This window comes from Apteryx rowi, unplaced genomic scaffold, assembly GCF_003343035.1.
Source record: "Apteryx rowi isolate R43461 unplaced genomic scaffold, aptRow1 scaffold_57, whole genome shotgun sequence".
NCBI lineage: Eukaryota > Metazoa > Chordata > Aves > Apterygiformes > Apterygidae > Apteryx > Apteryx rowi.
This window is the reverse complement of record NW_020450838.1, coordinates 1934037-1986579: the sequence shown is the minus strand read 5'-3', so window position 1 is coordinate 1986579 and position 52543 is coordinate 1934037. Positions and strand designations below refer to the sequence as shown.

The 52543-nt window shown below is 42.1% G+C and overlaps 2 protein-coding genes across 7 annotated transcripts; one reads left to right on the top strand and one right to left on the bottom strand.

Moving 5' to 3' along the window:
- Nucleotides 1-3798: 3798 nt before the first annotated feature.
- On the bottom strand, nucleotides 3799-25775 carry IQCB1 (IQ motif containing B1). 2 transcript variants are annotated; one of them, XR_003256080.1, is made up of 15 exons: nucleotides 25692-25775; nucleotides 25018-25299; nucleotides 24004-24166; nucleotides 22260-22389; nucleotides 19918-20011; nucleotides 18867-18966; nucleotides 18213-18385; nucleotides 15413-15525; nucleotides 14203-14312; nucleotides 9126-9268; nucleotides 8529-8677; nucleotides 7754-7882; nucleotides 7220-7376; nucleotides 6355-6713; nucleotides 6023-6113 (listed from the first exon to the last, which is right to left on the bottom strand). XR_003256080.1 is itself a non-coding variant. In XM_026082194.1 (14 exons), the coding sequence occupies exons 2-14, from the start codon at nucleotides 25133-25135 to the stop codon at nucleotides 5884-5886; spliced, it is 1809 nt and encodes a 602-aa protein (XP_025937979.1). In that variant the 5' UTR covers nucleotides 25136-25299; nucleotides 25692-25775; the 3' UTR covers nucleotides 3799-5883. The 2 variants fall into 2 exon arrangements, 1 of the variants encoding a protein (XP_025937979.1); XM_026082194.1 differs by lacking the exon at nucleotides 6355-6713 and having other exon boundaries at nucleotides 3799-6113.
- A 213-nt stretch (nucleotides 25776-25988) lies between these two features.
- On the top strand, nucleotides 25989-39731 carry EAF2 (ELL associated factor 2). 5 transcript variants are annotated; one of them, XM_026082180.1, is made up of 6 exons: nucleotides 25989-26173; nucleotides 29022-29116; nucleotides 29798-29934; nucleotides 30640-30785; nucleotides 34232-34498; nucleotides 38887-39731. In XM_026082180.1, exons 1-6 carry the CDS (start codon nucleotides 26014-26016, stop codon nucleotides 38931-38933), a joined length of 852 nt encoding a protein of 283 aa, XP_025937965.1. In that variant the 5' UTR covers nucleotides 25989-26013; the 3' UTR covers nucleotides 38934-39731. The 5 variants fall into 5 exon arrangements, with proteins under 5 accessions (XP_025937965.1, XP_025937966.1, XP_025937968.1 ...); XM_026082181.1 differs by having other exon boundaries at nucleotides 26003-26180; XM_026082183.1 differs by lacking the exon at nucleotides 25989-26173 and adding an exon at nucleotides 26677-26766.
- The last annotated feature ends 12812 nt before the right edge of the window (nucleotides 39732-52543 follow it).

The window sequence follows — 52543 nt, the reverse complement described above, 5'->3', positions numbered from 1 at the left end:
GCCGGGGGTCGCGGAGGGCCGGCAACAGCAGCGGGGCGGGGAGAGGATGATTTTGGGGTACGGCGTTAGCTCAAACGTCCGGTCGAAGCATCGACCCCTAAGCGCTGCTCATCCCTGCCTTCATCCCCTGAATTGGTAAAAACAGGGGGTCCGAGCCCTGCACGGCTCCGGGAGTGACATCTGGGGGCACGGCGAACGGCTGAGCACGGGAAAAGCCAGTAGTTTTTCCTGATCTCACGGCAGTCAAAGCCGAGAGGAGGAGGAGGGGGAGGGGGAGCCGGGGCCTCTCTGAAGTTCCCGGGAAGGTGGAGCTCAGCACCCGAACAGCTTTGTCTCGTTCAGAGCCAAGCAGCACCTTTCCTGAACCCTTCCTCCATCCTTTCCTAGTTTGCCTAATAATTTCCCGGACATTAATAAGGAAGCTGTTTTTCAGTTAGTTTCTAGTTTCCTCTTACATTTCTTGGGATCCTCCATTTTGCATATTCAGTAGGTTTTTCTTAGGTATCTTTATTAGATTAAACATGTTGGAAGTCCTTAATATGATCTGATTACAGCTTGCAGGTTCTTTTGTCTTAAATACTAAGCAAGCATGGCTTTGGTGATTAATTTTGATGATTATCTTTCTGTATCAACTTGTAAAATCTTCGCAGGCTTTTACACAGGACGAGTAGTCTCGCTCAAAGCAGTGGAGCTGCTAAGAGAATAAAGCCAAGGAGATGGTAACACCTGCGACATTTTACCCTTTTTGTGAGCATAGAATTGAACTGCATTGCATTCTGCATTTGCATCTTTCTATTTTATTTTAATTCATCATTGATTTTAGGGATAATAGTGCCAGACTGAACTCCCTTTCACTTTTAGACAGTAAGAACTTGGCAAACTTAATGATTGCTTTGATTGTTTCTAGGATTAAGTGTTGCGGTTCACTGGCTTTAACATGTAATACCAGATGGAGCTGTGTCTTATTATCCATCTTGTATATGTGTATGACCATCTTGCTCTGAACAGGCAGGTTCTGTATTAGTTGGTACCATGTGTTCAATGAAGTTTCCCTGATCAGAATTTCTCATGTTTATGGGTTTTATTAAGTGATCTAGCATGGATAAAGAAATCGTTTCTGTTTAAAGATGTAATCAAAAAGAGCAGAACTAAATACTGCAGAGAGAAATAGCCTGGCAGCCCTGAGCTCTTTCTGTGTGTTCAACATTTGATTATACAAACGTTTTTCTTTTTTAGGCCTGTCAGACTCCCATTTCAGCTTAATAGGAAGGGATTTCAGTAGCATTAGGCTCATACAGCATCCTCCACTGACGACTCTTAAAACAAATTACAAATATCAACACACAAAACCTCCTCACTTAGCTGCATTTTAAAGAGGAAAAGACTGARGCAGAGAAAGAATTTGCTCAGGGTCACAGAGGAGTTCTCTGGCACAACTGGGAAAAGATTGCCAGAGCCACAGTGTCTCGACCTTGGTCATCACCTGCCAGACTTTGTCCTTCCATCCTAAGAAGGGAGCCAGAGTGAACCCAGCCCTGCATTAAGGGAGGGGAGATGGGAGGCACCTGTCCTTTCGTTCTCCTTGGTAAATCTGGGCCTGTATATCGATCATTTGCTAAACGATCTCTTTTATTAAGAGTTTTTCAGTGTAGTCAAGGATGCCTGGAGGATGACCCAGAGTTATTGTGCTATTACGAACAATAATAAGGAGAAGTTGGAGACCTATTGAAATGATCTTTACAGCTCCCCATGCAAAGAGCTGCCTCATTTTTTACCAGCTGTGTCACTGCCTCCTTTTCTTACGCATGCTAATTTATAAACAGCCCTGATTCCGCTACTTGGGAAAAGCTTTCATTTTTCCTTGTGCTTGATGTACATGATATTCTGCAGGGGAGAGCAGATGTTTGTACCAGATTCTGCTCCCATGGAAACCAGCGCTAGAAGACTCAAAGAGCCGAGAATGAAATAGTTAGTGTCTGGATTTTCTCCTGTCCTCAGTTCAGCGCTCCAGTTACAGCTGGTCTGAAAGGCCAGGAGACCCTCTTGGACCTAACAGCATAGCCTCAAGCTCATGCCTGCATCTCTGCTGGAGATGAGCATCCTGTTGTTTCCAATTACAGCTAAAGCTGGGAAAAAGAACGATCTGTTTGTGTAAATAGATATTGCGGGAGCTAGTGGAGGATGCTGCTTTGCCTCCTGCTCTGAAAGAACTATGAATTTTTTGGTTCCATTTGCTGCCATCTTCCTGCTTCATGACTCTCTGGTGGCACCTTCAGCAGGCGAACAATCGTTGTCCCTTCTTCATCCATCAGAGGATTCTTTATCCATCAGAGGATTTTGTTTTCCAGATTGATTGTTGTTGCTGAAGGTGTAGCAATAATGGTCCTGTACAGCTTTACTTAAGGGAGGAAAGAAACAAAACCACATGACAAATTGGTCCAATTTATCACAGCAACAGAAACCTGCAATTCAGCTAAATCGCCCCCACAGGCCAGCTTAGGCTGCGTCAATATTTAATGACCTGAATGCTGCTGCCTTCGCTGCTCCAGCTTTACCTCTGCCCCTCTCACCTCCAAACACAGCTCACCAGGACCAGGGAGGGTTCATCTCCCCCCACAGCGGGGGAGAGCACCCCCGTGCTTTCTCTGCTGCAAGCAGCAGTCCTTCTTCAGGCTGCTTGGGCAGGTCTGTCCGGCATCCAAAGTGACACAGCCCAGTCCCACTAGGCGCATCCAAATGCAGCACCTTTTTGCTGCCTAGTTGGACAATTCTGTCCAGCACGTTATGCCTGAGGAACTGTAGCTCCCTAGCTGCCTGGGAATAGCTGTGGTCTGTGGTAAGCAGTAACACAAGTGGCAGCAGGACTGGACCCTTCCCCAGTCATGGTGTGTCCTACAGCCCTTTTTTGGGTGAGTGCTAACATCATAACCCAAACAGGACTGTGCACCTGGCAGCAGGTTGGAGGTGGGTGGTGGTGGTGCAGCTGGCTATGAGTGTTCCCATTACCCTGCAGGGGTACTAGATCCCAGAAAGAGCCACAGTGAAATCCCCAGCTCAGGTCTCCCTGTCCTGCACACGGTACAGGAGGACCTGAAAYGAGGATTAGCTGAGCCCTGCCAAATCCCTCCCACCCGTGAGGAAAGGGAAGGGGCTGTGGAGCTCAGGGATCTCTACAGCTAGGTTGCTGGTTCAAAGCTGCCCAGAGACCGGCATCTGACAGCTCCTTCTGGCTCCGCGTAACATGCTTAGCCACAGCACAGCAGGTGGTGCAGGGGGTGGCACCCCGGCACGCTGCGGTGGCTTGCTTCTGGGGTGCTCCGCCTGGGACAGCAATGGGAACAAGTGTGTGCTGGGGTGCAGGGCTGGGCAGAGGCCGAGCAGCCATGCAGGCCCCAGTGCAGCGGGAGGCAGTATCGTGGGTGGAAAGAGCACTGTCAAGGGGCTGGCAGATGTGGGTCTGGTCCCAGTTATAAATAGTCATAGGCACGTTACCTCGTGGCTCTGCTGCCTCAGTTTCCCTGGTCTGTGAACTGGAGATGATTGAGATCTCCTGGTGACAAGCACAAAGTAAGAAGAGGCATTTTTATTTATCAGGGCAGTGGTGGGATGGGGGACTTGCGCTGCTGGACTGGTGGTGAATGACCCTGCAACTTGAATTCCTCCAACAAGACAGCACCTTCCACCAGACGCTGTTTGCTTTAAAAAAAACATTATCCAGAAAATTGCATATTCCAAAGGGGGAGTTTATTATCCACTCCAATGGCAGTGAGTGGCAGAGGCCATTAACATTACAATAAATGTCTTTTTGGTGAGACGCCTCTATAATTCACTTGGTATTTAACACTGGCCAGGGGGGCTCATCTCTTTACATAAAATACATTAAGCAAAGCACCTTTGTGAACATCCCTCTGTGCTAAAGAGCTGCTATAATGAGGGTGATTAGGAATAAGCATACAGCGCAGGCTGCTGTCTCAAAACGGTCTGGGTCACTGGCTGCAGAGCAGAGGGGACAACGATGCGCGCAAAGGACTGGTATTTGGGAGGGAACAGCTGGCTTGCTGCAGTTCATCCCAAGATGCTGGGCATCTTCCAGCACGAGAGCTCCCTGAAGGCTGGGAGTGCAGCTGCTGGAGTGTTTGATGATTTCCCCCCACCAGCCCCTCCACTCTGGTGTTTGTAGAGCTTATTATGGGCATGGCCTAAAACTAATAGCAGGCCGATGAAGAACAACATGTAATTCAACAGATGTGCAAATGTATAAATGTACTGGCAAATGCTTAATGGATTGTTCCACCACTTAATTCTCCCAAGAATGGGACTGAGAGCCAGGTCGGTGCCTTCCAAATCACAGCTCCTGTTAAAAAATTTAACCCAGAGCATGGCTGTTCCTCTTGGCAGCTGTCCAATTATTAATTTTAATGTATTGGCTGCATCTGAATGGCCTTGGACCTCTGCCCACTATTTCTATTTATTTGTTTTCCATTCATCTCTGCTAAAATTAAAACTCAAAACCTTCAAAAGAGGATGAAAAACAAACACTGAACTAATACTGCTGCCCCCATACAATTGGCAGAAATCACTGTGTTTTTTATTTCCTCTGCAGTGAGGTGAGATCTAACGCTTAAGACTCTCTGGGCCTCTCACCTAATAAATACCTTTACTAGTAGTGCAGGCACCTACACCACTAGCTGTGGCTTTGAGTCCTCCTTGCATTCTGGGCACGTCTATGAGCAGCAGCCTTTGGCTCTTTACTAAAGGTTTTTACTAGGGACTGGGTCATAGTAAATGTGGAGGCCCTGTGCTGGAGAACTTTCTGGATTAAACAAACAGTGTCTGCATGGTTCAAGAAGACTGAGCTGATGATCCAGATGGCCCCATGTAACAGTTTGGACTGCCCCTATATTATAATGCTTTGTACTGGCTGTGGAAAGAACTGCATTCTCTTAAAAGAAACATATAAATCCAAGAATAGCTTTCTTTTTTTTCTCCCCTGGCCTGTGAGAAGGATGTGATTTTGTTTCCATATAACTGAACAGGATTTTTGCCCACTGAAAAGCAGGGCTGTGATTTTTTTTTTTCTTTAAAGACAGCAGTTTTTTTCGTTTTAAAACATTAAGTGCTCTTTAGCGGTGTGAAGGGGCTTGATCAAAAGGCAAATTGCTCTCTGAGCACCTGCAAGGGCTTCCAGCAGCCCTAACATGTTCTGCAGCACCTGCCTCCCCCTCATTGCAGGGACACAGCCCAAAGAGATCACATCTGTGTTTTGCCTTCCTCTACCAGTATCTTTTAAATAGTTTTTCTTTTTTTTTTTTTTAAGCAAGAGGCTGGTAGAGATTCCTCAGGCCAAGCTTTGCCCATGCTTGACTGCAGTCAGCTGTAGTGCAGTGTTCTGCCCTGCTATAAGCATCCAGCCTGGCCAGGGCTTGCTTGACTTCTTTTTATGTCTTGGTTTGTTCTGTGAACCCATCATTATCTCAAAGTACATCACTTAATAAAATGTTTTGCTATAACAGCCCAGCTTTTTACAACGGTGTGATTCTTCGGTGATGAATCCAAGTGTGAATAATAACTAAAAAGCCAAAGATTATACACTTAAAGTGATACAATTTCTGGAACATCTTCATTTACAACTACAATACTTTAATTCTAGTTGTAACAGCACAGTGGATAGGAATTTACTGTTGATGCACAGGAAGGCAGGTAGCAGGTTACAGAAGAGATTCTTAATAAGATCCGTAAAGCACACCAAAATAAACCTTTGGTCTTCTTCAGTGCTTTGTCTTAGAATTCAAGTGTTTTCCTTCCTTAAAAACACGTGCAAATGAATGCATAGTGCAAGGACTGAGTCTGGATGAGCAAGTAACAGATTCTTCTGCTTGATAACTATAAGGATTTCCTTCCACCAATGAATAGAGTTCCCAGTTCTGCATTCAGGGCTTCATGAGGAATGACATCATCCTCCACAAATTCATCTCCGAGCTTCTTCCACCATGGCCAGCGGCTGTATTTCAGCATAGTGTTGTGGGACTGTTTGGCCTTGGTAGCTACAGGGACTGACCGACTCACAAAGATATCAAGATCTTTTTCTGTGGTCTCTGCTAGCCCTGGAGCATCTGTAATTATAAGGAGAAAAGTTTTTCATATTTTGTTTCTTATGCTGCAGTTTATGAATATTTTAAACCAAAAAGAAGTAGCCCTACCCTCCCACTGTCCCAGGTCATTCCTTTCCCTGTGCTGGCATTAGTATTTTATGGCTACATGCTAAAGTAGGTAGGAGAAGCCATCCAAATTAGGGCTAACCTGAAAAAAAAAACCCTAATGGAGAAGGCAGAATAAGGGGAAAAGCAGGACTACCTCTTTTGTGGGCAGCACTGGCAATCACCAAAATAGATTGCTTGTAAAATCATGATCTAAGAGAAAGAGGAGCTACTGTTAGTCACTGCTGCTGGATCAGCGCTCCTGGTGCAGGGTGACATCACTGCAGCGTTTCCACTGCCCTGACGCAGCATCACTGCATCATCCCTGCCTGGGGGCTCCACCGCAACGTGAGACTGTGTTGCTGGTCTGTCTGTTCAGGGAGCGATGGGCTGCAGTGACACAGCATGTGACAGACTAAGTAACGGAATTCAGTGACTTGCTGAATTTTGTCCTGCTTGGGTGCTCTCTGGTGGCTGCAGTTTGCTATTCTTGCTCTTTCATTCCACGCTACTTGTCTGGAAGTAAGATGGCACAATAGTGAATTCAGTTACAAATACAGCCAGGTCAGTGAAAATGAAGACATGACTCAGACTGCATAGCTCAGAGATTTTCCTCTTTATCTGGAAGAGTGAACCAACACCAACACTTCACTTAAAAAAAATCAAGAAAACAGAACAAGATAAAACAAATGTAGTGTAAGGGGTTGTGTAAGATCTTAGAGACTTTAATGCCTTTTACAGGGCCATTGCTTTTGTTGCAAACATATCAGAGAGATACTTCCAACAGAAGAACAAGACATAACTTAAAAAACAAGTATATATACACTTAACCTATAGCAATATATGAGTGATCTCTAACAAAGACATTTGTATCTTAAGAAATGACATATGGCAAAGAAAGAAAAATACTTCAGTTTTGAAATAAGACTTTACACTGTTCACAGTATAATCCTATAATTTTCCCTCTAAATTAGTTTAATCCAAATGGTAAGCAAAACTATGACTCTAGAGTAATCACATACTCATTAGCAGCTCCACATCAGTGTTGACCCGAGCCAGTAACGCCTCTCTCCGCTGTGTTGCTCTCCGATCCAGACTGCTCCTCAACAGGAACTGCGCCAGCTTTTCCTGGGCCTGCATATGTAATTCTTCACTCATTTCTTCTGACATTTGGGAAGCCTGGAGGAAAATAACAGTTCTTCACCATTAAGAACTGGTTATTTTAAATCTTTTGTGGGTAAATGTCTAAACAAGAAATGCAAATGCTGTTCTTAACTGTTAACTTAATTATTTTGCTTCCTGTGGAGTTCCCTCCAAAGCTATCCATCATCAAGTATATATAATTTTCCAATTACAGTTTGCTTTGACCAGTTTTATTAGATTAATGGTTAAAACCCCCAGTATCCTAGTACCTTGCTCTTGAACAAGCAGGATTGATACATGCATACCTCACATAGATTATCTTGATAAGAATTTAGGAAGTTGAATATATTTCATCCCTACAATGTGTTATGTTGCATGGATAACAGGAATTATGAAATGACTAAGAAACAGACCGGATGCAATTTGATGTAGTCATCCACCTTCTGCTTTAAAGCTAGTCTCTGCTCATCAGTCAGTCTTTTGGTGTCTTTCCAAGGAGAGAGCGCTCTTTTTTTCCTTCGTTTTTCCAAGAATTTACAAGCCTTTAAAAAGAACAAATGAGAATATGAAAATCACCCATACGAAATTTTGTTTTCTCATTTTGTTTGTAATCAGTCAGTTACAGAAAAATTTCCTGGTACTGCATCTGCTAAAACATAACTTTATCTATAATGTTGAAGAGGCAAGACATGACAGTCAGCATGAATACTAAATAATAAGTTAGAATACTAATAATCACAGAATAGTTGAGGGTGAAAGGGACCACTGGAGATTGTCTAGTTCAACCCCCCTGCTCAAGCAGGATCTGCTAGAGCACGTCACCCAGGACCGTGTCCAGTCATTTTTTTAATATCTCCAAGGAGAGAGGAGCCTTCACAACCTCTCCGAGCAACATGTTCCAGTGTTCAATCACCCTCACAGTAATAAATTACTAGCTTACCTGAGGTGTGTAGAAAATCCAGCCTTTGGTTTCAAAGCAGCAGATTTTATATTTTAGTTACCAGATTGTATGATACTTTGTAATTTATGCAAGGTGTAAACCCTCCAAGAAACTTGGGGCTCTAGGTCTATCTTCTGAACAATTTTTGAATATATTATTCCTAGAGAAGTAAACAAACTGTGCTTTTTGAGACATTGCAATAATCTGCTCAATTCTATCTATTGCCAGAACAAAATTTATATACTTACTGCTCTCTGAATGATGACAGCTGCTTTATATTCCTTAAGAGATTGCTTCTGCTGATGAAAATATCTTCTCACTCTGTACCCTCGCCAGAATCTCTGGATAGTTAATGCTGATTTTCCCTCCATTTCCTGCATGTGCTTACCTACCTGACCTAAGGACGTGACAAAAATCCAGTTATAAGACTGTGGATTGTGATCTCTTAACACTTTACATTTTTAATTCTTATACTAGACCATACCAAAAAGGTTGGGTGCTATCAGATAAAAATCCCCCTTCATTCTAAATCAAAGGCAAGGAACTAGTTGTGGGCTATTTCTCAGAGAAGAATTGTAGTCACAGTGGAGCTTTATAAACACAAGAAAACTGGCTCTCCCTTTGCCCTGCACCATTTTTGAGGCAGCAGATCTCACGCCACCATGTCTTTGGCACAGTTCCCTTGAAGAATTAGCAGGTTCTCCATCAGATAACTGGGTCAGAAGAAGAGACAGTAAGATTATAGTGCAAACAGACATGCAAGATTAGGAAATATATTTGGGGAAAACTTTCTTAAGGAGACCCAGACAGTTTAATCTTCTGATATAGTTTAATGTAAATCATACTGGCATGGATTATTTCCAGTAAGGCCAGCTGTCGTTCATGGAAGTGTCTCATGGCCCTCTGTCTCTGCAGTTGCATTTGCTGTTTTAGAGCCTCATCTTCTTTCTGTTTTTTTAAATGCTGCAGCTCCTGTTTTCGTTTAGCTCTGCAATACACAAATAAATTAACAATTTAGCTTAAATTTTACTCTTTTTGAAAGCGTCTCTCTTTCTGTTGAATGGTCCAGCAGTAAGGCAGGAAAACTGCAGAATGATCTGCCAGCTCAGCTGTTCGTATTAACATAAAGTTTCTGCAGGACCTCACCAAGCAATGAGAGATCACCAGCAAGCTAACATATTACCCACGCCATCTATAAACATAAGAAATTCTGAGCTAGTCGCTCAATTTGGTATCAAATCAAGGGATATATTTTTAATTAGGATAAGGTTCTAAGGACACTAAGGGTAATGATGCTCCATGTGGGACATTCTCAGCTAGCATGAACTGCATCAGCATGCATTGCACCTGCTTTCCACAATACATACTATTATTTTTGTACAGACTGCAGAACTAGATCTGAATGTCGGTTCTTAAGGCTAATTTCTTAAATTTTGGAAGATTTTTTTTATCCAAGAGATACAACTTGACACATTTCTTCCATCAGCATCATTAACAGAGCACTAGGAAAGAACTATCTTGCACTATTCCTTAAAATAGGAAGGCTCAAATTCTTCTTCATCTCTACTGGTTGTTGTAATTTGATGGTAGGATGTTGCCCTACTGTGCTTAGCATTACAAAAACCCCAGCAGATGTTTCACAGATGAGACACTGAGCTGAAAACTCTGTAACTGGCTCTTGAATGTTTAAGCTAATAATGGCAATAGCCTATATATCACTTATATTTATACTAACATATTAATACATAGACTAATACATTAATACCGATATAGCTATACTAAATAAATATACAGATATATTTAAACTAATAACTACTGAGACCATTTGGATACAGTCTCAGTGAAGCTTGAGGAGCTGTGAGCTAGGCTTCCCTTCCCTACCCTTTTTTATCCCAATGGACCTGGCCTCATTAGCAGATTAAGGCTTGAGACTTTACAACTTCACTCCACAATGAGGTGGTGCTTTGACACCTTCTCTTCTCCTATCACAACAAAATTATTTGCCCTCTCAGGATCTGAGTACCCCAGCTGGGCCCATAGCTGTAAATTCTGCTCTCCTCTAGCACTTTTCTAGGGACAATGAAAGGAGCTTCTTAAACATTAGGGAAGGGGAAAAAATGGACAGAGCACAGGTATAAGGGGTGGCAGGAAGGAAAAAAATTTTTTTAAAAAAGCACTAGACTAGTACTAATGTCCAGTAATTTTGATATCACTGCAGGTCATGTACCTCTAGACTCACAGTAATATTGAGGTATCTGTGTATTTCCCATTACTAGCATAAACTTAGCTGCAACTTTCCCATCAACCATAGTTTCCCCTCAGTCTCCGTAACTGAGTGGGGAAGATGGAATGGAAACTATTTTGTAGAAGAGATACTCTGGATTTAAAGATGTGGCCCTAAGTGGTAAACAGCCTCCACCACAATTTAATAGACCATAATCCTTTTATGGCAGTAATACAGACTTGAAGCACGCCCACACATTGACCTACAGAGAAAGATCATGATATATGTGATTACATCTGAATGGTCCCAAGGAAGCTAGAGGTTTTCAGCCCACACAGTTCAGCAAATCAGAGCTATAAATCTTTGCATTTTTAATCCAAGCAGGCACCTATTATACTTCTAAGCAGAATGATGTCACAGGATCAAACAGGACTTATGATGACTTTTTCTTAATAAAACTATTAATAGTTTTCCTTAGAAATCTTTAGAAGCTCCCTTACATGGAAAGCAATAAGAATATTTGATGGACTTCTCAGAAATGCATCTGTTAAGATACCAATAGCATCTGTCAGGTATTTAAAGGTTTCTTTGATACTGATTATTTCCTGTGCAGTCTGTAAAATACACACTCTTCTCCATTCTCTATTCCTCCTCATTATAAGCCATATTTGTTCGCACAAGACCACACTGTGACAGCCAAATGCCTCTGAACAGAAGTAAAACACACCTAGGCTGAGATTCAGGCTTCCTTCAGCAGTTCATGGCACAGATCAATCTTCTTCTGATTATCTGTTTACATATTTAAAATAGTTTAACTTTTGAGGCATGCATGACTAATAAAAACTATTGCCATTTTAACATTCTATAATTACTAAAAGTTCTTGAATGAACTTCAAGGAGAGATTACAAGCTGTAATATTCACTGAGGAGAGATTTCTAAAACCACAGAGTTTCAGAAGTGTGTAACTTCTAGCTTAAGATCTTCCATGGCAGCTGCAGGTGAGCCAAGTTTTGAGTTTCAGCCTCAGCAGTATTTAACTACGCTTGCTCTAAAATAGATCCCCATCACAAAACTCTGTAAATATAACCAAGTCCTGACTGTTAAGAATTCAAAGGGCCTCTTGAAAGCTCTTCTAAAGTCATGCTTACAGTATTCCAAACACTGTTTTTATTGCTCAGCATAACAGTCTAACTTCAGGTTTCAATTAGACAGGACAAAAACACTGGCATTGTACAGTTGCTATATTGTACTCAGTACATCAGGACTGACTGGGCCATAAACACACAACTCTAAAAATGTTAATATGTTTCCATTCCTTTCAATTTTAAACCAACACATACAAAAGTCTGTTTAGTGACTTGGGAACTGCTTACTTAAGAGGCAAGCACTGAAGTTTGCAGTATTGAAAATATAACACAAGAAATTTAAGCAGCTAGCTCATTGCTGATAACCTCGCCACCCTTTCCTTTCTGCTTTAGGAAGTTATGTCTTACCCATACTGCAAGTTTTCTGTGCTATGATTTTGGCTTGCAGACTCGCAAGATGCCTAATGTGGGCAGAAATATTAGCCTAAAGAAAGAATTTGGTGGAATAGGAAGGAGGCACAAGAGTGTCATCCTTGGTATTCCAGCACAAAACCTGAAGTGCCTAGTGTCCCTCAATGGACAGACTGCTTCCTCCTGCAAATCTTCCAGAACGTAAAGATTACTCCCTACATAGTCCAATATCTTTTTAATGCCAGTCCAGACGACAAACCATAACTGTCTGCTCTCTAACAGCTTGATCAGAATACAGTGTGATTTGGCTAATTGATTTGTAAGATTTAGTTTAGACAGGACAGCGCTTAACATGTGCAGAAAGGGCTCAATACAAACCTAGTGTGGAGTCTGAGCTTTATTTAGATCCCTTTACCTGTGTTAAAAATTCACATTTAACTTCTCAAAAGAGTTAGCAAAGAGATACTGCCTAACATGCTAATATTACCGCTGAAATCCTACATTAGGTAACACAAGCATTTTTTATGTAGTTTTATTATTCTGCAGTGCTTCAAGCCAGATGATATTATTTCTAGCTCATTGAAGTGACCATATGTATGACACTTACTCAAGATTTCAAATATTAATGTAGCACACCGTCTTGTAAGCACTATACTGAGCAAGCAGTATAGTTCTTGGTTTCTGTAGCACTCCACCCTGACTCCAGGGCAGCTCCACATTTAATTTATGGTGGAATTTTATAACAAGTTAACTGTGAACATGAGTTCTGTTACCAGCATATTATCTCCTAGTGTTACTTAGTGAGATCCAATGCTACACTGTCCCTCCCACACTTTTAGTTTACCATACGGCATAAATTTTTTACACAGAAAACACATAAAAGCATCATAGAAGTAAGTTGTTTCATGGAGAAGAGGAAGTTTGGCAGCTGGGAAAGGGACAGTTGGAGCTTTTGGCATCAGAGTGGCAGTTTGGTATTGCTGGAAAAGCACATTGTTTGGATGTTTCTGCTAAAATAATCTGCAGTGAAACAGCTCATATTGACATTACATTACTTTTATGTTTCAAAAATAACAGCTGACTGGAAAAAGGCATCTTCAAGACAGAGGACCTGTTGGTCAGCCCAACCTCATTCCCTGGGACGTGGGAACAAGTCCTCTGGGAAACCATTTCCAGGCACATGAAGGACAGGAATATTTATCAGAGCACAGATTTACCAGAGGCAAATCGTGCTTGCCCAACCCGATTGCCTCCTGTGATGAGATGACTGGCTCTGCAGATGAAGGTGAGCAGCGGATGTCATTCACCTTGACTTTAGCAAGGCTGTCATCATAGTCTCCCACAGACTGGAGGGTGGGGTTGACACTCAGAGAAACCTCACCAAACAGAAAATGGGTCAACAGAAACCACAGGAAGTTCAAACAGAAAGTCCTGCGCCTGGGACAGAATAACCCCATGACTCAGTACAGGTTGGACACAGACTGCCTAGACAGCAGCTCCACTGAAAAAGACCTGGGGTTCTGGTGGACAAGTCGAACGTGAGCCAGCAGCATGCCCCTGCGGTAACAAAGGCCAGCTGCAGAGCGGGCTGCACTAGCAAAACCTAAAGCAGCAGGTCAAAGGAAATTATTATTTCCCTTTACTCAGCACTCATAACGGCACAGCTCAAATACTGTCCATTCTGGGTGCACCCCCCCCCCCCCCAGTACAAGACAAATACTGACAAACTGCAGAGAGTTCAGAGGGGGACAGTTAGGGGGTGGCATGTATAATGATATATGAGGACAGGCAAATGGCTGGCTTGGTTTAGGCTGGCTAAGGGAGAAGAAATCTGATTTCTGTCTTCCGTTACCTAAAGGGAGGGTTATAAAGACACAGCCAGACTTAGAGGTGCACAGCTGAAGGACAAGAGGCACTGATAACAAGTTGCCACAAGGAAAATTCCCACTGCCTCTAAAGGAAAGAATTCTTCGCAAGTCGAATGCTGCAGCTTCAGGACGGGGGATCCTTGGAGATCTCCAAAACTGGCCATGGCCCCATGCAGCCTGATCTAATTTTGAGGCTGGCCCTGCTTTGAGCAGGAGGTTGGATTAAATGACCTCTTAAGTTTTTCCTGTGACTCTGTGACCTGAGGAAAACCAGATCAAACCTTTTTACTAGATTCTTCTCCTGAGTGCTTTTTACAAAACAATGCTGTTTACCTGAAGCTTCTTTGTAAAGCAGTCACTGCTTGAGGAAGTTTTTTTAGTCTTTTCCTTGTCTGAAATCCCCTCCACGCAGCCTGGATTAAACAAGCTGCTTGATGCTGCCTCTGAAATTAATAAAACAGGTGGTAGGATATTTTCTCTGCATACAAAAACACTTTATTACCACTTGCGTATTTGGAACAATCTCAGTGTTTGGCCAAAATAACATCAGTGTTCAAATGCATCAAGATGCAGTGTTTCTGTTATAGGAGCTTAAATTCTCGAAACTGTAAGAAAATTATTACCATGAACCCTGTATTTGCTCCAAAGGCAGCTCCTCCGATCATCTCAATCAATGTTTTCTGGTAAACAGATGAATCCACAGCACAAATATAAAATATATATTAGCTGCATTAACTAATGTTAGAAATTTGAATTTAAAACAACCGAAGCACTTGATATTTCAAGTGTTGACTCAAAATACCAATACTAGAGAGGACAGAAAGAAATTTGCAGGAGTAACATTAAGAAAAATATTATTATTTGGAGCATAGTTGAAAATCACTGAAATGCAACAAACATGGAAAAAATCAATTCTATTTTTACATGGTAATTTTTCAGAAAAAAATCCCACTCTATTTAAGATGGAAGCAGGTCTCTACAAATATAACACTGATTTCCTTTGAACTATTATCTCCGAGAAACCTGCATGTAAAATTTTGGTAATAAGTTCATAAAACTTACTACCAAAATCTGCTCTTGTCCTGAGAACACAGCCCGGAAGATGTTCTTATTGCGCATTTTCTCATCTGGAGTACATTGCTCTTAATTCTATGTGAATGCTCCCAAGAATTCAGAGATCTGCATTTATAACACTGCTGTGAAATGAGCAAATAAAGTTATTTTTGTTTTGTAATTAACAAAATTAAATTAAATTGTTTCCCTATGGTTGTATTAGAAATGTATGGTGAATCTGCAAAATAAAGCCAATCGCTTGAGCCACATTCCAGTACCTTAATTATATGACAATTTCTTGATGTCTTCAAAAATGATAGGGGGAAAAAAAAGAATAAATAGGAAATTAAAAAAAATCCATTGATATAGTGAACAAATAATGCAAGCTTTGAAAAACGGAGACAAAGTGATATAGTAAATTCATTATAAACATATGTAAATCACATGTAACTAGGGTTTCACATAGGAAAGTGTCATTAAAATTCAGCACCTGCATTTCCCCTTTTCTATTGGATTGTTCTGAGTATAGCAGGTCCAAAAGTTGACTGAGATCTCTGTCAAATCCTTTGCCAGTCCACTGCTTAGTTAAAAGTGCTTTCAGTCCTAAGAGAGAGAGAAAAGAATAAGCATGCTATACTGCTAAGGTGATTTTTTTTCCCAAGATTTCAAACTAACATTTTTCAAGTCGAAAAATCAAATCTGATTCTGTGTGTAAAGGAACAGTAGACTAGAGCCGAATACGATCAGTTAACTTTGAATTTCAGTGTAGAATATTACCAATGAATATCTGGTGCTCCAATCATTACAGCAGTGCTATACAATTATAGTTTTGTATGCCCAAGGCACTACCTAGGGTGTCCACACAACTGGCAGTTAAATTATCAATATACTTTTAGTGTCTTATCGATAAGTCTCTGTAAGGTACTAAGAGGATGTAATGCACCATGCAAGTGCAAGGTTTTATTAGCACTGCTTTCATGTATTTCATAATAAAACTTATTTGCTTACAACTGGAATTCTTTGATGTCTTATCTCTACAGCATAGTGTGTAGCCCAGTCCCTGAGACAAAATAGCTTTTTAGGCTCAAAGTAGCTGAAAAGCGCACTTGTGCTCCCCCAATACACACACACACACGCACCCCCTGCGCTGCACGTAGAAGGACACAATGTAGACAGTAACACATGCCTTCTTAGCTTAGAGAAATCCCAGAGCTTGTGAGTTTTCCAGGGAGTCTGAGGGAGAAAGGACATCAGGAAGTAGATGCGTATTTGGACAGACTCCTGAAGAATTCCTGTTTCAGATAACCTTTCTGTCCCCAAGTCATTATCCATAAGCAACTTCACACAGTGGGTAACTCCAAGCAATAACCCATCATGCACACTTACAGGATTTGGATATGAGGCACAAAATCCTCCATGAGAACAGGAACGGCACCTCTGCTCTATCAAATATGTACCACTTCGGAATAACGGTTATGGTTAAACACTTGGGAAGAGATATGGGTGAGATGCCAGATAGAGTCAGTGGTTACCCCAAGACTGCCTGAGCTCTGCGGCAGCAAGTAGCCCAGCCACACAAGGCGGTTCCCTCACAGAAGTCTGTAGGTCTGACACAACCCATTTGCCAGTTTCTGTAGACTAGGCAGCAATATCTATGGACCTTTCAGCTAGTGACAAGTAGTACCTCAAGTGTGCCTCTCGGACATATCATCCCATGCAGATAAAAAGACCAGGCCCTTCTGGAATCCTGAAGTAAAGACTGTGCTAGCCTTGAAGATGCGAGTTTTAGGGGATTTCTTCACCTCAGGGTGGCTGTAGTTACTGGCAGAAGGCTAACACAGAAGTACCTCATACTGGTAAGAGCTCTGAACCATTGTGAAGCCAAATTACTTCAATGAAATGGCCAAGATGGTGGAAATGCTGTAATGCTTCTTTGTTGCTGCTGTTCCTCAGACCTTCTAAAAGATACCAGAGCCTGAGTGAAAGTTAACCTAAGGGCTCCAACTAAAAAAAAAAGATGTGATTTTTTTTCTTACTGGAAGCAGGAAATATGCACAGAAGGAAGAGTCTCTGAATGACTGTGGCATTTTGTTGGTTCCAGACCAAAATAAACTATAACCCCTAAAGCATATTTCTTTGATGGAGACTTGCATCTCTTTAGACAAGCCACTGTTCTACAGCTGGGATGAGCAGCCCATCACAACAGCTTCAGCAGAATCCACAACATGATACTAGCATTAGGCAAGTTGTATTTCACTTCATATTGAAAAGAAGCCCTCTCTCAATTTTGTAGGTAAGAATGGTAAAAGCTGCCCATCTGATTCAGAAATTTATCTGGCTAGTACTGCCTAATAAGTAGTCAGACATAAAAAAAAAAAAAAAGGGAATAGTCCTTTTTTTTTTTTTCCTAGAGATTGCCCTTCTCCTTGCCTAGAGATTGTTTATTGCCCTTGTCCCAAAAAGACTAAGGCTTCCCACAAGCAGTTCTGACCATCAATGATAATCAGAATATAAAAGCACTAGCAAACATCAAGTCCTTTTTTCTAGTCTCTGTGGACATGGGAGCAGAGGACAAAAGGGTTTGCTGGAGCTCCTTGCTAGGCTGAAGGCAGAAGCATTAGATGGGACACCACATTAGATAGTGAAGAAAAGACAGCAAGTTATATGCATACTCAGTCTCCTCATCTAAAGGCATCAGGACAGAAAGACAAACTTATTTGACGAATTCTTGGAAGGGGTTCATTTCAATCACTTGCACATCTGAAGACAGCCAACTCCTCATTAGCAAAGCAGCACCTATCAGATAAGCAGACCTGTAACAGCTAGGGTCAAAAGATGGCTTTAAGCAAAACTTCCATGCTTCTGAACTAGTGAGGCTTAGCAGACTGGCAGACATCCAACACACAGCTCTCACTGAAGCAATACAGGTACCTGCTACCTAGGATCCATCAATATCCAGACTTTCCAGGAAAGAAGATGCACTACATCACATAGAAAGAAGAAGTGACCCAGACTGAAAGTGACAAACGACACGTAAAAGAGGCAAGTTACCATATGAAGAGTCCTCAATGCACAGAAGAAAAAAAATCTAGGAAGCAGAAACAGGGACAGCACCTTAAACTACAATGAAAATGAACAAGGCTGGGCAGGGCGGGGAGCAAACAGCACTGCAGGTTCCCTCTCTATTGGAGAGCTGCAAATTGAGATGCCACTGGGCAACCTCCACCTTTGTGTTTTTAAACTGAACGGGAGAAGCAGCAGAGCAATTGGTCCCATGCATGTTTACAAACCTTTGTAGCGAGTTGTGAGTAACTTCACAAGCTGCTGGCAAAACGTTGCCAGTGAAAGTAGCAGTTTTGTAGCAGCATTTCCTATGACAGGATTGGTGGTGGAGGAAAGCTTATAAACAAGTTCATCCAAAAGAGAGTGAAGAATCTTCTCATCAACACGAAGCAAGACAGGACTGGATTAAAAAAAAAAAAAAAAAGGAAAAAATTCAAAGTGTTATAAACTATGAGCTTTTCAACAGTGACTTCCTTTCAGAAATGTCAGACATTGGGCAATTCAACACGCCCAAGTAGCTGCACCAGCAGTCTGATCCAGGATGGGAAGAAAAGGATGTGAATAGGTTGGGGGTTTTTTTGGTCAATGAGTTGATATTCTCATGTTAATTCCAATTAAAATCAGAAAAACAGTATTACCAACTCATTCATGGCTGCCAGCGACTCAGTGGCAGAGGCAGTACTAGCGTCTCAAACAACTGATTCCCATCGCCTCAGTTTAAAAATGGGATAAAGAAAATAAAAAATGTTTCTTTTCTACAACAAAGACTGTAGAAATAACCACAATTTTTATATGCAAATTATTCTATTTTACAAAGCGGGAATAAATTGATTTTTAAATTTAAAATTCAGAAAGAAAACAAGGATATAAAACCAACTGACCTATTGACCCTCAAAATATCGTGTAAAACAGACATCATTATAATTGCTGTTTCAACGTCATCTGTCATTAGCAACTGCAGGAAATGATCATTTTGCAGGACTGCAACACAAGAAAAACAAACAAAAAGCAATCTGAACCATGGATGCAAAGATATTTATTTGTTTTTATAGTATTTTTATGGAACACAAGCCATAACAAAGAAACATCACATAGTGTTTCTAGAGCGGACTTTCTCTACACCAAAACTTACAGGAAAAGTAAACTACTTCAACATCTTAAAAACATGTTGAGCCCTGATTTTTCTTTGGAAATCCGTTAGGCACCTGGTGTTGCAATGGCATAAAAATCTTTAAAACCTTTTATGTTACACTTACACCTCCTTATTGTTACAGCTGTAGCATTATCACGGGGCACCAATATCCAGAAAAGATAAGCACTTCAAACTTAAGAGTTTGTTACACCAGGTTTATTTAATCTAAGTCCACTGATGTCATTAAAGTACCATCATTTTTTATTCAAGTGTATTATTATTTACATATTTAGTAATTTTTCCAGTCATTCTTTTTTTAGTTAAACATCTTATGAACCTTAAGTTTTTGTGTTAGAAACAAAAACAAATTCTGCTTCTAATCATCACCTAGGAATTAGTGTGACTAACGTTGGTTTAACTGATAGCTTATTTTGCCCAAAGTGTAAAGTTTCTTAGATATTCATATAATTTTCTGGCATGGAAAAAAATTCAGAAATCTGCTGCCAAGTCTATCCCCTTTTTAGGGCCTGTCATGTACTCTGGTCAAATTTCTGCATACACAGAGACAGATTAAAGAGATCAACTGTATTTTACCAGGAAACAAAAACAAAACCAGATTTTTTTAAAGATAGAAAATTATAAAGGGAAATTGCACTAAGACACCTTTATTGTTTATGTGCTCTAAAGAGCACTCTAATTAAAAAAAGAAATAGATGGAGATTGGCTTAAGACTGACTCTTGACACCTGTAGCTATAGTAAATCAATTTGGGGGTGTTTTATGAGTTTAATTTTCTCTTACCACACTCTGTCAGTTCAATATGCCCACCGAACAGCCAGCAGATGGCATCAGTTACTGTACGGAAACAGTGTAAAAAATCTTTTTTTTCTTCATCCTAAACAAAAGAGAAGTAGATAAATGCATGTGTATGTGTCTTCCTTGATGACTATAGCTTGATGTAGTGGGAAAGCCTGTGTGTTTCAGGGATTCTGAGATCAGCTCCACCAGGAGCTTCCCAAATCATGTTGGTCAAACCCCAGGAACAAGTCAAAAAAAGAACCTGTAAATCCTTCCAGGCCAAAGATCAGTCAACAATGTATACCAAAAAAAGCATCCACTCTTTAAAATTTTATAATAGGGATGCAGAAAGCTTGTTTATTCCTTCAAAACTTGATGGCACAGGAAGGCTAAGACAACAGATAACAGCTCAATACAAATATATCATAGATTTAATCCACAAAATGGGAAATAAGTTATTTAAGATTAAAGCACAAAACCAAATGATGCAAAGCAGCCAAAGATACAGTTCAAACGCAAAAGGTCGCTAAGGACTGGCCCAGTGAGGCTTCAGATACAGTTCCGAGTTGGAGCTCTGGGAGCAAAAACCAAACCACCGTCAAGCTGAAGCTTGATCAGTGTACGAAACAGACTGTATGTGTTTGCTTGTGATAACACTTGACTGGACACAATAAGCAGGAAGAATTCAGGTTTTAATACATGAACACACATACACACACAGAGTCAAAAGTCTGTTTTCCAAGTGTGATTCACAGGCCACTGGAAACCTAAAGCCTTGGTGGGCGGACAGCTAAGGGTCTTTTGATAGTTCAACGTTGCTGACAAATGTTATTATACAGCACTCAGTCTGACATCTTCCTCGTTARGTGAACTTCCACAAATAAAACTCTGGAAAAGCCATTCCTATATCTGAGCTGTAAGTCCCAAACATCCATCATGGTTTAACAGTATATTTGGTTCATACTGACAATGAGAGATATGAAATATAGTACTAAGTTAAGGCATAATATTATCTGTTCTGTGTTTTGGCAATATGTTGGTTTCTGGTAGCTATTTCAGTACTTCCCTTGACTTCAAAGGCTTGTACAGAAAGCAAGTGAGGCCAGAATAAACTACAAATCTCTGCTGGTAGAGTGGGATTTCCAAAGCTCCACGGAGCAAGCATCAAGTCTGGGTGCCCAGTCACCTCTGAGACCACAAATTTTAAAAGCTAAAGTACTGACTATAGCATACATTGCATTTGCATTTAAAAGTAATTGTTGCCCACAAGCCTAACTCAAGTAGCATGTAGGTTGAAATACATAATAAGAAAGTGTGGGGGAAATTACATATTGTGGGTAAGACTTGAATCTCCTGGGATGTCATTCAGGAAGTTTGCTTCTTAAGCACTACACGCGCTTTAAAAGTATTGAACTAACAGAAATTATGCCATTTTAGTGATTTTTTCTGAGAAGTGATTATATATGTGGCACCCAGCATAATATGCAAAGAAAAACTTTGACTAAATGCACAAAGTCATTGAGCCAAAAAATGAGACACTAAGGGGAAATAAAGAAAAAAAAGAAATTAAAAGAAACTTTCAGAATCTGTGAGGTTGGTTATGCAAATTATTCTAAAATCTTTTTGCTGATTCCGGATCTCTGAATGCTTCAAAAGCATGAGGAAATTCAGGTGGGCAAAACCCTCCTTCTCTGCAAAGAAGGGTAGAGTTGTGAGAAAGTGCTCATATCTACTAATTTGCAAAGTCTCCCTTTGAGGTTCCCAATGTGCCAATTCAGAATCAGTGAACATTTTTGTATTTTTTTTTTTTGCCAATTTCACTGCAGAAATATGGCAAAACAGATTTCAACATTTCTGACTTAGAGTCTGCTACCTTAAGATGTCCTAAACCATACCTTCTTTTTTGTAAAGCTGAATAAAGTAGTAAAAACACAGCAGCTGCAAAGACCGAAGTAATTATACGCAAATCAAAAAAAACCCCAAAACACTATGATGATTGGGAGGCTCCCTTTTGTAAGGCATTTTTCTTCTATCTAACTCTTTTAATTCTTCTATCCTACTTATAATTGCCTTTTTCCCCCTTTTGAAAACAACCTACAAGTAGTAGCCAAACACTCTAAACAATTGTATGGTAATGAGCTAGTTTTTGCACACATAATAGACTGAATGCTCCAAGATGACAGATCTCAGTTTCTAAGCTCCAGGACGTAAGAAAAATTTTTGTAATTTCTGGAAAATAAAATTTCATAATACAGTGTACCTAGAATAATATCTTACTTATAGAATATAAAAGCTTGGAAAGTTCACAGAGGTGCTCTGCTTTTTTAACTATGAAATTTAAATACCTTGATTGCTCGGATGAATCGTGCTTGCAGGCGTCTTCCCAAAAACAGCAGGTTGTCTATAGCTGAAGGAAGAAATTTCTTGTAAAATTCCTCAGGATCTTCTTTCACCTCTAGTCCCACACAACAATGACTGAAATGAAAAAAAAAACAACAAACCACACACACAAACCAACCTGAATAGTCCAGGGCCTCCTGTTTGAACAGCTTTGAATGAATGTCATGTCACCAGAGAAGAAATGCTTGACTGGAATGGGACAATTCAACACTGAACAACAGTTAACTGCTGTGACTAGCTCCAAGGTAGCTGCCTCACAAGGAAGAGGAATCACTGTGAGGCTGGAGACTCCAAGCATATTACTACTTATTACAAAGTAATACTTACTAAGCATGTCTCAGTTTAAAAGACAGCCAAGTCACCTTCCCCTTTAGCTCCACAGGACCTGTTCAGGTCTGTTCCATATGCTAGTTAAAGGCTCTGATGGTCACCAGGAAAAAAAGCAAAATAGAAAGGTAGACATAAACCTGATAAAGTGGATGCAGAGCAGGCAATGAAAGTATGTATAAAAAATGTTCAGTGATTCCATCTGTAACTTTCCTCTACTTGAGGAATACATGCGGGCTAGAAATCAGTTCCTCAGATCTGAGTTTTGTTATTTTACCTACTACAAACATGTTGGTCATTTCTGGAAGACCGTTCACAAGAAACTGCTCTGCAAGTTTCACAACTGGTAGCTTTTTCACTCTGTACTCTGCACTGACACTAGTGCAACAAAAGAGTTTTCGTAACTTTTTATGAATTTTGTTTTCTGACATATTATCTGAGCTTTCTTAGCTTGTTGTGAATGTGTACATGCAAAGCTTTGCTTACCGAAGCCCTTGGAAGCAAATTCTAGGCATGAAGCTGTGATTCGTGTAGTTGCAAAAGGACATTTTTACAACTAAAATAAATTCCATTTTTCTCTGAAAATTGAAATAGCTTATAAGAGATGATTTAAGCGTCATACAGCTCTGGCGATAAATCTTGTATCTGTTAGTGAAATTCCTAGCATTACAAATTCATCTTGTAGATACGGTATAAATAAAACATGGCTAATTTTGTCATGTCTTAGAATGTTGCTCCCTAGTTAACTCAAAATCAAGTACAACCTGGGGAAAACGTAAAAGTTAATTCTTTCTCCTGACATTGAAAACTGAGATTGGATCATGGGATTTAAGTTTACAGTTGCCTTATTTGCTAGCTATGAATTCAACTAAATTATGATCTTCTTATTAAACCACTACATCAAGCTATCTGGTCTGTATTAATTGTATCCTCTATTATGTTTAAAATTTAAATAGATATATTCACTCAAGCCAAGCTGTGAATTAATCAGGCTGAAGATTTTTGCAAATGAATTTTAAATAACCAATTTTTTAAATAACTGCCATTCAAAATTAGTAATTACTCAGCAGAAATTGTGACATAGATAAGCACTGTTTACAAAAAAAGGTAAACCCAACACACAAACTGTTCCCACCAGTTTGCCCAGCTCAGTGAAACAGAATTCAAATGAATTAAACAGGACCAGTTAGGCTATGCCTGACCCCTCTGCTCTTGACTGCTCCCTGCACTTTAACCCTGGCCTTTCCTGAACAACAAGCCTTGTTCTGGATGGGAGCCAATGCATTATAGCTTGAAAAGAAAAAGAGCAAGATGAAAGCCCAGAAGAAAACAAGAAGAAAACTTCTGAGCAATTTTTCTTACCTTAGTATCTCTGCTAGCTGGGCAGCAGTAGCCCAGCCTCCACGCAGTCGAGAGTAGTCTTGTCTAAGGATGAGCATGCAGTACTGAGTAAGATCATAATAGTATATTTCTTGCTTAATTTTTTTTGATTCTTTACGTCCCAAGGAAGCACTATTTAAAATTTCTGTGGGAAGAAAGCAGAAAATAGGCTAGGAGGATCATATGATTCTGATGCAAAAGAATGATTTTTTTTTTTTTTTTTTCAAAACATAACATAATACGTGTACGCACACTAGGATCAATGTAGTTCTAAAAGTGGTAACATAAAACAACTTATCGGCATTTTTCACTCCTACAGCTACAATGTACTTGTTAGATTATATCACCATTAGGAAGGACAACTGAGCTTAGATTTCCAGTTTTTTCATCATATATTCAAGTAGTAAAACATACATTATCTGGGATGTATCCCATTTGTATGAATTTCCTAGGCCAAATAAAACCATAATGAAAAGCCACTGTGAAATGTATAACCTCCTTATAATTACATCCCAATTTAGAACAGGACCTAACTTGTTTCCACTGTTTCTATGGGCAGTGGATATGAGGCCAAGGGGAGGATATGGGGACTCATACAAGCTTGTGATTGTGTTTCTGCATTAAGGCTTAAAAATTGCTTACTAACAATCACTCTCAGCCCCTCTGGCTCTCTACCCAAAAGTGCTGGGAGAAGTTATTTGACCAAGCATGAGATCCCTGCCCATAACAGCACAGGTCTTACAAAAATGGTAACAGTGGAGAGGGATAAAAGAGCTCCCCTCCATTCCCTCCCCTCTCATCCTCCCTTGTGTTCCCAAGCCAAATGCCACCCATGTACAACTGTCAGGAAAAGCTGTATGATCAAACTTATGGAGTTTCCAGCCCTGCTAGAAATATGGAAAAAGAAAAATCTTCTGAATTTAAGGAGGCAGAATGAAAAAAGCCTGTCCATACTTCGCTATCTCATCCTTTTATTTTAGGAAAGGTATTAATTACCCTTTAACTTCAGAAGCAACACCGGGACGTCCTCATCTTTGCTCTCCGAGACCTGAGCAGCCAAGGCCAGCACCCTGGGGTCCACGGCTGCCGGCCTCGCGCCGGGCGTGTTGGCCATAGGAGGCCGAGAGGGGCCCACAACGAGCGAACAACAAGTCCCTCTCACTTTTTAATTGTTCCGCGTAGGTGTGGGGTCCTTATGCGACTACTTCCATCAAACCACCAGCTGCTGCACCACCAGCTTGGAGCTCAGGCCCTCGGCCTCGGGCTGCGAGCCTGCCCCTGAGGAAAGGGGCACAGGTGGTGGTGGGGGGCACATCCAGGCTGCTCTGCCGGCCTCTGAGGGGGAGCCCTGCCCGCCCCCTACCCGCCAGAAAACCCCCGCGAGGCCCGGACGCCACGAACGGGGCCGGAGCTGCGGAAGGCCCCGGCTCGCCCTCCCCTGCAGGCCCGGCGGGGCCCCGCCGCGGCCGCCCCTCGCCCCGGCCGGCAGAGGAGGCTCGGAGCACTGCCACGGCCGCTCCAACGGCCGCGCGGGGCCGCCCCCACTTCGGCCGCGCGAAGGGGGGGAGGGGGAAAGCGGAGGAATGGGACCGCCGGTTCTAACGAGGGGGCGCCGCTTCCAACCCCCCCCATCCCCTCCCCGCTGGTGGTCGCGGCCGCTCTCCACCAACCAGAGCGCACGCCTGAGAGAGGAGGGTAATATTTGCATATCCGCGTGCGGGCTCGCGACTCCAACCGCCCCACTCGTGGACCTCTACAGAGGGCCGCCTCGAGGCCACACCCCGCGGCCCAATCCGAGCCCGCGCCGCAGGTGACGCACGCCTTGAAGGGGAGGGGCTCCGCCAGCGCCAGCCTGTGAGGGCCATGGTGGGCGGGGCCTTCCCCGAGCGGCCGCCACGCCCCTTGCCCGGCGGGGGCGGGGGCAGGGAGAGAGCGTCCAGCCGGGGGGCGTGGTCGGGCGGCGCTGCGGCCCCGCCCCCGCGGCGCCGAGGGATGTTCCGTGGCGGCGGCGGCGGCGCCCGGGCTCGCCATGGTCTGAGCCGTGCGGGGCGCCGCGATGAACGGGGCGGCCCCGCCGCTCTTCGACCCCAAGGAGCGGGTGCTGAAGCTGGGCGAGAGCTTCGAGAAGCAGCCGCGCTGCGCCTTCCACACCGTCCGCTGTGAGAGGGGGGGTGTCGGGGTGGGCCGGGGCGGCCCCTCCCCCCTCGCCTCAGGGGGACCGTTGGTCCCGGGGCGGCGGGGGGGGGGAGGGGGGAGACGGGGCCCGGCCGTGTCAGTGCTCGCGCGTCTCCCGTCCGGCCCCCTCGGTTGGGGGGCCCCGGCGTCGCGGGGGCGGCGGGCCGGGAGCGGAGGGCTGGGGTGTCGCCGCGGCTCGGCGGAGGGGTTGGGGCGGCCCCGGGGAGCCCGCGCCGGGGCCGGGGGGCGGCGTTGGGCGCGGGCTGCGGGCGGCCGCCGGCGGGGCCAGGTGCGGTGAAGCTGCGGCGTCTGTGGGGCCCGCTGAGGTAGGCGCTGTGCGGCCGAGCAGGAAGAAACGCTTTCCCTTGAGGAGCTTATCTTTTTGGCAGATGGTTTGTACCGGGAGCGGGGCAGAAGTGGGCAGCTGAAATACAGGAGAGCTGCGGCCAAGGCCCAGGAAGCTGAAGTGACCTGCCCGAGCGCCTCCACGGGCCCTGCGGCGCACCTGGGAGCCGAGTCCCCACCGCTTGGGTCTTAGTCCAGGGTCCTGAGCAGCACCGTGCAGATCAGGTTTCGGTTGCCCCTGAGGGCCCTGGAGCTAGACCAACGAGCAAGCGTGTTGCTGGCGAGCTGTGCTGCCGTTGTGTCCAAATACTGTTCCGCGCTTCTTTCAGGGCACTAATTTGCTACGCTTCTTTTTTTGCATCCGCAATGGTGTCTCAGTGCAGTTCTGTTGAAAACTGAATGGGGTTGAAGCTCTAGCTTTGTCCTCTTTCCTTGTGCTTAGTTTTTAGAAGCTAAGTAGAAATCCAGCAATCAAAGGTTAAAGGCAGCATTAATCGCAAAGCTAGAATACCCTCCCTGAGTACATAATTACTATCTAGGGAGGTGTGTGCTCAAAGATTCTGAGGGTAGCTAGGAAACAAATGCTCTTAGGATTATAGTTCTGGTAATTTAGAACTGCCGCTTCTGTTTTTGATGTCTCGTTATTTATAGACTGATCCCCAAGGTTCAGTGTCGTGTATGTTCTCTAGAGAATGTGCTGTATGCTTTCATATGGTGCAGTGAGATGGGTAATGTGCAAACAGAATGGCACTTGGTGGGATTGTTTGCAACTTTGGGAGGGGAGGGGGCAAAAGCTATAAGTGGATTTAAACAAATGTGGTAACTTGAAATTTACCCTATTTTAAAGAGGACTAAAAATCTCTTTGGATACCTCTTACCCTTAAGATTTCTTGCTGACTCTTGTAATTTGATTTATTCTGAAACCTATTTTGAAATCTCTCTTTCAAGCCAACAAATGAGACATAGAAACCATCACATTTGTCAGTGCTGTCAAAGGCACATGCAAAATTATCTTTCTTTGACACCTGAGTTTTTGTTACAGATGAGTGAAGAGGCAGACATCTGCTGGTTAAAAATTAAGATTTGAAGACCAAATATGGACACTGAAATCAGTATCTCAGTTTTCTAAAGTTTTAACCACCTGGTGGCTATATTTAAAGGCAAAGATCTTCTCTAGTTCCCTATGAGAAACTCTGGAACTATTTTATGCTTAACCCTGTAAGACACTGTTTGGGGTTTTGCCTTCAACACTAGGTTAGTGGGGGCTGTTACCAGTGTCCTAAGCTCAAACTGTTCTGCTGTGTGCCTATTCCTGCCCACCGGCTCTTGAAGATTGTTTTTTTTGACCAGCTCATGTATAAGTTGGAGCCGTGCTTCCTAAGCTGTGGTCTGTGCCAACTGGCCAGTGGGTTATAAGCAGTATTGTTTAACTGGGAAGCTCCCCAGTTGTAACAGAGGGCTGCAGGCTGTGACCAGCAGGGCATGGCGTGACAGGTTGTGTGGCGGAGAGCGTGCTGTGCTGTGGCTGGGGACAGCGCCGCCTAATGGGTCCCCTTTACATGCCTAGTCCCTCTGTGTCTCTCCAGCTGTAACATGGTGCCTCTGTCCAGTACGTGAATCAAGGTACTCCTCGTCATCCCCTGGTGTGTGACTGGCCCTGTGCCAGCGTTTGCAGGAACCATGGTTCAAACATATTTTACAATGCTTGGCAGAGCCTCTTGATGCCATCTTACTCTTCCCTAGTTCTGTGCATGCTAGCCTTCTATAACTGAATTCTTCTGTGGTGGAACTAATACTTCAGAGGTAGCGATGTGTTACATAGTCCTGATGCCTGAATAGGTGTTCATTTTTAATGTCTCAGATTTTTGAAAAGAACCAGAAACTGATCTCTTTTGCTTAAAGCTTATTTTAAGGGATACTTTAGATGCTGAAAAAGATAAAAAGGAAAGAAATTACTTCCCAATTAAATATTCCACTTTTTGACCAAAATTAAAATATTGCAATAGAAGTATTGGTAGGCTTCTGATATGCCTATTATAGTAATCTGAAATGGATGCTGTAGTCAAATATTGGGGATCCATGTTGTCCTTTGCATTTTCAGTCACTTTTCTACACCTTCCATGTTTGGACTGAAATTATCAAGAATTGTTTCTTGTCTTTTTTCTGAAAACTAATTATGTGAGGGTTTTCTATCTTTATCCCTTAAGACCTAAAAGTGCTTTTTTTAATTTTTACCAAAAGATGTTAACACTTAGACTGAACATTGACTTTGAACTCTACTGACTTGTGGAATGATCTGATCTGGGGAATGGTAGATAGTACACTAGTAAAAAAAAAAAAAAAAAAAAAAAAAAAAAAAAAAAAAAGGCAATAACTTAATAGCCTTCAACTTCACAGCTTTGTGATTATTATCCAAAATGTGCTAGTGTTTAAAAGATTCCTGAAAAGCCTGTAGATAATCCAGTTTCTTCTTTTTTTAGATGACTTTAAGCCAGCATCTATTGATACATCCTGTGAAGGAGACCTTGAAGTTGGCAAAGGTGAACAGGTGACAATAACACTGCCAAATATTGAGGTGAGTTGGGTGGCTGAAGAGTAGCAGGCGTAAGGAAATGACTTATTTTGTTGTTATAAGTATATACTGAATACAGAAGGATATGAAGTTTCAGTGCTGTTTCAGAGCTGCCTGTGCAATTTTTAAAGTGTATAAAAACAATTGCTCTAAAAATGTAAAATTGCAAAGGGCCTAAACATTTAACAATTGTACTGTGACTTTAAGTGTATTCACTGTATTGGAAATATGCTGTAGGATGACCCTAAAGTGTTGTGTACATAGAAAAGCTCCATGTGGATGTTGGCAGTGCAAGTTTCCCCTTGGAGTTTACTGCTGTAGTGCAGTTCTAAAATGGGAAAGACTGGAAGGGGAAAATTTATTACCTGCCATCCTTCACTGCTCTGTTGATACTGTAACTGAAACCTCTTTTGGCAAAAGGAGTCTTGCAGTGAGCATGCCTCTCATTTGGAAATAAGCATTTAATCAGTTTTCAACTAAGGTAGGTGAAATCATGCCCCAGTTAGTCACCAGCTGCTTTTGGTCATGGCTAGCATGAATCTAATTTGAATTAACTGATGACAAATTTTTAAAGGCTAGAAAAGATCAGTTGTAATGAACTTGTCATTACTGTGATGGATTGTGTTCTCTTTATAAGAAAAAGACTACTGCAGTAACACTGATTAGACTCTTCTGATTTAATAGGGCTCAACTCCACCAGTGACTGTTTTCAAGGGCTCAAAGAAGCCTTACCTAAAAGAATGTATCTTAATTATCAACCATGACACTGGAGAATGTCGCCTAGAGAAACTTAGTAGCAACATCACTGTGAAAAAAACAAGGTGGGTGATTTACAGGAGAAACAACTATCCTCTACTTACTGTGGAAATCATTTTATTACTGAGTCTAAATTGGGATACACTTCCACCCACTGTTATTTTTAGCAAAACATCATTTTTGGAAAGTCCCTAGCTTTGCTCAATAGAGTGAAAAGCCTGTTTTTTCAGCACATTGACTTCATAGCTTTTGAGTCTTGACTGGTAAAAGAAATAGGAATGGGTTTTTAAACTGAAAAATTGCATGTTGTTGAAGGAATTATTTTCTAATGCATTTTGAGGGGAAAAAAATTCTGTTTGTAAAGTAGCTTGCCTACTGTCTTATGACTTCTATATGAGAAAATAGAAAAAAAATTGTCACATTTCAGTAATATTAATGGCTTTTTTCCCCCTCATACTGAATTTGCGATGATTTTTTTTCTTGCTGCTGAGTTCACATAAGTCACTTCCAAAAGAATTATTAAGAAGTACTCCTTAGGTAGCCAGGTGTAATAACAAATCAGCTGACATAGGATTAAAAAGTTATTGGCACTGTATATTAAAAAAAATCAATTATTAATACATTTATATGTAATTATATGCCAGTATGATAATGTAACTAGAAATCTAGTGATGCAGTTTAGAAAAGCATGACAAATAATTTCATAACGTAAGATACTGTTTGCATCTTGTCTTCTGGAATCATTTAAAATCTCTTGCTTCTACACACAGAGCTGAAGGAAGCAGTAAGGTCCAGTCTCGTATTGAGCAGCAACAGCAGCAAATGCGAAATGCAGCTAAGATTCCAAACAATGTTAAAAATTCTCCACCGAAAGAAAAGATTTTTCCGTCTTCTCCTATGGATGATATTGAACGAGGTAAGCAAACTCTGTCATATAAGCCTGAAAAGTTTCAGGAACTTTGCTCTTGGTTGGAAATAGCTTGTAAGAGCCAAGTTTTTTTTTTTTTTTTGGGGGGGGGGGCAGCGGTGTGTGTGTGTGTTTGTTTTTTAACTTTTTTCTTTCAGTTTGAGGTCCACACTGGAAGCTGAATATATGTATATGTATGCTTTACCCTTAGATTGAAATGACCACTCTGGCTCAAGTGGTAGTAAAATGAAACATTAAGAAGTTACAAAGATTTCCCCCCCCCCCCAACCTAAGCCTTATGAATGCCATGATTCACACTATCTTATTTCTCATCATTTCTGTCTTCTGCTGCTACTTTAATCAAGGATGTAGATCGGTTGTATTGTGGCACTGGAATTGACTCGGTCACCTCCCATTTTGACATTACTCCTCATTCTTTTTCTGCACTCAAACATATAGGTTACAGTGCTTTACAACTCAAAATACATTTTAAATTACTGGATGAGACTTATAAAAGGTGAGGTTCAAATGAAAGACAGCTAAAAGCCAGCATAAATCAACCCTTGAACAGTACCATATACTGCATTCTTGAAAGACTTTGATTTAGTGAAATTCTCATATTTCATTCAGTAGGAGCTTTATTTTCCTTTGGAGAACAAGAAAAATAGCAAGTGGTAATTACTTGCTGTATAAATGCTGACAGGTGGCAGTTTCATTGATTGGAATTGACATCTGCCTCCCAAGATGTTCTGAATTCCATTAAACGGATTTCAGATGTGTCATTATGAGGGTTTTTTCATTTTGGTCTTAAACTCTGACCAGAAATCTTTATACTACAAAACAATACTAGGATACCTCTAAAGTTGCAAAGACCAGAGTATCTGAGCGCATGAAATGAAAAGATGCTTTTTTTCTTGGTGGTCAGTGTGTGGGTTTTTTTTCCAGAACCTACTGCATGTCACCAAAGTGGCTGCCAACAAGTATCAAGTTCCTTTGTACTGCCAGTCTGGTTTTGACTACTATTAAAGAATGCAGAATAATTAAAAAACAGGGCTGGAAGGGACCTTTTAAGGTCATCTAGTCCATCCTTTTGTCCTAAAGTAGGATTTCTAACATGATGATTTAACCTGTCCTTAAAACCCTCCAGTGACAGATCCTGTGTTCTCCTTGGCAATCTATTCCAGAGCTTTGCTCTCTTTACAGTCAAGGATTTTGCTAATACCTAATCTGACATTAAGCCCACTATTATTTTTAAATTTATCATGCAAGTATAGAACAGGTTATTGTGCTTTTTAGCAGACCTTAATGTCCTCAAAGGCTGCTATATGTTTCCCATTCTCTGTATGCAATGGTGCCAGCTGGTTCAATATTTCCTTGGAAGTCAAGTCTTCTAGATCCCCAGTTCAATCTCATTCTCCTCTAGATAGACTCTGACTAGTCCAGAAACTTCCTGAAGTTCAGTGCCTAAAACCAGTTAGTGTTTCAGCTAAGGTTTTAGCGGTGCCAAGTAGAGCAAGAAGAGTGTCTTACAGGCTTTATTCATGTTTATATGCAAAGAATCACAGAATTGCAGAACAGCTGAGGTTGGCAGGCACCTCTGGAGACTGTCTAGTCCCAAGCAGGCTGCCCAGGACCATGTCCAGTCAGGTTTTGTATATCTCCAAGGATGGAGACTCCACAACCTCCCTAGGCAACCTATTCCAGTGTTTGACTACCCTAAAAGTGTGTGTGTGGGGGGGGGGAACTTTCTTTTGTTCAGATGGAATTTCCTGTTTTTCAGTGTGTCCATTGCCTCTTCTCCTGTCACTAGGCACCACTGAGAAGAGTCTGACTTGGTTTTCTTTACACCCTTTTATCAGATACTTATAAATATTGATAAGATACCTCTTGAGTCTTTTCTCCTCCAAGGTAAATAATCCCGGTTCTCTCAGCCTCTCCCTATATGAAGGATGCTCCTGTCCCTTAATCATCTTTGTAGCCCTTCACTGGACTCACTCCAGTGTCATGTCTCAGTATAATGTTTGTCATTTCTCTAGCAGCAGATGATGTGGTAGAACCATGTTTAGTGATTCACTGTAACCCACGCACCCTCTTCAGAACTATTGCTTGCTAAATTCTTCATCACATGGTTGTGTAACTGATTATTCCTGCTTAAGTGACTGCGCTTAAGTTTCTACTACCCTGAACTTATTTCTTTCAATCTTTTTTTTTTTTTCAAGATCACTTCTGTATATTCTAAATTTGTCTTCCAGTTATATCTACAACTCTTCCTTCCCTATTTGAGAATTTAAGTTCTCTTTAGCCTTTTTCTTTCAAAATTCTAGGTAGAGATCTTATTCCTTATGTTTTGGTATTAATTGTTAGCCACTTGCTTACAGTGTGGGCTTTTTTTTGTTTTTTTAATATGGTGAGAGCAGGAAGGAAGGGGAGTTAAGTGCATAGGACTTCAGTGGTGCCTGTCCATTAGCTTTCTGCCCCAGATGGATTGTAGGTCAGTCACTACTTTGGTCTTTCTTCTCCAGAAAGCCTAGAACTCTGAACTCTGGATAACTCAAGTTACTGTATAAAATTTCAATCTACCATGATTCAGTGCTCTGTTTCAGACTTCTTACTTCAGCAGCACCCCTGTACTTTTGCCCAATTATTATGTACCCTTTCTGCAAGACTAAACTCCCTCTATATGCTGGACTTCAGCAAGTATATATCACAAATGCATACTATGCAACACAATCTATACAGTTGTACCCTCTTAAATGTTATTTTAGTCAGGTGAGTTATTTCACCAAGAGTACAAGTTGTTTGAGTCATAGTTTGATGTGTTAACTTCCAGTATTTCTTGTCTACCTCTTGTTCTAGCTTTTTTTCCCAGACCTTTTTTCCCAGAGAACAAGGATCTGGTGAAATCCTCTGAGTTCTAAACTGCAGAGTTCCTTTGGGTCTTCTGTATGCTTAACTTGGTTTTGAGCAAAATGTCAGGCAGTCCAAACACATGTATTGATTGTAATGCTAAACTGCTAGGAAGCATTCTGGGTGCAGCTACTGACATCTTGTTACAGACTTATCTGTGTGTTTGTAACTGCAATTTTTATTTGGTGGAGGGCATCTTCAGGGATGCTAAAGAAAATACAGAAGACGTGCTAGTTGCAGAAGTTAAAGGCTGTGTGGGATGTACTACCTGTGGAGTGTGGGGTTAGCATTTGGGTTCACAGTCAACCTTGTTCTAATGATTGGCTTGAAAGGGAGAAACTGCTATTACTGTGGGAGCGGAAAACCACATTACGGGCTAGATGATCGCTTATACCCTTTTTTTTGTTCTTGTTTTTTTTCTGAGTTGCTACAATGCATAAATTCAAATATTCTCTGGCATGTACCTGACTTCTGTTAATTTCTTTTCTTTGTCCTTCTTATATTTCAACTATGTTGGATGTTAACTGAGAAACAAATCTCTTTTGCAGAGCTAAAAGCAGAAGCCAGCATCATGGACCAGTTGAGTAGCTCTGACAGTTCATCTGACTCTAAAAGTTCTTCATCCTCTTCATCCAGCAGTGAAAATAGTTCTAGTGATTCTGAAGATGAGGAGACAAAGTCCTCTCTTCCTATGTCAATGCCATATTTGCAGCCACAACCTACTGTATCTGCCATGCCACAACAGGCTGTCCCTGACAAAGATGCCAGTCATAACAGATCCCAGGAGAGCAGTGGTCATATGATGAATACACTACGTAAGTACAAAGGCTGTTCTTTTCTTAGTATACAATTCCAGACGTCGAGATTCTGAAAGGAAACCATATTGTTTTTAAGTATGTCTCTGTTATAATTAAAATTGTGGGAAGTGATGCTAGGGTTTGATTGTTCAGCAGAGGGCTGAATTAGACACTGGGATAAAAGTTTCTTGGCCCCCAGAGATATTAAATTAAAGCTGATTCAGTTGAAAACATTTCCTAAGCTCTTCTGGCTCTTTCCCAGTTATATACATTGGGACTGCAGAACAGTAATTTTGTATTGAAAAGATGTGAACTAACAGGGCACTCCCAAAACATATGCTTATAATTTCTTGGGTAGAACTATGGGAAAAATACTGTATTGGTAATACTCTGAATTACAGAAGAGACAGTATATTTTTAGCTGCTTCAGTTACTATTATTCATGGCATTGTTCCACTGGACAGCATGGCAAAATTCTCCTTTGCATGTAAAGGAAGGAGGCTATCTGCTTTAGGTGATACTATCTTATTTCACCCATTCAAACAACTGAAAAAGCAATTCAAAAAATTGCCGTGATCTTCTTCAAGAGGTGCTTACTGCACAGCCTGGAATTGAATGCTCAATGTAGTCCAAAAGGAAATGTTTGGACAGGGGGGAAAACAAACAAACAAACAAAAAAACCCCCAAACAAACCAACAACTAGGTAGGGAATCGTTTAAGTTAGGTATCTAAATAGATATAGCAGAAATATTCAGATGGAGAAGCTGTGAGTATTCAGCTATGGTGACTCTTTGAAAATGATTGCCTCTTTAATTAGGTGCCTAGCTGCAGGCTCCCAGTTTGTGAAAAGATTCCCATAAGCCTGGTTTGCCAAGATCTTTAAGGTTTATCATTTATATGTAAACTGGTTATACTGAAATCTTAGACTCTGGCATGTCTACTTCATTACTTAATAGATAATGCAAACTTTTTTTTTAGTAGCTAGTATTTAAATACACAAACATCTGTGCCATTTATTTATGTATTGCATTAACAGAGATAAGATTAGACTGAAAAGTCCTGTGACTTCTTCATGTTAAAGTTCTAAATGCTGTTCTCATTTTACTGCCGCTGTAGAGAACAATGTCTCCATGTTTATAATTTGCATAACTTTAGTGTGTCACTTACTTCAACCTTTATTCACAAATGGGATTTCCCATTCTGTGTGCTTTAAATAAGCATTCCGAAAATGAAATTAAGCTCTGTCCCCAGTGACGGAATCCCAGCTGGCAAAGTTTCCCCTGAGAAATACATGTACAAGTACAGGTGGCCCAGTCCATTAGTTCCAACAGTCATAGTGAGAAAAAATGCTGCTTAAAGCCTGACAACATTAAAACTAGAACAGGGGAAGTTGGTGACTTGATGGTGCTTGAGAACCATGTCGTCAGGTGGATCGTCTCTGCAGCATCGAGCCTCAGGCTTGAGTATCTGAGCTTGCCTAGATCTTTAGCTTAATCCTCTGTACTTGTGTTACGGTTATTGATCTATTGACTGCTTAAAACATTGTCTCCAACTTCCAGTATTGGTAACACTTAAAATACACTTCAAGAAGGCAAAGATCAAAAAAAAAAAAGAAGAAAAGTCATTTTCAAGGCAAATGTGTTTCTCTAGCTCCCTTGCTGAGAAAATCTGGCAGGAGAGGGGGAAAATAACAGGGAAACTGGAGAAACTAGATGGATAGCACATGGTTCTAGGTTGGATGGCAAGTGGTTTCTCACTCGGGGTCCTGTACAGGAATGTCTTTCATCTCAAATACTGTTTTACAAAAATAAAATACTGAAGCAACAAATGTCAGCACAAGCTGTTTGCTCGTCTAATCCCGTTTTGAGCTTTGACTGCCTATGTGCCTGCCTGTAGAATCAGCGTCATAGTGGGTAATAGTGAAGCTTTTCTTTGGCTTGCTGTGTGCAGTCAGAAAGCTAGGTCGGAGCTAGGGAGCAGACTTTCATCTTGCATATGGAAATCATACACCTGAAATTTTGTGGAAAACAGCAGTGAGGCCTACCCTCAAAATACTACTACTTTTTTCTTCTTTTAACTTTCAGAAGTTAATTACGTAGGCTCATGACTTGCATCATGGTATAGTTTGCAAGTGCTGGCACTACTTAATCTGCTCTTAATATTTAATGATATGTTGCTTTCTGTTAATATTTTATTTAAACGAGAGTTGTATTAAATTTTTTTCCAAAGCAAAATCAGCATAAATTCACTATTCTGGGGTTGTCTTATGTACACAGCATTCAATACAACTTCTTCTCTTGATACTTGGTGCTGGTACAGCAGCAGTCATGAAATAATTTTTCACTGTGCTAGTTTGGCATTAGTGTGACAACTGAGATCTGTGAAACATGAATCACTTTTTTTTTTTTTTTTTTAATTTCCCTGGTCCCCAATAACTTACATGAATACAGTTAAATGTATTACAGTCACCAATTTAAAAGTTTAGGAAATGTTGTAATTTGCAGTGCAGTCTGTTTCACCATCTTGATATTGCTAATCAGCAGTTGGCACTGTAAAAATTGAATTGACTTTTTTTTTTTCAGTTTTATTGCTGGCTTGTAATTACAGTTGAGTCTACATGTTTCTTCAGAGCCCTACTTAAATGAACTCTACATTCTTGCACTAAACTCACCTGAAAACCACCAGTCTAGTCTGTGTTATTCTGCCCTTTTTCTGAAGGTGTATTTTAGGAGGTAGGGGATATAAAAATGGGCCCAACAGTTTTCCCTGAAAATGAATCCTAATACTTTATTTCTGATTCTGGAACTTRGAGTTCCTGTTTTTCCCATCTGTTGGTTTTCACAAGTGTTAGTGTCTTTGGCTGGTGTTAGAAGGTTTGTTTAATTTCTATGAAGTATGTTGAAGTAACTTTTGAGGACTGCAGAATCACTATTTGGAAGGTTATCTTTTTTGTTCTTACTCCCAGTCCTCTCCTGATGCAAGTAGTTTATAAAGGGATTTTTTTTTTTAAGAACTTACCATTGAAAGGAAAATATGAAAATGCTTGAGTCTAATTTCCTAATGCCATTCTCTGTCTTGAAATATTCTTTCTCAGGATACTGTGTTGCCCTGAATAATACTTGACAAATTATTTTTTTCTTTAAAAACTGCTTTTTAACTTCATATTAAAATAATATGGCTGTAAATGCTGTGTCTATATAGGATTGGAAAAAAATCAGACTATAGTAGCACTTTAAAGATTGCTGCAAACAGCCATCTTCACTGCTTGTATCTTACATAAACAGTGTTTTCTGCTTTGTTGCAGAGAATCATGTACCACTTTTTAAGCTTTACTGGTGACATACTGCAAAATGAAAGAAGGCTGAATGCAGCCATATTAAAGACTTCAGTGTTACTGGCAGAAAGTATCTGCTTGATAACAAAAGAGCCAATCTGAGTGTCATGTTGGCTTACCCTCTTGGGAGTTACTCTTACTCATCCGCAAAAGTGATCACTGAAGGGTGCTGCAACTGAGGAAAGAGCATGTGAAAATACTGTGACTAGTCAGTTTCTGTAATTTTTTGGCTGTTTAGACCATTTTTGCACAACCCTGAGTTTTGTTGTTTTTTTTTTATGGTGGTTTGGCAAGGGAGGTGTGAATAAAAGCTTACTAGCTGGAACAAATTCTTTTAAAGTGAGTGGGAAGTTGCTAGATTTGATGAGAAGTCTTCATAGCATCCTGTTATATTTCTTGTTAGTTATCTGTCATCCTGGAAAGATTCCCTCCTTCCCACCTCCTGAGCTTATGGACATCTATGAAAGCATAATGTAGGCTTTCTTCTGACTTCCCCATTTTGAAATATATATAGTCACCAAATTAAAGTGCCATGTAAAATTTCTTTTGATGTTTTGTTTGTTCACTTGTTCCAAAACCTGTTTGAAATAGTAGGTCACTGATACATCTTTAAATGGTACATCAAAGAGCTGCTCTTGATTGAGACACTACTTTGTTTTCAAGCACAGCCCAGTAGTATTCACATGTACTTAAAAAGAACAACAACAAAACAAACAAACAAACAAAAACCCCTCTTGTTTTCTTACAGAACTGCATTCACCAGCAGTTTTCCCATTTAGGTAGTATGAAGATGTGGGTGACAAAGATAGGTGTTGCTTGTTGTGATCTGGTGGTATTAAATGAATGCATTGGTGTCCAATAAGCTGATGGCTTTCCTACAGGGAATGCTAAGATTTTAAAATTGCAGAAGTGTGATCTCCCTAAGGTTCTGTTGCTGAGGAGTTAGGTTCTATGCCTAGTCATTCACTTATGGCATGTTTTGATATTAGTTTTTGTAAGCCTTTAATTGGGAAAGGGGAAAATCTTGAAAGAATTTTCTTGATAAAGACTAATGATGATACTCTCTTTTTAGGAAATGACTTGCAGCTGAGTGAATCTGGAAGCGATAGTGATGACTGAACAAATTTTTGGCCTTAAATATATCACCTTTTTTGCTAAAGTTGTCTTAGCATCTGTTTTGCACTAAGATTAGATTACCAGAGACTGGAATGAATGTCCTCAGTTTTGATAATGAAGACATCTTAATTTTCTACTGACACATCACATCTATGATTCAGCAGCATTGATATCTTGTCAGTGCTTTGGTTATGTGTTTATCTTCCAAATTACTGTATTTACAGTAAAAATGTGTATGATCTGATTTTGATTATTTTTGCCTCAGCCACCTGTTGTACTTGAAACTGATTTGTAACAGCTAGTTACTTTATATAAATAGTTATGGAATGGAGAAATTTCTGATATTTATGGAGGCAAGTTTCCTTCCTATCATTTAAATATTGAATGCTGATCTTGCAACTCTTACTTGGAGGGGGTGAAAGGGAGAACAACTAAATGAAGTCGGCTGTGTCAGCTACACTTTTTGTTCAGTTCACAGTTCATATCTTTAAGGAAACTGCTGAATAATGTGGTCCACTAAGTGCAGTTAGTTTACAATTGTTCAACACATTGCTGAATTCTTAATTTCATTGTATTATAGGACTTTATATTTCTGAGCCTCAAGATTCCTAAGGGAACCTGTCTATTTTCTGCCTTTTTATGCAACTTGAATGGGCTGGTCTTTTTACAACTTTTTTGTATCTAAATTTAGATAACTGCAGAGAGCAATGAATTTCCTTCATTTAATTCTGTAACAGAAATCAGAAAATTTCTTTGTAGGAGTATAAAAGTAATTTAATAAAGCAATATTTATAATTTTAATGAGGCTGATTCTGTTTTGACTGGTTAAGAATTTCGCTTTCTACTTATAAGTAGTCATGCCAGTGAACAAGACAGCTCATCTGAGAAAAAAAAAAAAAAAAAAAAAGCAGTGAAGTGGCACCTAATACACATTCCTCACCCAGTCTGCAGGGCTTAGGTGTTTGTTGCTGTTACCTACATTGAGACAAGCACTAGCAAGAGCTTGCTGAATGATTACAGCAATGCTAGTGTACTACTGAGTTTTTTTAATAGATTATATCCCAATGTCATTGGTAAGCAATACTGCATTAGAGGAAAAAAAGGTGTTTGTCTAGTCTTATTTCTTCCTCATTTAAATTTATGTTTAAAGATCTGAAGAACCTCAGGTAAGAATCAAATTTTCATCCTGTAGTTTACTACTGAAGGGTTTTGTAACTAACAATAGCAAATGTCTGTGGGATGAATATTGATGAGAAATCTCTGTTCAGTCTTGCACAGAAGTCTCCCCTTTGCTAGACTGGTCATTGAATCACAGCTCCGTCTCTAAACTGAGGACTGAATTCTATATCTAAGCCTGAATGTCATGGCATGAAATGCACACTCAGTTAATGTATACAATAGATGGTACTAGACAAGCTTATTCTCTTAACTACTGGGAGTATCAGCCCACAGTTCCATCTAGATGGATTAAGAGGCCATAAATGGGGCTACCTCTTACAAAGAAACTTTTGTAGGTACCACAAGGCAAAAGGGAAATGTTGGAAATGCTGCTTCCTGATCCTTCCCACCTCAAACTCTGATTTGTTTCCCATACTAGGGCACTTGACCTTGGTCTACACCAGATAATAGTTTTATAGTCTTGCAGCTTTCTGAGGTTGGTATCTTAAGAAGCAAAACATTTTTTTTGAGGTTTACACTCTAATAAGTAAAAAGCTCAATTTAATGAGTGTGGATGAACTGGTCTTTGAGAAAGAAGGGCTGCTGAGCAGCCTAGAGAAAGGATGCTATGTAACAACCACTGTAAGATCCTTTTCCTCTGAAAAAGGTTCAAGATTGAAAGTGTATTGAGCTCTCTGATAGAGCATAACTCCTTTACGGGGTCAGGAAGGAGATGTAGTCAGAGCCCTGTGTGCTGCTTATTTTGTGCAGCTTTGAGGCTCCAGCTTGAGTTCTCCCCTCAGATAATAAGAGGGCTTATCCCACTTGGAAGGCTTTCACCGTCTTACCACCACAAGCTGACTTTTTAGGAACTGTGGCTTGGTAATAGCTTATTTCAGGAAATGCCATTTGAGGAATATTGTTGGTATTGGAACTCTGCTAGAGTGCACAGTTTTTGGCACCTGCTGCTAGTAAAGTCTGCTAGGGCAWTGTGAAGAGCTGAGATGTTGTAGAAAATCTTAAGACAAAAAGAGAAGCCTGCGAACTAAATAAAAAAGGGGGACACAATATAGCAGTGGGCTGAAGTAAAATGCGTTCTTTTCTTCCTTTTYCTCTGCTCCCAACAACTTATGTCAAAGCCTTCCTTTAGACCCAAGCAAACTTTGCGAGAATCTTTGTGGGAGAGATTTGAATCTTGTTTGCCTATGAGTAAGAAGTGCCTACCTATCATTAGAAAGTACCCGAGAGAAAAAACTTGCCTTACTRCACCTTGGGACCCATCAGCCAAGGCCTTGTGCCTGAGTTGTTCTGTCAGTCAGTAGGTAGCTCCCTTCTTGGGTGTGCCAAAAGCAGCATCTCAGATGGGAGCAGATAGATAACATCATTTAGTGATGCTGCTGTTTTTTCTGAATAACACCGCATTCAGGGCCCATGGGAGTGAGCAGATATGTGGAAGACACTGACCAGACCAGGATGTAAGTCATGGAGTGTAGGTGTATATACCATGGACTATATGCACTCTTCCTTCAGTAACAAAACTAGCAAGTACACCCCACCAGTATCTGGTGTACATRTGCTAACGTATACAAATACTTAAATACAGCTCTGGGAGCAAAGTAAACTTCCAAGTTCTAGATTCTTGGGACTATAACTAACCACGTGCTATCGTTAGGGTTTGATCTTTGGGTTGAAAGCTTTCTAGGATGGGAAGAATCTCTGTTATGCTTTTGTGTAGCACATAGTACAAAGTGATCAGTGGCCACTCAGGCAGTACCCTGCACAAATAAGTATGTGACTTAGATGGATGTATTCTGTCAAATGCACAGTTGTGATAATTCAGGAAAGGCTCCCTTTAAATATCAAGGTATGATACGAACTCTGGAACAGAGTTTTTATAGAAATAAGGGTGTGGTGGGGAAATAACAGATCTTATTACAGGGTAAAGGAAAAGTGCTGCATGCTGATATAGCCCAAATGTATATGATCTGACTCCCCCTTCTCCATGTAAGTGTCATGAACACAGAAAGTAAGCTAAAGAGCTTGTTTGGATCTCTCATTCTACAGCAGGGATTGACTTGGATCTCATTTGAGACTTGCCTGGGGGTATTTGCTCCCCTRTGGCTTGTTCCGTGCTCATTGTTGAGCTACTCGCATCTCCTACTGGAGTGCATTATCAAATGACAGAGGTGAGAAAGTCATTGTATGGAGATTTGGAAGCAGGATGAAGTGATGTATTTTATCAATAGAAAAAGCTATCAGGGGTTTTTTTTTTTTTTGGTTTGAGAATTTTTTTTTTCAGACCCTGATTTGGAAATTCCTTTCCTCTCCTTTAAAAATCAATTTTATTTCTGTCATGTCTGCTTAACTAGAAATGAGTAAAATCAATAACTGATACAGGTTCTTGTGACCACTGTAAACTCTGAATGCCTATTTCAGAATATTCTCAAACATGTCTGGTTCTTTCTCCTGACTCTCATCTATTCTGTCTTTACACCCAGCAATATAAAGCATATGTGTGTGTATGTATCTTTAAGTGGTATGTACACTTGGAGAATAATGATCATATAAGTACAATTTTTATTCTGCCATTATAGTGAAGTCATAATGTATATGTTTTGGATTTGAGGAACATCTGCGTATCACATTGATTAAATCCAAAACACCTTCTGTGCCAAATGCAACTGAGAACTTCAAGTTTTTCAGTCTTATGACTACCGCAGTGCTGAGGACTCCTACAACAACAGCTCATCTGAGCCTTCTCTGTGCAGAACCTGATATGTGCAGAAATTTTCTAGTAACTACAACTTCAGGGTTGCAGTATTCAACCCTGGATAAGTCCTGAAATGGTGGTAACATGCTTGCCAATTGTAAATACCTTGCCTGATAGTTTCCAATTTTTGTATATAAATGTTGAATATCAAAAAGATTTCTGTCCTACTCTTGTTTTTCATGAACCCTACCTTGGGGCAGTTGGACAGGCTAAGGTGATCTCTTTAGGGCAGCCTTGGTACCACTGTATTCCATGACTCACACTGGCATTGCCATTTACTTGGGGTTTTAAGTCTACCTGTAATACACTTTTGAGATCCTTGCCCATAATGCTGTAACATGCCTTTTGGAAGTTCTAAATTATGAACATCAAACTTAAAATCAATTCCATGCATTTTTTTTAGCTGCTTGACAAGTGATAATCTTATTTCCTGCATAATCTCTGAAAATCATTTTGATATCTAGGTATGGGTTATTGAAAACAGCTGGTCCATCAAAATCATGATATCAACATCAGCTGGAACACAGCACATGGTAGAGTTTATTGTTAAGGCACTTAATATGATCAGCTTTATTGCATAAGCTTTTTTTTATTTTGAAGGGAGATGAGAGATAACAATTTTTCAGATTAAAGGACTTCAGTAAGTCACTTCTATGCTGACAGGCAGTGAATCATCTTGAGAACRGAGCAACAATACTTCTAAGAACTATTATTTGCTGGGTCTTTCTTGACTGATTACTGGGGAATCAAACATGAAGAGATTGCCTCAGATAATAGTTTGCTTGGTTGACAAAATTTTTTGGCCACAATCATTGTATCATTTCTGGCCAACATCACAGAATCGCTGAGGTTGGAAGGGACCTCTGGAGATCATCTAGTCCAACCCCCCTGCTCAAGCAGGGTCACCTAGAGCATGTTGCCCAGGATTGAATCCAGGCGGGTTTTGAATATCTCCAGAGAAGGAGACTCCACAACCTCTCTGGGCAACCTGTTCCAGTGCTCTGTCACCCTCACAGTGAAAAAGTATTTCCTCATGTTCAGATGGAATTGTCTGTGTTTCAGTTTGTGCCCGTTGCCTCGTGTCCTGTCACTGGGCACCACTGAAAAGAGTCTGGTCCCATCCTCTCGACGCCCTCCCTTCAGATACTCGTACGCATTGATAAGATCTCCTCTCAGCCTTCTCTTCTCCAAGCTAAACAGGCCCAGCTCTCTCAGTCTTTCCGCATAAGAGAGATGCTCCAGTCCCCTAATCATCTTTGTAGCCCTTCGCTGGACTTGCTCCAGTAGCGCCACATCCCTCTTGTACAGAACTGGATGCAGTACATTTTTGATTTTCTTTAGAATTTCTGCAGGAAGGTTTCTGAGAACAACCTAACAGACTGTCAAATGATTCTTAAACAGAAAAGGTAACGATACCTAGGCTGGACAGAGAGGAAGAGGCCCAGTGGCGGAAAGAGCAGATGCCTTGGCTCATGATGGTTCCTAAACTGCATGTTCACAGTACATGCAAGTTTCTTCTTTCATGCCACTTTTTGAGGTCATTCAGCTAACTGTGTCAGCAAGGTGCCAAGCGCAGTCTAAGAAGACATGCGGTTCAGACCAGCTTTTCGAAGAAGCTTAAGAATTAGGAAGAGAGAAGTCTTGAGTAAGGTTTTCTGTTCTGTTTTGTTTAAATATACATTTCTACTGTTTTCAGGGAGATAGGAGAAATGAGAAATCAAGGTGAGGAGGTACTGAAACCCAGGAGTGGGCTGAATTAGTGAAAAGTCCTAAAATAATCTGTTGTTGGGGCTTTTATTTCAGAGCTTGCAAACTCTGGTGTTGGAGGAAGACTCCTGAATAGCAGAGCTTAGAATCTGTGTCAGCAGGGGAGAACTATTCAGCTTCTAAACAGAGATACCAGCTTGATATGATACAGGGTTTTCATAAAAACTATGCTGCCTCTGCTGCAGTTAAAGAAAGCAGGGTCTGGCCTGCTGGGAACAGCGAGGGCTGGGGCTGTAGTTGTTTCTGTGGCTTTCCGAATCCACAGAAGAAATGAGTGTGTTCTCACATTTTCCTTCTCTGAAAAGCAACTCCCTCTGCTGTGGTGAGGAAGGAGTGGAGGTTAGAGGCAAAGATGAAGGAGCCTTTCATTCAACAGAGAGGGCTTTGTTGCTGTACAACACATACCTGGTGAGTTAGCAGCTGAGACCTCTCTCAACTCCCTTTAAACAGGGCCCTTGTTACAGAACCTGTTCTCCATCTCTCGTCTCCCCTATGTTGTCTTTCTATGCAGCTTGGGTTTGTCTCCTGAAAATTCATACCTGGCTTATTTTTCTAAGTGTGCCTACACACGATAGAAGGTTATTTGTTCCCTCTAGGAGATGAGGCCTTCTTCATGCTGTTACTTAAAGAAAAGTGGAGTGTCTTAGAAAGGTAATTAAAGAAGACCCAACAACAACCCAAACTGTTCTTTAATCTCTTCAGTTTCACTTCCACATGCTGTGTATCTTGTTCTACCAGTTTCAATGCCCTTGCAAAACAGTTGCACAAYGACTTCCTCTTAGCAACCAGCAGAATTAAATTTGAGCTCTCCTAATTGGCTGTACCTTTTCTAAGATCCTCAATGTATTGAGTTTCCAGTAAACTCTGCAAACCCCCCCTTTTCCCACACCTTTTCATTACCACAACTTCTGGGATAAACGCTCATGTACTGCTCTCCTAGTGACATGGGAGCCCGTGGCAGCCTGAAATGCCAACCCATCTTTTAGCCAGTTTCCTTTTTATACCTGCTTTGCTGCATGTCAATAACTTAGAAAAGATCCAGACTTTTACCTGTGTTTTGATACAACTGTTTATGCTAGTGTTAAAAAATCCTCCACCTCCAAATGTTCCTAAAAGCTAAGGCATTTTTCAAGGCCAATATCCAGTTAAGATTCCCCCTTCAAATAAAAACATTTTTTTGTGCCAGTTTCTGATTCTGCTGGAATAAAGAGGGAGGAGAGACGCGTGACTCAACTCCTGGGACACAGACTGTAGCACAAGCAAAAACATATAACAGGCACAAATTTACTTCGCAGTAGCATCAACAGCTCTGCATACAGGTACACCTGCCCCCCATAGCAAAAAATTGTCTAGTTCAAACAGTCTGGCATTAGAACAACAGACGAACACAGCAAACAGACAGCACAAGGTAATAGGCCATTCAGAGCGTTAGGCCAGAAAAGCTATTTTGGGATTAGCAGTTCTTCAGCGACTGCTCTGGAAGGGGCTGTGTGCTTTAAGATCCTCTCCCGCCGTGATGTGGAGCAACCTCCAGTCCTGCACTGCACAGTGACCCAGCTTTTTTTCCCTGTGTATGTTACCAGTAGTAATTAACTTTTCATAAATGCTTTTTATAAACACTGCTCATAAAAATGTTGGCCAAATATGACCTCAGTGTAAGTGGGGAAAACCCCACTCCGATCAGCAGCTACACTTGGATTGCTCCCTTATTTGAGCTGCTCTCCCTCTTACAAATACAGCCGGGCTTTCCCCTAACATCCTTCACCAGGATACAGTATTTGCCGAGGGTACTGCTCATCAGTGGCTGTGGCTGTGTTTAGCTGAGGACCTATGACTGTTAAGCTATTTTAAAAGTTCTCACCACAACGAGTGTATTCTAGAAAGTACCACCTGGAAGGAGTGTATCGAACTCAGTGGGGACTTTTTACCCCCATTAATTTGTAAAACAAAACGTCTGCTAAAAGCTTCGAACCCATCCCTGCTTTTGCACTTTCTGTTTGACTCCCTGCCGGTGATGAAACAACGGCTACTCACAGGCAAATAATTGAGAGCCCTGAGAGAAAAACTTGTTAAGTTTTTAATAACGTCTCGGCTCTGCTTATGACTCCGTGGAGAGCCTTGGAGCTGAACAAGCCAAAGAAGTTGCCGTGTTACACCAGAGCCTTTGATCCAAATGACCTCTGTTCTGAAAACTAGAAGTGCTTACGCTGCACAAATCTCTAAATCTAACAAAAATGCGTATGAGAGTGCCTGTGCCATATTGCAGAACGATCGCTCTCAGGCGGCCTCCGTTAAATGGGATCAGTTCTGTGACRGGAGGTGGGCAAATGACCAGCACCCATGTTGGTGGATTGAGCTGACGTTTCTCCAAGGCCTCCAGAACAACCCCTGGTCAGGCGCGTTGGTTATTGGAAACGCAGAGACTGCAAACCATTCCCTAGTGCTGCAGGAGCTTGTGAACCTCCCGGCTCTTATCAACAGCTCGCACCAGGCAGAGACCTCCTGCGGCGTATCGACGCTCGGCTGCCAGAGGCTGCCTGGCAGCTGTGTTTTCCTCACCTCGTATGGCTCTGACAAGGAGGAGGGGTTGTACAAGTAGTAAATTTGTTTTCCAAGCTTAATGAAAACCGTAATTTCAAGCTTGCTCACACCTCTCAGGGCTTTTCAGCTCCCAGGTATAGTGGCAGGGTGCAAGGTCAGGAGGGAAATATCACGGTCACCCCACAACAAGGTGAGGCGGCTGTTCGAGGTTGCACAGTGGCTCAGCGGCAGGGCTCCTCACTGCCAGACTCTGCTGAGGTGACAAAACCACGCACCCAGCCAGTTTGCTGGGCTACAACAGCCCTCCCAGACAGGGATACAACATGGTGAAATCAGGCTGCCTGGTCTCACTGGCTGCTTTTCCCCAAACTCCTTAGGGAGGTGAATGCTCCACAAATCATTGACATTACCCATAGTTTCTTCCAACACCGTTAGCTCTGTACTCCCGCTCCCAGCCTCATGTTGCAACTGGGCTTCTCTACACACACAGTTTCTGAACTCAGCCAGGCTGGGGAATCCCAAACCATTCCTGCCATGAGACACCAACCACCTAATGGGGCGGCTGCCTCAGGTCAAGCGAGGAGATGCCCTGAAGGAATCAGAAGGTCCTTGCTAGGAAGAGCAAAAGAGCACAGGCTCCCTCCCTTCATCCCACAAGAGAGGGTATTTAGGATTGTTAACTGCATCTGCATGGCGAAGGGACCACATGCCTCTACTCCTTGGCTTTGCTGAGGCCTCCTTAGCTTGGTCTCATGGGGCAGGACACTGAAGTTCCTTCCTCCTACTGAACGAGGAGAGGAAATTAAAACCTCTTTTGCAGTGCATACAGTGGCTGCCCACTCCCCTCCTCTGAGTGCAGGAGGTAGGGATACCTCTTCTGTTCCCCAGCCTCAGTGGAGAAGATCACACAGCACCTTCCTCAAAGGCTTAAACATGATTAGGCTGCAGTCAAGGCAGGGACACAGAGGAACATCTGAGTTCCTTTCCATGGTGTTGTGTGGTTGGGCTGGCAAATAGAGCAAAGAGAAAAGTGGGTCTCCATGTGCCCACTCCTGGTCTCCCTTATCTCTTTAACTTGGCCTGGGGCAGCTCAGTAGCAGCCCTGCATTGCTTCCCTGCAGACATGCAGCTGTGACAGGTGGCAGATCCTGTGTCTATAACCAGTGGGCATGACTCTCTCTCACCCTACTCTTTAGGTAGGTGTTTTATATGGGTCCAGTTAATGCAATAGTATTTTATGTCATTGCTGTGCCCCTTCTGACAAGAGGGGATTAGGCCCAGTCTTTCTAAAGGTGCCACTTGCAAAGCCTGAAGAGCGAGCAGATCAGAAGGGAGCCAAACCATGGGAACTGCCTATGGTAGTCCTTTTCTCCCTGGGACTGCATTAGTCATGCGTCCAAGCTCACAGTCCTGTCAGGACATAACCCACCCAGCTGCATGGTCTCCCAACCTCTGGTGCTACCTGTTCACAAGGGAAGAAAAAGGATAAAATGCAAATGTTTGAGTCACAAATGAAGGGTGGGTGAGCAGGATTAGGCGAGGCTCTGCTGACTAACCCACCCCAGGAACAGACAGGTATTGCTCCCATTTTGTACCGAAGGAAATGAGTCTTTTAAGAGGCTGTGCTGAAGCCCAAGGCTGTGTTGGAAGGGGCTGCCAGTGCGGAGAACGTCCAAATTCTGATCCTAGGCCGTCCCATCTACATGATGTCCTGGGCCAGGGTCTGGCTGGGTTCACATGGAGCCGTCACAAAATCAGGATAAATAGCAAACCTGGGATATGTCTTTGCCACTGTTGTATCTGATACACATGAGCTGAATCCCTTGAGGCAGAAACAATTTATCTGTGGCCCAAAATGACTCATTAGGAGCTGTTTCAAAACAATCAGTATTTTTCTATGGAAAAGGCATGTCCTGATGAATTTGGCAAATGTACAGTTTCAGATTATTTTATAGTCTGATTTGTAAAGTTGTATGCAGGGTTAATGACAGTTTAATATTGGGTATTTCTGGAGACTTACAGAAAGACATTTTTCTGGTTAGAACTTGGTCTTGCTTTTAAAATTTCCAKTTCTTAAACAAAAAAATAACTGGAAATTAGAGCACGGTTTTCTCAGATGGCTTCATCTGAGGCTTTCAGGGTATGATACAATTAAGCATTGAATTATGAGGCCTTGTATAGAYTGCATAAGATTTATTCATCTCCAGCCATAATTCAGCCTCCTCCAGACTMGAGTGGGATGGCTGTTTGTTAGTGAGCAGTAGTGCCAAAATACCTCTTTAGAGAGGCAAGCTAAAAGCTAGCTAACACCGGGTTGGGAAGAAACTAGAGGGTCAGAATGTATTTAGCAATAAAATAACTTACCTGTTCAGTCACACTGACAAGCAGATACATAAATACAGAAAAGAAGCGTGGCTTCTTATCACAAACAACATGTGTGAATGGGGTCCAAGACCTGGCTGCTTTGAATTTCCAGGAATTAGCTGACAATGTATTAGCTGTGCTAAGATAAAACCAYGTGTTTGCAAGGCCTGCTGTTAACTCTCTTTTGTGTGTGAGCTGAGATATAGACAGCTCTGAAGAAAGAGCATTTGGTGCAGTAGATTCTGGTCTTGACTTGAAGATGAAGACAACTGTTAAACAGCAATTGTTCAGCAAAGGGAATTGTTCAATGCGAGGGAGGAATGGTCAATAAATTTCATTTTTCATTTACAATGGCTTTGAATGCCATTGTAAATGGATGGATTTGTTAATAAAATGGATTTGAGGTTCTAACAACCATTTAAATTAATTGCAGCATTCTCACAACTTTAATGGAACCAAAATGACAACTTGAATTTACAAATACCCAAGTGGCAATCTTCAGGACACCAAAAAGCTGTCATCTCCCTTCCACTTGAATTAGATACAGGCACAATTGCATCTGCAGTCCTCATTCTCTGCTTATTTCTAATGATTGGTGTGGTTGGGTTGGTCTTTCAGCACTTCACTCCTTTGATGACTGCCAGCAGGACAGCTCATCCCCACACACTAGCACAGCAGGGCTGCCAAAGGGGGGAGTGTAAAGGCCCTGAGAGCATCCCCCCTCCTGGAGATCTGGCTGCCTGGGCTCAGGGCCAGCTCGGAGCGGGTGCAGCTGAGGGCGGCCCCATTCTTTGGTGACCTTGGAGAAAGGCCCCCAGACAGTGCTCTGGGGAGGCCACAGCCAGGGCTGATCCCCTGCCCACGGGAGCTGCTTTTGAGCTGAGCCTCTAACGTTTGGCTCCCACCTGAGCAAGACGAGTTTCAGTCTTTTCCAAAGGAGTTGCATTCAAATGCTGGTGAAGCACATACAGGACCTTCCTGGATGCTGAAAACTGGTGTTCCAGTGTGTGGCACTGGGGGATTCAAGTGTGCGACAGAACATGGTGCTGTATTCAGAAATGTTTTGATTCCATAGACTCTTGCTTTGCAAGGAAATCTGAAGCAATTTGGTTTGGGGCCTCTTCCCACAATGTTCTAGTCTTAAATCTGTTATTTTAGCATGCTGCATACTTCTTCTTCTTGTGCAACCGCAGTTTGATAATTACGGAGGAAGGCAGACTGTTTATCCAAGACCCCGGATTGAAAGCAATGAGTTTCTCTGAAGCTTGGAGCAGAAAGCTGGCCCCATGAGAGCCGATTTCTGTATCCATCAGGACTCACAGAGCTCAGACGGTATCCCAAGGTTATTCCATGGGGCAGTCCAGAGCATGACCTTTTACTAATATATTTCTTAACATTTGCCTGGGAAAGAAGGTGCTGTTAGATCCTCTAACCAGAATGTTGGGAATTAGGCATCTGGCTGTTGAAGTCTATTATTAGCAGGGATAAAAAAAGAAGAAGAAAAAAAACTAGAGTGGGGCTTTTTGAAACTTCTCCCATAGGAGGTGTTCTCCTGAGGGAGCTTTGGCAGTAGTTGTACAAACAGCCAAAATCCAGCTGTGTGTGTGCCATATTCAGCGGGCTGATTTCCCGTCAGATCCCACACCGCCATGCCTGTGGGCTCTGCTAGGCATCTTCTCCCTGTTGAAGGAAAGTCCCATGTTTTGTTCCTCCAGCCGGGAAAGTGTCTTGGTGCTTAGGCAAAGCGCCAGACAGAGCAGCTGCCCAGAGTTTTGCTGTCTTTGAGGGAAAGCTGATGTTCGACACCTCTGATCTTTTTCTGATTCCTGTTTTAGAAATGCTCTCAGTATTTCAGTTTGTCTTGCGATGTCGCTTGCTATTGTCGAAAAATTGCTCTGCTGTTGATTTATGTGTATACATCCACGTCTGAGTGAGAGATGCGAATTGCTCGTGAAGGGAACGATTTCCCTCCCTCAGCTCCGTGGGAGATGGCTCTGACTCCCAAGGACTCGCTTCCCAAGAGCAGCTATTATGGATAAGCACAAAAACATTTCCAAAGAACCAGTTGTGCGGAAAAAACCTTTATGCTGCATTTCTGTTGTCTGTAAGTGGATATTTTCTCCTGCGTTTCCTGATGTCTGTCGCAAGCGTCTAATTCTGGCTGTCATGTCAAACTTCCCTTGACAGAACTCTTGTCGCAGCCCCAAAACACCTGGAAACCCAAATCCGCGCTGCTGCTGTTCGGCGACTGTTCAGCAGTGCTTTGAAGAGCCGTCCGTCACCTGTCAGCAGCGACGCCTGAGAGCGGGGCCACCGAGAGCACGTTGGTCCTCGGCAGCTCGATCCAAAGCGAGCGGAAACACCCTTCGGGTCTCAGAGCCAGGCCTGGACGTTCACAGGCCGTTCTGCTCGCTGGTTCCCCAAACTGCTCCGTCCGGTGCCAGAAAACTTGTTCTGTAACTGGGAAGCATCCCGATCCCTTCCGGTCACGGCTTAACCCTGCCAGCCGAAGCTCCCGCTTCACCTAATCCCGCTATACCTAATCCCGCTTCACCTAATCCCACGTTTCGTGCAGGGTGAAAGTTTCCCTGGCGGATCACCGAGAGCCAGGGACGTGCTCCTGGGGCAAGGCCTGGCTGCGGCCAACAGCCGGGGGACACCAGTGGAGGGGCCACCCGTGAGGGGCCACCCGTGGGGGGCCACCCTGGTCGCCACGCGGTGCCCGGCCGAGGGGCATCTCTCCCCGGGGCGGGTGTCGGTGCGCGGAGCCCCTCCGGGACCCCCAAGGGCGCCCAAGCGTCTTCCGTGCTGAGGAGGCCACAGCAGGGCCACGAGTTTCAAACAAGCACGTTTTTATTAAAAAAAGAAGAAAAAAGAAGGCGGGGGGGCCGCCTGCCCCCCGGGGTTTACTCCTCCCGGAGGCCGGCAGCAGCCGCGCCGCTCGCCCGCCGCCTCCCGCGCTCCCCGGCCGCTCGGCTGAGGGGCCGGCGCCATCTTCTGGGCCGGGCGGGCG

Coding starts and splice junctions, on each gene's coding strand:
- EAF2 (XM_026082180.1), top strand. CDS start 26,014: ATGTTCCGTGGCGGCGGCGGCGGCGCCCGGGCTCGCCATGGTCTGAGC. Junction 29,935..30,639: donor ATCACTGTGAAAAAAACAAG/GTGGGTGATTTA, acceptor TTCTACACACAG/AGCTGAAGGAAGCAGTAAGG. Junction 34,499..38,886: donor TCATATGATGAATACACTAC/GTAAGTACAAAG, acceptor CTCTCTTTTTAG/GAAATGACTTGCAGCTGAGT.
- IQCB1 (XM_026082194.1), bottom strand. CDS start 25,135: ATGGCCAACACGCCCGGCGCGAGGCCGGCAGCCGTGGACCCCAGGGTG. Junction 15,526..18,212: donor ACTCACAACTCGCTACAAAG/GTTTGTAAACAT, acceptor TCTCTCTCTTAG/GACTGAAAGCACTTTTAACT. Junction 8,678..9,125: donor ACTGGAAATAATCCATGCCA/GTATGATTTACA, acceptor TCACGTCCTTAG/GTCAGGTAGGTAAGCACATG.